The sequence below is a fragment of the Bombina bombina genome, chromosome 2 (genome assembly GCF_027579735.1).
Source record: "Bombina bombina isolate aBomBom1 chromosome 2, aBomBom1.pri, whole genome shotgun sequence".
NCBI lineage: Eukaryota > Metazoa > Chordata > Amphibia > Anura > Bombinatoridae > Bombina > Bombina bombina.
In genome coordinates this window covers 728,651,060-728,723,148 of record NC_069500.1, presented here as the reverse complement: position 1 = coordinate 728,723,148, position 72,089 = coordinate 728,651,060, and the positions used below count along the sequence as shown (strand labels likewise).

The 72,089-nt window shown below is 40.2% G+C and overlaps 1 long non-coding RNA gene across 1 annotated transcript; it reads right to left on the bottom strand.

Annotated features, from left to right (window-relative positions):
- Positions 1-14,360: 14,360 nt before the first annotated feature.
- On the bottom strand, positions 14,361-22,864 carry LOC128647970 (uncharacterized). The gene is made up of 3 exons (XR_008400472.1): positions 22,775-22,864; positions 22,408-22,603; positions 14,361-14,448 (listed from the first exon to the last, which is right to left on the bottom strand). It is a non-coding gene; the product is annotated as an uncharacterized LOC128647970 (long non-coding RNA).
- Positions 22,865-72,089: the final 49,225 nt, after the last annotated feature.

Below are 72,089 nucleotides of genomic sequence, written 5' to 3'. Positions count from 1 at the left end.
ACTCGTGTAGACGAAGGAGGGAATGATGCAGTACCATGCTTACTCCCCTCACTTGAGGAATAATCTTGGGCATCATTTTCAGTGTCACATAAATCACATTTATTTAAATGAGAAGGAACCTTGGCTTCCCCACATTCAGAACACAGTCTATCTGGTAGTTCAGACATGTTAAACAGGCATAAACTTGATAACAAAGTACAAAAAACGTTTTAAAATAAAACCGTTACTGTCACTTTAAATTTTAAACTGAACACACTTTATTACTGCAATTGCGAAAAAGTATGAAGGAATTGTTCAAAATTCACCAAAATTTCACCACAGTGTCTTAAAGCCTTAAAAGTATTGCACACCAAATTTGGAAGCTTTAACCCTTAAAATAACGGAACCGGAGCCGTTTTTAACTTTAACCCCTTTACAGTCCCTGGTATCTGCTTTGCTGAGACCCAACCAAGCCCAAAGGGGAATACGATACCAAATGACGCCTTCAGAAAGTCTTTTCTATGTATCAGAGCTCCTCACACATGCGACTGCATGTCATGCTTCTCAAAAACAAGTGCGCAATACCGGTGCGAAAATGAGGCTCTGCCTATGATTAGGGAAAGCCCCTAGAGAATAAGGTGTCTAAAACAGTGCCTGCCGATATTATTTTACAAAAATACCCAGATTAAATGATTCCTCAAGGCTAAATATGTGTATATATGAATCGATTTAGCCCAGAAAATGTCTACAGTCTTAATAAGCCCTTGTGAAGCCCTTATTTACTGTCTGAATAAAAATGGCTTACCGGATCCCATAGGGAAAATGACAGCTTCCAGCATTACATCGTCTTGTTAGAATGTGTCATACCTCAAGCAGCAAAAGACTGCTCACTGTTCCCCCAACTGAAGTTAATTCCTCTCAACAGTCCTGTGTGGAACAGCCATGGATTTTAGTAACGGTTGCTAAAATCATTTTCCTCTTACAAACAGAAATCTTCATCTCTTTTCTGTTTCAGAGTAAATAGTACATACCAGCACTATTTTAAAATAACAAACTCTTGATTGAATAATAAAAACTACAGTTAAACACTAAAAAACTCTAAGCCATCTCCGTGGAGATGTTGCCTGTACAACGGCAAAGAGAATGACTGGGGTAGGCGGAGCCTAGGAGGGATCATGTGACCAGCTTTGCTGGGCTCTTTGCCATTTCCTGTTGGGGAAGAGAATATCCCACAAGTAAGGATGACGCCGTGGACCGGACACACCTATGTTGGAGAAATTAGACACCAAACTTATAAAGTCAACTTATGGATCCATCTGGTGATCTTCATACATTACAATGTTAGGATGAGGTAAGATAAAACAAAACATCTATAACTGCTGTGCAGCTTGACTGATATAAGGAAAAATGTCTCATATAATTACAGCCCACAAAAGTCCCGGGTATAGTTCTGAGCGCAAGCACCACTGATGGCTGCATGTCCTTTGCTAGCCTACACCTAGGCGAACCCATCCTGTGGCCTGTGTGTCGGCGCTAATTTTGAGGTGGCTAACACATGAGTCAGGAGCTGAGTGGGTAGCGGGAGGGCATTGCTGGAGGGATTCCCCTAACCGCATCCATGACACTGAGGTTAAGGGTACTGGGTAAGTGCGCAGGACAAGGGTCACTTCAGCGCCCATCAAGAAGGCTCCCACATGTGAGACAGAGCTGCCGGTCATCCCCGGACCACCAGACAGGAGCATATCACGTATTGAGGAACCGGCCTCGATCATCCTCACTGGTAGCTGTTTTCTTTCAAGCACATTAGCGATCACGGAGGCATAGGGGAGAGATGCGTCATGTCCACATCCCTGATACCATAAGCAAGCTCCTACTTGCTTAATAGGTAGAGCTTCACAGAGTGCTAGGGAACATAGATTAGGCTCCCCCATTTTAAGAGGGGGTCGCGAGTAGATACACTGCGCTTCATGTTCCTCTATGGGCACCATTTTCTTCTCCTTCAGCGGTTGCTGTTTAGGGCGCGCTGCTAAGATTGATGTAAGGCTAGCAAAGTGAGAGTCCATTTTCTGATCCAAAGTAACAAGTAATGTCAGCAATTTGTTACGATAAGTCTCATCCATATTGAGAGATTTCTCTGCTGCCTATTGATAGTAGGATGTAAACTGGCCCTTTAGCCCCGAGTGATACAGTAGAGCAAACTTATTCATGCGGCGCTTCACAGGCCCGCAAACGCCTTCAGTATAAACTTCATTTAAGCACCGCCAGGGTCCTGGGAAGGGGGTCATCCACCTGTGGAAGGTTGCCCTATCACTATTTATATATGGCACAAAGTGTAAAAGTCTCTTTTTGATATATAGATAGACTTGTTTGATTATTATGCTTGAGGAGCTCCGTGTAAAGACGTCTGTACTGCTTGGTTGTTGGCTCCGCCCCCCCAAGGCATGTAATTTTAAACAACTTCCCAATTTTATGTTATCATTAAATTTGCTTTGTTCTCTTGGTATTCTTTGTTGAAAGCTAAACCTAGGTAGGGTCATGTGCTAATTTCTAAGCCCTTGAAGGCCGTCTCTTATCTCAGTGCATTTGACAGTTTTTTGACAGCTTGACAGCACTAGTTCCTGTGTATCATATAGATAACATTATGTTCCTTACCATGGTGTTATTTATGAGTCAGCACTGATTGGCTGAAATGCAAGTCTGTCAAAAGAACTGAAATAAGGGGTAGTCTGCAGAGGCTTAGATACAAGGTAATCACAGAGGTAAAAAGTGTATTACTATAACAGTGTTAGTTACGCAAAACTGGGAAATGGATAATAAAGGGATTATCTATCTTGTTTCTAAACAATACAAATTCTGAAGTAGACTGTCCCTTTAATTATCAACTGCAGGGTCGTTTATGCAAGCCTGCAATGAAGATGCTCCCAAGCTGCATCTGCATCTTTATAAATAGAGCCCATAGTGCTGTATGAAATTTATATTTATTTCCTTTGTGCTATTTTTTTTATATTTCATTACATTTATAATGTAGATTGTTTCTGTATGTGAACATCCACCCAAGTTATTTTTTGATTTGTTTTTTTTGCCTCTTTCCCATCTGTTGCATTCTACTGGTTATTATCAATCCAATCCTATCTTTTACTCTTAGATACATTTCTGAAGGCTAGATTACAAAGGGAGCAGTAACTAGAGATGGGCGAATGTTTCTAAAAATTCGAAATTTAATACAAATTTTGATACATTTGTTCATTCAAATCAAATTTCAAGGGCCCGATCCGATATGCAGCGTCGCCCCGCAAAAGCCGGTTTGGTATCACATATACGGCGTAACCTAGAAGTTACGCTCGTATATTTCTGCCTTCGGCCGTAGTTTTTTGGGCCATAGACAGGTATACCAAACCCACGCAGTTTGGTATCCAATATACAGCGTAAGGACTTACGTGGCGAAAATGGAGAAATCTTACTCCATTTTCACCTCGCCACAAATTGCAGCCGTAGTAAGCCTTACGCTGTGTATTGGAGCCCCGTAACTCCCTAAACTACCTGCAAAATAAAACCTAACACCTAACGCATGCGCAATGTCTATCTACCTGTCAACCGCAAACTGCTAAATAAAACCTAACACCTAACGCATGCGCAATGTCTATCTCCCTGTCAACCGCGATCCCCCGCCGCAATCCCTAATAAAGTATTTAACCCCTAAACCGCCGCTCCTGGACCCCGCCGCCACCTACATTAAAAGTATAACCCCCTAATGTGATCCCCCTACACCGTCGCCAGCTACATTACATACCCCCTAATGTGAGCTCCTACCCCACCGCCAGCTACATTAAACTACCCCCTAATGTGAGCCCCTTACACTGCCGCCAGCTACATTAAACTACCCCCTAATGTGAGCCCCTTGCACCGCCGCCAGCTACATTAACTACCCCCTAATGTAAGCCCCTTACACCGCCGCCAGCTACATTAAACTACCCCCTAATGTGAGCCCCTTACACCGCCGCCAGCTACATTAAACTACCCCCTAATGTGAGCTCCTACCCTGCCACCAGCTATATTAAAATTAACCCCTAATCTAAACCCCCTACCCCGCCGCCAGCTATATTAAATGTATTAACCTCTAATCTAATCCCTCTACACCACCGCCAGCTATATTAAATACATTAACCCCTAATCTAATCCCGCCAACGTAATCACCTCTATTACCAGCCCTTAAAAAGGCCTTTTGCGTGACATTGCCCCAAAGTAACAGCTCTATTGCCAGCCCTTAAAAGGGCTTTTTGCGGGGCATTGTCACAAAGTAATCAGCTCTTTTGCATCTAATCTAAATCCCCCTACACCGCCGGCACCTATAATAAATGTATTACCCCCTAATCTAATCCCACTACACCGCCGCCACCTATATTAAATAGATTACCCCCTAATCTAATCCCCCTACACTGCCTCCACCTATATTAAATAGATTAACCCCTAATCTAATCCCCCTACACCGCCGCCAGCTATATTAACTATATTAACCCTAATTATATTAGGGTTAATATAGTTAATATAGTTATTATATTATATATATTAACTATATTAACCCTAATTATATTAGGGTTAATATAGTTAATATCGTTATTATATAATATATATATATTAAGTATAATAACCCTATCTAACTCTAACATCCCTAACTAAATTCTTATTAAAATAAATCTAATTAATATTATTAATTAAAATATTCCTATTTAAATCTAAATACTTACCTATAAAATAAACCCTAAGATAGCTACAATGTAATTAATAATGCCGCTTGATTGAAGGGGGATTAGATTAGGGGTTAATACATTTAATATAGCTGGCGGCAGTGTAGGGGGATTAGATTAGGGGTTAATAATTTTAATATAGCTGGCGGCGGGGTAGGGGGATTAGATTAGGGGTTAATAATTTTAATATAGCTGGCGGCGGGGTAGGAGCTCACATTAGGGGTAGTTTAATGTAGGTGGCGGTGGGGTCCGGGAGTGGCGGTTTAGGGGTTAATAACTTTATTAGGGATTGTGGTGGGGTCCGGGAGCGGCGGTTTAGGGGTTAATACATTTTTTATTATTAGGAGAGTGAGGGGGGATAGCGGATAGAGGGGTATACGTGTCGGGCTATGTTTGGGAGGTGTGTTAGACAGTATGAGAGATTTAATACTTTAGTCAGGTTTTGTAGGCACAAAACACAACAGAAAAAACATGAAAATAAAGTATTATGACCTACACTATTTAACCCCTACACTATTTGATCCATAAACTGCCACAACCCTCATCTCAAAACCCTTGCTACACTACTTAAACCCGTAAACCGCCACAACCCCCATCGCTATTAACCCCTACTCTACTTAACCCCTAGCAGCTAACCCCTCAAGGCCCCTTAACTAAGACCCTGGAAGTTACAAAAAATAACAAAAACTACCAGTTTTTAAAAAAAAGTACAGAAAAAAATAAAAAACACGAGTAAAAAAAACTAAAACAAAAATTACACAGAAATAAAAAAAATCCATATACTAAATCAAACGTACCCCCCACCACAGAAATCCTATCCTAAAAAAAAACTTATACTAAAAGTAACCAACTCCCCCCAAAAAAAACAACCAAGGCTAGAAACCCAAGTTTTAAATCACTGTATTAAATCTGGCTCCTTACAATTTTAATGTTCCATAGTGTAGCGGTCCTACCCGCTCCCGCCCCTGTTCGTGTGTGCGTGTCAATGCGCGCTCCCAGTGCCCCCCCCTCTGACCTATTTCCCCCCACAATGGACCAACCACCCGCCTCCCTGTAATGGCTCCCACCCACCAACGATCGGCACCATCGCTGGCCGATGCAGAGAGGGCCATAGATTGGCCCTCTCTGCATCAGTGGGTAAAAAAGGTATTGTAGTGATGACTCAATATTGAGGCATTACTGCAATACCTTGAAAGCAGCTGGAAGTGATCATGATTGCTTCCACCGCGTGAAACCCCAGAGGACGTGTCAGGCATGTCCTTGGTCCTTAAGGGTATTTTTTTGTAGGACGTGCCTGACACGTCCTTGGTTGCCAAGGGGTTAAAGGGACAGTCTAGTCAAAATGAAACTTTCATGATTCAGATAAGGCATGTAATTTTTTTTTTTTTTTTTAAATCAAAGTTTTTTATTGAGGAATACCAGGAATACAAGGGTATCGTACAATAGACATTATACATAGAATTGAAACACATCACCTCTGATGCTTTGTCAAGCCATTAACCTCTAGCATAATCTGAAGTAATCACATTCTGGCATTACCTCTTTTTGGTTTTGTTTCCTATGTTATAACACCAAAAAGAAGAAAAGTACCATTCACAGTTTAAATATCCATAACAACTTATACACCCTATAGTATGGTAGACTGAATATAACATAAAGATGTATTTGGATTCTATATAAATAAAAAAGGGATACAAGAAAAACTTATGACAATATATTGACCATTGCGGATAAACACCGCTTATTTGTTCACTTACAGTAAGGATGAACAGTAGTTAAGGGTGAGGGCAGGGGGGGGGGGCGGAGCCATAAGTTATATTGGAGCCAACAAGCTTCCCAGGTTGTTATCATGATGTCTAATCTTTATAAGTATACTTAAGTAGAGACCTGATAAAAGTCCCTGGGCTTTTGTGTATAAAATGCATAAGATTACATTCTGGAGCAGTTATTCTCAAAGAGGGGTACTAGGATGTATGTACTATGAGATATAAGACAAATGATAGCATACATGGTGTAGAATGAGATATAGGGGGCTTCCAGATGAGCTCCTCTCCTGGGGAGATGCCACCTACAGGCGAAAAGGGAAAAGGGAGTAGGGGTATGACCCACAGGCGACAAGTACCGGCGGGAAAGGGAGGAGAGGAGCCTAACAAAAATAAATGATGTGCTCTAGTAATGAGGTGGAGCTGTATCCGAAACTACATACCTACAGTATCAGGGTTTGTGGGGTATGGCAAATATATACATACTATGACTTCTAGCGGGTACAGGCTATGTGATACCATAACAGGAACTAGAATATCAAAGATTATCCAGGCTATAAACATCTATCCTACCATATCCAGCTTTAGCAATGCGCAGATATCTACAGTTATCATGCAATGACATAGACCCTTATAAAACAATAAATGCCAATGGTTATCTGATAGCTCTATAGCTTGCCATCTATAGTTAGTCTACATGTTGTAACTGTAAATAGTTAAGCAGGAAGGCTCAGACACCCCGGCCGCAGACGTCCAAGCCCCCACACACACAAAAGACCAAAAGGATTACAAGAGTATACATCTGGGTATGTATCTGGTAGTACTAGAGCAGATATTTTTATACACTTCTGAATCAATTGTTAGCGTGTGTCTAGCTGAGTGTAAATAGCGCATGGTAAGCTGGTATATAAAGGAAAAATGGTAGGTAGGCAGTTATACAATACTATCAGATAAAATCAAATGCTGGGCAGTAAAAATTTCCTCCAGGAGAAACATTAGTTATTGACAGACTTGAATTAGTAACCCAGCTTTCATCTATGATACTTATAAATTTAAATAAAAATAAAGCAGCCCCTAAAGTACATAGAATATACAGTTGCCCGTGTTACCTATAGCATAGTTTCAAATAAGTAGGGAGAAAATCAATTGGTCAACATGAGCATCTTAGTCTCTATTCATCCAGAGAACAAATGTATACAACTATAAACCTAGTACAGTGTTAACTAACCAGTATCAGTGTGTCTACGATCCTGAGCTACTAAACAAACAAACATGCTGAAAATTAGACACCAAACTTATAAAGTCAACTTGTGGATCCATCTGGTGATCTTCATACATTACAATGTTAGGATGAGGTAAGATAAAACAAAACATCTATAACTGCTGTGCAGCTTGACTGATATAGGGAAAAATGTCTCATATAATTACAGCCCACAAAAGTCCCGGGTATAGTTCTGAGCGCAAGCACCACTGATGGCTGCATGTCCTTTGCTAGCCTACACCTAGGCGAGCCCATCCTGTGGCCTGTGTGTCGGCGCTAATTTTGAGGTGGCTAACACATGAGTCAGGAGCTGAGTGGGTAGCGGGAGGGCATTGCTGGAGGGATTCCCCTAACCGCATCCATGACACTGAGGTTAAGGGTACTGGGTAAGTGCGCAGGACAAGGGTCACTTCAGCGCCCATCAAGAAGGCTCCCACATGTGAGACAGAGCTGCCGGTCATCCCCGGACCACCAGACAGGAGCATATCACGTATTGAGGAACCGGCCTCGATCATCCTCACTGGTAGCTGTTTTCTTTCAAGCACATTAGCGATCACGGAGGCATAGGGGAGAGATGCGTCATGTCCACATCCCTGATACCATAAGCAAGCTCCTACTTGCTTAATAGGTAGAGCTTCACAGAGTGCTAGGGAACATAGATTAGGCTCCCCCATTTTAAGAGGGGGTCGCGAGTAGATACACTGCGCTTCATGTTCCTCTATGGGCGCCATTTTCTTCTCCTTCAGCGGTTGCTGTTTAGGGCGCGCTGCTAAGATTGATGTAAGGCTAGCAAAGTGAGAGTCCATTTTCTGATCCAAAGTAACAAGTAATGTCAGCAATTTGTTACGATAAGTCTCATCCATATTGAGAGATTTCTCTGCTGCCTATTGATAGTAGGATGTAAACTGGCCCTTTAGCCCCGAGTGATACAGTAGAGCAAACTTATTCATGCGGCGCTTCACAGGCCCGCAAACGCCTTCAGTATAAACTTCATCTAAGCACCGCCAGGGTCCTGGGAAGGGGGTCATCCACCTGTGGAAGGTTGCCCTATCACTATTTATATATGGCACAAAGTGTAAAAGTCTCTTTTTGATATATAGATAGACTTGTTTGATTATTATGCTTGAGGAGCTCCGTGTAAAGACGTCTGTACTGCTTGGTTGTTGGCTCCGCCCCCCCAAGGCATGTAATTTTAAACAACTTCCCAATTTTATGTTATCATTAAATTTGCTTTGTTCTCTTGGTATTCTTTGTTGAAAGCTAAACCTAGGTAGGGTCATGTGCTAATTTCTAAGCCCTTGAAGGCCGTCTCTTATCTCAGTGCATTTGACAGTTTTTTGACAGCTTGACAGCACTAGTTCCTGTGTATCATATAGATAACATTATGTTCCTTACCATGGTGTTATTTATGAGTCAGCACTGATTGGCTGAAATGCAAGTCTGTCAAAAGAACTGAAATAAGGGGTAGTCTGCAGAGGCTTAGATACAAGGTAATCACAGAGGTAAAAAGTGTATTACTATAACAGTGTTAGTTACGCAAAACTGGGAAATGGATAATAAAGGGATTATCTATCTTGTTTCTAAACAATACAAATTCTGAAGTAGACTGTCCCTTTAATTATCAACTGCAGGGTCGTTTATGCAAGCCTGCAATGAAGATGCTCCCAAGCTGCATCTGCATCTTTATAAATAGAGCCCATAGTGCTGTATGAAATTTATATTTATTTCCTTTGTGCTATTTTTTTTATATTTCATTACATTTATAATGTAGATTGTTTCTGTATGTGAACATCCACCCAAGTTATTTTTTGATTTGTTTTTTTTGCCTCTTTCCCATCTGTTGCATTCTACTGGTTATTATCAATCCAATCCTATCTTTTACTCTTAGATACATTTCTGAAGGCTAGATTACAAAGGGAGCAGTAACTAGAGATGGGCGAATGTTTCTAAAAATTCGAAATTTAATACAAATTTTGATACATTTGTTCATTTAAATCAAATTTCAAGGGCCCGATCCGATATGCAGCGTCGCCCCGCAAAAGCCGGTTTGGTATCACATATACGGCGTAACCTAGAAGTTACGCTCGTATATTTCTGCCTTCGGCCGTAGTTTTTTGGGCCATAGACAGGTATACCAAACCCACGCAGTTTGGTATCCAATATACAGCGTAAGGACTTACGTGGCGAAAATGGAGAAATCTTACTCCATTTTCACCTCGCCACAAATTGCAGCCGTAGTAAGCCTTACGCTGTGTATTGGAGCCCCGTAACTCCCTAAACTACCTGCAAAATAAAACCTAACACCTAACGCATGCGCAATGTCTATCTACCTGTCAACCGCAAACTGCTAAATAAAACCTAACACCTAACGCATGCGCAATGTCTATCTCCCTGTCAACCGCGATCCCCCGCCGCAATCCCTAATAAAGTATTTAACCCCTAAACCGCCGCTCCTGGACCCCGCCGCCACCTACATTAAAAGTATAACCCCCTAATGTGATCCCCCTACACCGTCGCCAGCTACATTACATACCCCCTAATGTGAGCTCCTACCCCACCGCCAGCTACATTAAACTACCCCCTAATGTGAGCCCCTTACACTGCCGCCAGCTACATTAAACTACCCCCTAATGTGAGCCCCTTGCACCGCCGCCAGCTACATTAACTACCCCCTAATGTAAGCCCCTTACACCGCCGCCAGCTACATTAAACTACCCCCTAATGTGAGCCCCTTACACCGCCGCCAGCTACATTAAACTACCCCCTAATGTGAGCTCCTACCCTGCCACCAGCTATATTAAAATTAACCCCTAATCTAAACCCCCTACCCCGCCGCCAGCTATATTAAATGTATTAACCTCTAATCTAATCCCTCTACACCACCGCCAGCTATATTAAATACATTAACCCCTAATCTAATCCCGCCAACGTAATCACCTCTATTACCAGCCCTTAAAAAGGCCTTTTGCGTGACATTGCCCCAAAGTAACAGCTCTATTGCCAGCCCTTAAAAGGGCTTTTTGCGGGGCATTGTCACAAAGTAATCAGCTCTTTTGCATCTAATCTAAATCCCCCTACACCGCCGGCACCTATAATAAATGTATTACCCCCTAATCTAATCCCACTACACCGCCGCCACCTATATTAAATAGATTACCCCCTAATCTAATCCCCCTACACTGCCTCCACCTATATTAAATAGATTAACCCCTAATCTAATCCCCCTACACCGCCGCCAGCTATATTAACTATATTAACCCTAATTATATTAGGGTTAATATAGTTAATATAGTTATTATATTATATATATTAACTATATTAACCCTAATTATATTAGGGTTAATATAGTTAATATCGTTATTATATAATATATATATATTAAGTATAATAACCCTATCTAACTCTAACGTCCCTAACTAAATTCTTATTAAAATAAATCTAATTAATATTATTAATTAAAATATTCCTATTTAAATCTAAATACTTACCTATAAAATAAACCCTAAGATAGCTACAATGTAATTAATAATGCCGCTTGATTGAAGGGGGATTAGATTAGGGGTTAATACATTTAATATAGCTGGCGGCAGTGTAGGGGGATTAGATTAGGGGTTAATAATTTTAATATAGCTGGCGGCGGGGTAGGGGGATTAGATTAGGGGTTAATAATTTTAATATAGCTGGCGGCGGGGTAGGAGCTCACATTAGGGGTAGTTTAATGTAGGTGGCGGTGGGGTCCGGGAGTGGCGGTTTAGGGGTTAATAACTTTATTAGGGATTGTGGTGGGGTCCGGGAGCGGCGGTTTAGGGGTTAATACATTTTTTATTATTAGGAGAGTGAGGGGGGATAGCGGATAGAGGGGTATACGTGTCGGGCTATGTTTGGGAGGTGTGTTAGACAGTATGAGAGATTTAATACTTTAGTCAGGTTTTGTAGGCACAAAACACAACAGAAAAAACATGAAAATAAAGTATTATGACCTACACTATTTAACCCCTACACTATTTGATCCATAAACTGCCACAACCCTCATCTCAAAACCCTTGCTACACTACTTAAACCCGTAAACCGCCACAACCCCCATCGCTATTAACCCCTACGCTACTTAACCCCTAGCAGCTAACCCCTCAAGGCCCCTTAACTAAGACCCTGGAAGTTACAAAAAATAACAAAAACTACCAGTTTTTAAAAAAAAGTACAGAAAAAAATAAAAAACACGAGTAAAAAAAACTACAACAAAAATTACACAGAAATAAAAAAAATCCATATACTAAATCAAACGTACCCCCCACCACAGAAATCCTATCCTAAAAAAAAACTTATACTAGAAGTAACCACCTCCCCCCAAAAAAAACAACCAAGGCTAGAAACCCAAGTTTTAAATCACTGTATTAAATCTGGCTCCTTACGGTGGCAGTGGGGGATCCATGGCAGTGGTCCTCTTCATCCATGGCGGCGGTCCATTTCAAATTCAGGTGTGGGATTCAAATCAGCTAACTGAAAGGTTTTTAATCAGCTAAATGTATCTGTTTCATGTACTTGGGGCCATTCCCACACCTGAAGTGAAATCAATACTCTATTAATGGAACTCTTATTTGATTCTTCCACCAACTGTGACCTCCAGCACTAAATAGTATCCTCACCAATATCTCCCAGCTGCAACCCCACAACTTTCCCATTAATGATGTATGGATTGGTAAATATGATAGCTAATACTCTGGAATACCTTCAGTACCCAAATTCTTGTTTCAAACTGATTCTGTTACTTAACAGTATGTATCCCATCCAAAAACAGACCCAAAAAAAAAAATCATTTGGTGGTTTTATTGACTTTTCTTTGTAGGTGTCAGATGTCAGGTGAAAATTTCCTGTGTGCCAGTCTTAGTCCAAGAAAAGGCAGCGCCACCAATTAAATCAATGTAGCTTCTTTATTTTCTTATATCAGGAGTAGGTACAAAGTAACAAGACTACATTTCGGGCTGTTAACCCTTAGTCATGTGACATGACTAAGGGTTAACAGCCTGAAAACGTAGTCTTGTTACATTGTACCTACTCCTGATATAAGAAAATAAAGAAGCTACATTGATTTTATTGGTGGTACTGCCTTTTCTTGGACTTTGATATTTTACAAGGTATGCAGTAACCTTTGGTGTGCACACCTATACTGTGTTGTTGCTGGATCTCATTGGGAGATACAGTGTGCCAGTCTTAGGTGTAGAATTATCAAAGGCAAGTCGTAGTGTCTATTACGTGCACCTGTAACTGCGCCTCATCTCGCCTCTGCAAGGGCGCACATATGCGCTTATAATTATCACTAAACAGCTCGTAATTCTGCACCTTTTGAAACTGGCGAGCTGCGGCGTATTATGATAAATCCCGCTGGTCGTAATGTGACTTCTTCATATTTATCATGCTAGACCTCTATATGTAAATTTTGCACATATATATCTTTCCATATTGTTATGTCTACAATGTGATAATAGGTTACATCTGTAATTTATATATATATATTTCTCTGTCTATCTACATATCTATCTCATATATAACAAAAATATATATATGGATATATATATATATATATATATATATATATATATATATATATATATATAGCGATAGATAGATAGATAGATAGATAGATAGATATCAAAATAAGAAGATTATTACATTGAGCAAAGATTATTTTTTTATTGGACTAACTATACATTTATAAGTCGACTTATAAATGTAAAGTTTAGTCCAATACATTTTTTTATTTTACTATTACAACAACCAAACATATAACAAACGAATGTGTAAATGCATTAACATAACTTATATATGTATGTGAAATAGAAATACAGACAATGCAGACAAAGTGTCTATTGAATGTTATGTGTATTTGTATTTTAACTAATGTTCTTAAAACAATTATCCCTTTTATAAAGTGAGACCTTACACTTGTGATTAGTCTCTAACAATCATTCTTCAAAGAAAAAGTATTTTAAATTGTCTATGCCAAATGCTGCATGTCCTGTCTAATTGTACTATCCCAAATACAATTGTTTTTTTTTTTCACCTCAAAATAAATCAAAAGACACATTTATTTAATAAAATAAACAAAACATATTTCATTTTTTTTTCTTTCAAAAACATGTGAAACCACATAGATTCTAAAGTTTGTCTAACTTTATTTAGAAGTTCCGTTTCTATTAAGAACTGTATTAAATCATTTTTGTTGAGTGTCACTTCTTCATTTGTTGGTACTGAAATAAATATGAGAAATTTGAATAATTATTTTGGTTCTGTCTGCCTCTCAATGTATTAAAATATCTATCTGTATTTCAATTTATCTATCTATCTATCTATCTATCTATCTATCTATCTATCTATCTATCTATCTATCTATCAGTATTTAAATTAATCTTTCTTTCAATCTACCAGTATCTCAATTTATCTATCTATCTATCTATCTATCTATCTATCTATCTATCTTTCAATCTACCAGTATCTCAATGTATCTATCATCTATCTATCTATCTATCTATCTATCTATCTATCTATCAGTATATATATATTTTTTTCTATCTATCTACATATTATCAACTGATATTGTAATAAAACTTACAGGCAGGTGCTTCCTCCTCCATGTCTTCCTCCGAACTGGTAATATGTTCGGCTTCCGACCCCTGCTCAGCCGCAATCGAATCGTCAACAGTTGCTATGGAATAAATATTTGTGCTATTGTTTTATTATAGTACTCAATCGCCTAGATTTAGAGTTTTGCAGCCAAAGGGGTGCGTTAGCTACGCGTGTTTTTTCCCCCCGCACCTTTTAAATAACGCTTGTATTAAGAGTTCTCTGAAGGGCTGCGTTAGGCTCCAAAAAGGGAGCGTACAGGCATATTTACCGCCACTTTAACTCTCAATACCAGCGTTGCATACGGTAGCGGCTAGCTTGAAAAACGTGCTCATGCACGATTCCCCCATAGGAAACAATGGGGCAGTTTGGGCAGAAAAAAAACCTAACACCTGCAAAAAAGCAGCGTTAAGCTCCCAACGCAGCCCCATTGTTTCCTATGGGGAAACACTTCCTAAGTCTGCACCTAACACCCTAACATGAACCCCGAGTCTAAACACCCCTAACCTTACACTTATTAACCCCTAATCTGCCGCCCCCGCTATCGCTGACACCTGCATTACACAATTAACCCTTAATCTGCCGCTCCGGACACCGCCGCAACCTACATTATACCTATGTACCCTAATCTGTTGCCCACAACATCGCCGACACCTATATTATATTTATTAACCCCTAATCTGCCCCCCCCCCAATGTCGCCGCTACCTTACCTACACTTATTAACCCCTAATCTGCCGACCGGACCTCGCCGCCACTATAATAAATGTATTAATCCCTAAACCGCCGCACTCCCACCTCAAAAACCCTATAATTAATTGTATTAACCCCTAATCTGCCCTCCCTAACATCGCCGCCACCTAACTTCAAGTATTAACCCCTAATCTGCCGACCAGACCTCGCCGCTACTCTAATAAATGTATTAACCCCTAAAGCTAAGTCTAACCCTAACCCTAACAACCCCCTAAGTTAAATACTTACCTGTAAAATAAACCCTAATATAGCTACAATATAACGAATAATTATATTGTAGCTATTTTAGGATTTATATTTATTTTACAGGCAACTTTGTATTTATTTTAACTAGGTACAATAGCTATTAAATAGTTATTTACTATTTAATAGCTACCTAGTTAAAATAATTACAAAATTACCTGTAAAATAAATCCTAACCTAAGTTACAATTAAACCTAACACTACACTATCAATAAATACCCTAATCTAAATTAAAATAGTTAACAGCTCTATTACCTTACCAGCCCTTAAAATGGCTTTTTGTGGGGCATGGCCCAAAGAAATCAGCTCTTTTGCCTGGAAAAAAAACACAATACCACCCCCCAACATTACAACCCACCACCCACATAGCCCTACTCTAACCCAAACCACCCTTAAATAAACCTAACACTACCCCCCTGAAGATCTCCCTACCTTGAGTCGTCTTCACTCAGCCGAGCAGCGATGGACCAAAAGAATACATCCAGACCGGCAGAAGTCTTCATCCTATCAGGGCAGAAGAGGACATCCGGACTGACAAACATCTTCATCCAAGCGGCATCTTCTATCTTCATCCATCCGACGAGGAGCGGCTCCATCTTCAAGACCTCCGGCGCGGAACATCCTCTTCTCCCGATGACTAGATGATGAAAGAAGGTTCCTTTAAGTGACGCCATCCAAGATGGCGTCCCTCGAATTCCGATTGGCTGATAGGATTCTATCAGCCAATTGGAATTAAGGTAGAAAAAATCTGATTGGCTGATTGAATCAGCCAATCAGATTCAAGTTCAATCCGATTGGCTGATCCAATCAGCCAATCAGATTGAGCTTGCATTCTATTGGCTGTTCCGATCAGCCAATCAGATTTTTCCTACCTTAATTCCAATTGGCTGATAGAATCCTACCAGCCAATCGGAATTTGAGGGACGCCATCTTGGATGACGTCACTTAAAGGAACCTTCATTCGTCGTCTAGTTGTCGGGAGAAGAGGATGTTCCGCGCCGGAGGTCTTGAAGATGGAGCCTCTCCTCGTCGGATAGATGAAGATAGAAGATGCCGCTTGGATGAAGATATTTGCCGGTCCGGATGTCCTTTTCTGCCCGGATAGGATGAAGAAGACTTCTGCCACTCCGGATGTCTTCTTTTGGTCCATCGCTGCTCGGCTGAGTGAAGACCACTCAAGGTAGGGAGATCTTCAGGGGGGTAGTGTTAGGTTTATTTAAGGGGGGTTGGGTTAGAGTAGGGGTATGTGAGTGGTGGGTTGTAATGTTGGGGGGTGGTATTGTGTTTTTTTTACAGGCAAAAGAGCTGATTTCTTTGGGGCATGCCCCACAAAAAGCCCTTTTAAGGACTGGTAAGGTAATAGAGCTGTTAACTATTTTAATTTAGATTAGGGTAGTGAATTTTTTTTATTTTGGGGGGCTTTGTTATTTTATTAGGGGGCTTAGAGTAGGTGTAATTAGCTTAAAATTCTTGTAATCTTTTTTTATTTTTTGTAATTTAGTGTTTGTTTTTTTTGTAATTTAGTTTAGTTTATTTAATTGTAGGTACTTGTAGTTAATTGATTTAATTTATTTATTGATAGTGTAGTGTTAGGTTTAATTGTAACTTAGGTTAGGATTTAGTTTACAGGTAATTTTGTAATTATTTTAACTAGGTAGCTATTAAATAGTAAATAACTATTTAATAGCTATTGTACCTAGTTAAAATAAATACAAAGTTGCCTGTAAAATAAATATAAATCCTAAAATAGCTACAATATAATTATTCGTTATATTGTAGCTATATAAGGGTTTATTTTACAGGTAAGTATTTAGTTTTAAATAGGAATACTTTAGTTAATGATATTTAATTTATTTTGTTAGATAAAAATTATATTTAACTTAGGGGGGTGTAAGGGTTAGGGTTAGACTTAGCTTTAGGGGTTAATACATTTATTAGAGTAGCGGCGAGGTCCGGTCGGCAGATTAGGGGTTAATACTTGAAGTTAGGTGTCGGCGATGTTAGGGAGGGCAGATTAGGGGTTAATACTATTTATTATAGGGTTTTTGAGGCGGGAGTGCGGCGGTTTAGGGGTTAATACATTTATTATAGTGGCGGCGAGGTCCGGTCAGAAGATTAGGGGTTAATAAGTGTAGGTAAGGTAGCGGCGACGTTGGGGGGGCAGATTAGGGGTTAATAAATATTATGTAGGTGTCGGCGATGTTGGGTCAGTAGATTAGGGGTTCATAAGTATAATGTAGGTGGCGGCGGTGTCCGGAGCGGCATATTAGGGGTTAATAATTATAATGGAAGCAGATTAGGGACACAGAAGGATAATGTAGGTGGTGGTGGTGTGCGGTCGGCAGATTAGGGGTTAACATTTTTTATTAGAGTGGCAGCGATGTGGGGGGCCACAGTTTAGGCGTACATAGGTAGTTTATGGGTGTTAGTGTACTTTAGAGCACAGTAGTTAAGAGCTTTATGAACCGTCGTTAGCCCAGAAAGCTCTTAACTCCTGACTTTTTTATGCGGCTGGAGTCTTGTCGGTAGAGGGTCTACCGCTCACTTCAGCCAAGACTCTAAATACCGGCGTTAGGAAGATCCCATTGAAAAGATAGGATACGCAATTGGCGTAAGGGGATCTGCGGTATGGAAAAGTCGCGGCTGGAAAGTGAGAGTTAGACCCTTTCTTGACTGACTCTAAATACCATTGGGCGGTAAAAAGCAGCGTTAGGACCCCTTAACGCAGAACTCTACATCTAGGCGAATGTTAATATATATATATCTGTCTAATGATCTATCTATTTTAGTAATAAACTTACAATCTTCTTGAGACTACGAGGCCGAATTATCAAAGGTCTTGCGGACCTGATCCGACAGTGCGGATCAGGTCCGCAAGACCTCGCTCAATGTGGAGAGCAATATGCTCTCCGTATTCAGCATTGCTCCAGCAGCTCACAAGAGCTGCTGGTGCAACTCCGCCCACTGCAAACTCGCGGCCAATGAGCCACCAGCACGGGGGTGTCAATCAACCCGATCGCACTCGATCAGGTTGAATTGTGGCGATTCCTGTCCGCCTCATCAGAACAGGCGGACAGGGTTATGGAGCAGCGGTCTTTAGACCGCTGCTTCATAAGTGCTGTTTCTGGCGAGCCTGCAGGCTCGCCAGAAACATGTGCCATAAAGCTCCATTCAAAACTTGATGGATAGGCCCCTACGTCTCCTCCTCCCCCTCCTCAGCCACGTTAGGATGAGCGATTTCATCCACAGGTCCAACTTCATGTGTTATTGCAAAATTATTAAAATAAAAAATTTTAACCAACAAAATAACGGCTAGATCACGAGTTTTGTCGGTAAGGCTGTGCGTTGCTAAAGCTCCTTTTTTTCTTAACGCTCCCTTTAAACAACGCTGGTATTACGAGTTTTCTGCAAGCCGGCGTTACCCTCAGAAAAGTGAGCGTTGAGCAAAATTTAGCTCCACATCTCACCTCGATACCAGGGTTGCTTACGGTAGCGGTAAGCTGGCTAAACGTGCTTGTGCACGATTTCCCCATAGGAAAAAATAGGGCTGAGCTGGCTGGAAAAAAACAACTAACACCTGCAAAAAAGCAGCGTTCAGCTCCTAACGCAGACCCATTGTTTCCTATGGGGAAATTAATTTTATGTCTGCACCTAACACCCTAACATGAACCCTGAGTCTAAACACCCCTAATCTTACACTTATTAACCCCTAATCTGCCGACCCCGCTATTACTGACACCTACATTATAATTATTAACCCTTAATCTGCCGCTCCGGACACCGCCGCCACCTACATTATACTTATGAACCCCTAATCTACTTACCCAACATCGCAGACACCTACATTATAATTATTAACACCTAATCTGCCCCCCCAACGTCGCCACAACTATATTAAATTTCTTAACCCTTAATCTGCCGCCGCCAACGTCGCCGCCACTATAATAAAGTTATTAACCCCTAAACCTAAGTCTAACCCTAACCCTAACCCCCCCTAACTTAAATATAATTTAAATTAAACGAAATAAAGTTAACATAATTAAATAAATTAATCCTATTTAAAACTAAATACTTACCGATAAAATAAACCCTAAGCTAGCTACAATATAACTAATAGTTACATTGTAGCTAGCTTAGGATTTATTTTTATTTTACAGGCAACTTTGTATTTATTTTAACTAGGTACAATAGTTATTAAATAGTTATTAACTATTTAATAACTACCTAGCTAAAATAAGTACAAAATTACCTGTAAAATAAATCCTAACCTAAGTTACAATTACACCTAACACTACACTTTCATTAAACTAATTACCTAAACTACCTACAATTAATTACGATTAAATTAAATAAACTAAATTACGAAAAAAACAAAACAGAAAATAAAAAAAGAATTACAAGAATTTTAAACTAATTACACCTAATCTAATCCCCCTAATAAAATAAAAAAGCCCCCCAAAATAAAAAAATTCCCTATACTAAATTACAAATAGCCATAGCGGGGCATTGACCCAAAGTAATCAGCTCTTTTACCTGTAAAAAAAAAATACCATCTCCCCCAACATTACAACCCACCACCCACACACCCCTACTCTAAAACCCACCCAATCCCCCCTTAAAAAATCCTAACACTAACCCCCTGAAGATCACCCTACTTTGAGCTGTCTACACCCAGCCGGGCACAAGTGGTCCTCCAGAGGGTCCGAAGTCTTCATCCGATCGGGGCAGAAGAGGTCCTCCAGACAGTAGAAATCTTCATCCAGGTGGCATCTTCTATCTTGATCCTTCTGGAGCGGAGCAGTTCCATCTTCAATCCAGCCAATGCGGAGCATCCTCTTCAAATGAAGTCCTAACGAAGAATGAAGGTTCCTTTAAATGACGTCATCCAAGATGGCATCCCTTGAATTCCGATTGGCTGATAGAATCCTATCAGCCAATCGGAATTAAGGTAGGAAAAATCCTATTGGTTGATGCTATCAGCCAATCGGATTGAAGTTCAATCCGATTGGCTGAGCCAATCAGCCAATAGAATTGACCTTGCATTCTATCGACTGATTGGAGCAGCCAATAGAATGCAAGGTCAATCCGATTGGCTGATTACATCAGCCAATAGGATTTTTCCTACCTTAATTCCGATTTGCTGATAGGATTCTTTCAGCCAATCGGAATTCAAGGGATGCCATCTTGGATGACATCATTTAAAGGAACCTTCATTCTTCGTTAGGACTTCGTTTGAAGAGGATGCTCCGTGTCGGCTGGATTGAAGATGGACCCGCTCCGGAAGGATGAAGATAGAAGATGCCACCTGGATGAAGCCTTCTGCCGTCTGGAGGACCTCTTCTGCCCCGATCGGATGAAGACTTCGGACCCTCTGGAGGACCACTTGTGCCCGGCTGGGTGAAGACGGCTCAAGGTAGGGTGATCTTCAGGGGGTTAGTGTTAGGTTTTTTTAAGGGGGGATTGGGTGGGTTTTAGAGTAGGGGTGTGTGGGTGGTGGGTTGTAATGTTGGGGGGATTGTATTTTTTTTTTACAGGTAAAAGAGCTGATTACTTTGGGGCAAACTATTTGTAATTTAGTATAGGGTAGGGAATTTTTTTTATTTTGGGGGGCTTTTTTATTTTATTACCTGGATTAGATTAGGTGTAATTAGTTTAAAATTCTTGTAATTCTTTTTTACTTTCTGTAATTTAGTGTTTGTTTTTTTCGTAATTTAGTTTATTTAATTTAATTGTAATTAATTGTAGGTAGTTTAGGTAATTAGTTTAATGATAGTATAGTGTTAGGTGTAATTGTAACTTAGGTTAGGATTTATTTTACAGGTAATTTTGTACTTATTTTAGCTAGGTAGTTATTAAATAGTTAATAACTATTTAATAACTATTGTACCTAGTTTAAATAAATACAAACTTACCTGTAAAATACATATAAACCCTAAGCTAGCTACAATGTAACTATTAGTTATATTGTAGCTAGCTTAGGGTTTATTTTATCAGTAAGTATTTCGTTTTAAATAGGATTAATTTATTTAATTATGTTAAATTTATTTAGTTTAATTTAAATTATATTTAAGTTAGGGGGGGTTAGACTTAGGGTTAGACTTAGGTTTAGGGGTTAATAAATTTATTATAGTAGCGGCGACGCTGGGGTCAGAAGATTAGGGGTTAATAAATGTAGGTAGGTGTCGGCGACATTGGGGGCGGCAGATTAGGGGTTAATAAATATAATGTAGGTGTCGGCGATTTTAGGGGCAGCAGATTAGGGGTTCATAGGTATAATGTAGATGGCGGCGATGTCCGGTCGGCAGATTAGGGGTTAAAAAAATTATTTTAGTGTTTGGGGGGCTTCGGTTTAGGGGTTAATAGGTAGTTTATGGGTGTTAGTGTACTTTTAGCCCTTTAGTTAAGAGTTTTATGTTCCGGCGTTAGCCCATAAAACTCTTAACTACTGAATTTTAAATGCGGTATCAGTCTTGCCAGGAGAGGCTGTACCGCTCACTTCTTCCAAGACTCGTAATACCAGCGTTAGGCAAATCCCATTAAAAAGATAGGATACGCAATTGACGTAAGGGGATTTGCAGTAGCCTCGAGTCGCGGAAGAAAAGTGAGCGGTACACCTGTACCTGCCAGACTCATAATACCAGTGGGTGGTAAAAAGCAGCATTAGGACCCCTTAACGCTGCTTTTTTACCCTAACGCCAAACTCGTGATCTAGCTGTAATTAAATCTAAATATAGTATCGATCTCTCTATGTATCTATAGATCGAACTATCGATTGAACTATATATCTATTTAATTTCATAAACATTGTTATGTACTTTTTCATACGGTACTATTCTCTATAAACTACCACTTACATGCTTGAGATTCGTCATCAATATCAGATGACTTATCTTGTTGTTCCTCTGGTTCAGGGCCAGGCAACTCTTGCAGATTCGCAGGAACATCACAATTATAATTATTAACATCTTTTATTTTGAATTTAAAAAAATTAATTCACAATGAGCGATTTTATGTGATTATCTTTCTAACTATTTATCGATACTTACAGTATTTTATTTATTTTTATTACATTCGACATTCAACATCCAATGCACGAAAACACATTTTTAAACTCCAAATGTCCTCTCAACTGCACTCCTTGTGCTTTGATGTGCTTTGTTAAAACCAATTTCAGAATTGCTGTTAGGATTTGGTACTGGTGTTAAAAGCCATGGTCGACAAGGATAGCCGCTATTAGCTATTCTAAAAAAAAAGGAACATAAGAATTGATATTTCATCAAAATAAATATTTCTATAAACACATATACACTGATTGCGTACAACTTTGAATATTACCTATATATCTAGCTATATCATTTTTAGAAATCTAACTATGAATATACACACACGTATATTGATATACATAGCACTTACCTAATAGCCATCCATGTGGCATTTCACCATGTATATAATTGCGATTGCTTTAGTATGCGGTAGTCATGGCATGAACCAGGAAACCCAGACCTCACTTCCCAAATCTGAAGCTTTGCATCACACACCAATTGGACATTGAGGGAGTGAAAACTTTTTTGGTTTCTGTACTGTTCCTCAACTGATGAAGGTGGTACCAATGCAATTTGAGTGCAGTCTATAGCACCTAGCACATTGGGAATCCCAGCAACATTATAAAATCCAATTTTTATTCTGTGCCACTGTTCTGCAGTGTTTGGAACACATATATATTTGTTAAAATGTTTTAAAATTGCCTTTAACACAACACCCATATGCCTTGAAAATGATGCTGACTCATTCCTACAATCGGACTGGACACCGATTGAAAAGATCCTGTAGCCAAGAAATGTAGCACAGCCAATAATTTCACTATTCCTGGTATTGATCTTGTCCTTCTTGTGCTTGGTTCTAGTTCATGGCATATTAGTCCATATAAATCTAAAATAGTTGATTTGTTGAGCCTGAAACGTTTTTTATTTCATATTTAGTCAGAACATGCAGACCGCAACAGGGCAAGAAAACTCTCGGTACCCGTGTGCGCCTTTCTAAGCGCATATTTATTGCCAAATCAGTCTCCTCCATGCGCTGAGCAACGGACAAATTAGCTAAAATCAAAAAGTACTCCATCTTCAGATGTGTGAAAATGTCGTCTCTACTGAGATTCACCTATGTATATAAGTTGAAATAGAGAAGACGTAATTGTAGGTGAAACTACAGTTCACTATTGGCACAAAGCAATGATGAATACAAAACAAGTCGTATTTCTATGTCAGCCTCTAAAATTATGTCTGTAACCTATGTGTATTAGCGCTGTCGGGAGCATGCCCGTGCGCCTAGGTGAATGCAGACGAACTGCGAATTAATTACTTTCAGATTTGCGCAATTATAGGCGCAGATTGCTTTCATAAATATAGCGATTGGTGCGTATGCATTATTTTGCCCGCAATTACAGGCGAATTGCTTTGATAAATCTAGCCCTTAGTCATAGCAGAATCAACCAAACTACTAGGTAATCTGAATCTGAACTTTGCTTTCTACAGGGTGTCCTTTGGATGGGGTGTACCTGCAAGAACAGATAGTCCAAAATAAACTAAATGTTGTTTTTTTTTTCTTAAAGTCCAGGATCAATGGATTACCAATGTTCCTTTTTTACTCTCAACTTTTTACTATCCTTAAGCTGTTGTGGCATTGTGACTAAGTGGAAAGATCAGATGAAATACAAAAGCCATCAGGCCATTAAAGTTCACTCATTTTTGGTATTATTCATAATAGAAATAATGCAGTGGCTCTCCACGGTGTATGGTTTTTCACTCACTTATTGTTGAGCCTAAAGTTAATGCTTTCTGCATGTTTATCACTCCCACAATTATAATCCACAAAATACGTCAATGCATGCTATGGCTTAGGGATGAATAACAAAATATCAAATGGACAAACTATGACTACATTAAAATCTTAGTCAATTCAGATGTATAAAAGAACACAATAATTAGCAGGTTTGCTAATGATTTAAATTGAAACATTTTTAAGCTTTATGTGAAATGCATACCCTGCTGTTTTTATAAGTAATCTACCTAATATTCAGTAACATATTCATTTATATTTGAGAGATGGAAGACAAGTATTATTCCACAAAAGCATTTAGCTAAAAGTGGGGTAGATTATATTACAGCTGAAGGCTTTTTCTTTATATATTTTTGTGAACCCTGATGAGCTGGGCTGGGGTTTTTGAGGCACGATGCAAGGTAAAATGCAAAGCCATTTATTTTATTTTTCTAGCTCTTTGAAGCTTAATTTTAACATGTAGTTTTATTATGCACTTGTATTATGTGTAAAACACTATTTGCATATACCATTAAAGTTAAAAAGTATATCAACATATTCTCTTACCTAAAAAGTGAAGTTGTTTTTCACATGGCAACAAGATGAGGTAGAGATAGAGAGACACACAGAGGCAGATACAGATATACAGAGGCAGACACACACACAGACACAAAGGAAAACTCAGAGCCAGAGACACTGGCAGACAGGCACACCACAGAGGTACACACACACACACACACATAGAAATGCAGACACACACAGACACAGAGGCAAAGACACTGACAGACACATACACACAAAGAGACAGAGACAAATATGTAAAAAAACAGGGATACACCCACACATAGGCCTATATTACAAGTGGAGCACAAAAATATTAGTGCTATTGAGCGACAACACAGTTCAAGCTAAATCAATAACACTTCTATTCTTCCACTTGTATTACTGAGCAAATGGCATCCACAGATATATATATATATATATATATATATACACATACATACATACATACATACATACATATATATATATATATATATATATACACAGTGGGGCAAAAAAGTATTTAGTCAGCCACCAATTATGCAAGTTCTCCTACTTAAGAAGATGATAGAGGCCTGTAATTTTCATCATAGGTATACCTCAACTATGAGAGACAAAATGTGGAAACAAATCAAGACAATCACATTGTCTGATTTGGAAAGAATTTATTTGCATATTATGGTGGAAAATAAGTATTTGGTCACCTACAAACAAGCAAGATTTCTTGCTCTCACAGACCTGTATCTTCTTCTTTAAGAGGCTCCTCTGTCCTCCACTCATTACCTGTATTAATGGCACCTGTTTGAACTTGTTATCAGTATAAAAGACACCTGTTCACAACCTCAAACAGTCGCACTCCAAACTCCACTATGGTGAAGACCAAAGAGCTGTCGAAGGACACCAGAAACAAAATTGTAGACCTGCACCAGGCTGGGAAGACTCAATCTGCAATAGGCAAGCAGCTTGGTGTGAAGAAATCAACTGTTGGAGCAATAATTAGAAAATGGAAGACATGCAAGACCACTGATAATCTCCCTCAATCTGGGGCTCCACGCAAGATCTCACCCCGTGGGGTCAAAATGATCACAAGAACGGTGAGCAAACATCCCAGAACCACATGGGGGGACCTAGTGAATGACCTGCAGAGAGCTGGGACCAACGTAACAAAGGCTACCATCAGTAACACACTACGCCGCCAGGGACTCATATCCTGCAGTGCCAGACGTGTCCCCCTGCTTAAGCCAGTACATGTCCGGGCCCATCTGAAGTATGCTAGAGAGCATTTGGATGATCCAGAAGCGGATTCGGAGAATGGCATATGGTCAGATGAAACCAAAGTAGAACTGTTTGGTAGAAACACAACTCGTCGTTTTTGAAGGAGAGAGTATGCTGAGTTGCAACCAAAGAACACCATACCTACTGTGAAGCATGGGGGTGGCAACATCATGCTTTGGGGCTGTTTCTCTGCAAAGGGAACAGGACAACTGATCCGTGTACATGAAAGAATGAATGGGGCCGTGTATTGTGAGATTTTGAGTGCAAACCTCCTTCCATCAGCAAGGGCATTGAAGATGAAACGTGGCTGGGTCTTTCAGCATGACAATGATCCCAAACACAGCACCCGGGTAACGAAGGAGTGGCTTCTTAAGAAGCATTTCAAGGTCCTGGAGTGGCCTAGCCAGTCTCCAGATCTCAACCCCATAGAAAACCTTTGGAGGGAGTTGAAAGTCTGTGTTGCCCAGCAACAGCCCCAAAACATCACTGCTCTAGAGGAGATCTGCATGCAGGAATGGGCCAACATTCCAGCAACAGTGTGTGACAACCTTGTGAAGACTTACAGAAAATGTTTGACCTCTGTCATTGCCAACAAAGGATATATAACAAAGTATTAAGATGAACTTTTGATATTGACCAAATACTTATTTTACACCATAATTTGCAAATAAATTCTTTCCAAATCAGACAATGTGATTGTCAGGATTTGTTTCCACATTTTGTCTCTTATAGTTGAGGTATACCTATGATGAAAATTACAGGTCTCTCTCATCTTCTTAAGTGGGAGAACTTGCACAATTGATGGCTGACTAAATACTTTTTTGCCCCACTGTATATATGTATGTACAGGGAGTGCAGAATTATTAGGCAAGTTGTATTTTTGAGGATTAATTTTATTATTGAACAACAACCATGTTCTCAATGAACCCAAAAAACTCATTAATATCAAAGCTGAATAGTTTTGGAAGTAGTTTTTAGTTTGTTTTTAGTTATAGCTATTTTAGGGGGATATCTGTGTGTGCAGGTGACTATTACTGTGCATAATTATTAGGCAACTTAACAAAAAACAAATATATACCCATTTCAATTATTTATTTTTACCAATGAAACCAATATAACATCTCAACATTCACAAATATACATTTCTGACATTCAAAAACAAAACAAAAACAAATCAGTGACCAATATAGCCACCTTTCTTTGCAAGGACACTCAAAAGCCTGCCATCCATGGATTCTGTCAGTGTTTTGATCTGTTCACCATCAACATTGCGTGCAGCAGCAACCACAGCCTCCCAGACACTGTTCAGAGAGGTGTACTGTTTTCCCTCCTTGTAAATCTCACATTTGATTATGGACCACGGGTTCTCAATGGGGTTCAGATCAGGTGAACAAGGAAGCCATGTCATTAGATTTTCTTCTTTTATACCCTTTCTTGCCAGCCACGCTGTGGAGTACTTGGACGCGTGTGATGGAGCATTGTCCTGCATGAAAATCATGTTTTTCTTGAAGGATGCAGACTTCTTCCTGTACCACTGCTTGAAGAAGGTGTCTTCCAGAAACTGGCAGTAGGACTGGGAGTTGAGCTTGACTCCATCCTCAACCCGAAAAGGCCCCACAAGCTCATCTTTGATGATACCAGCCCAAACCAGTACTCCACCTGCACCTTGCTGGCGTCTGAGTCGGACTGGAGCTCTCTGCCCTTTACCAATCCAGCCACGGGCCCATCCATCTGGCCCATCAAGACTCACTCTCATTTCATCAGTCCATAAAACCTTAGAAAATTCAGTCTTGAGATATTTCTTGGCCCAGTCATGACGTTTCAGCTTGTGGTGGTCGTCTTTCAGCCTTTCTTACCTTGGCCATGTCTCTGAGTATTGCACACCTTGTGCTTTTGGGCACTCCAGTGATGTTGCAGCTCTGAAATATGGCCAAACTGGTGGCAAGTGGCATCTTGGCAGCTGCACGCTTGACTTTTCTCAGTTCATGGGCAGTTATTTTGCGCCTTGGTTTTTCCACACGCTTCTTGCGACCCTGTTGACTATTTTGAATGAAATGCTTGATTGTTCGATGATCACGCTTCAGAAGCTTTGCAATTTTAAGAGTGCTGCATCCCTCTGCAAGATATCTCACTATTTTTGACTTTTCTGAGCCTGTCAAGTCCTTCTCTTGACCCATTTTGCCAAAGGAAAGGAAGTTGCCTAATAATTATGCACACCTGATATAGGGTGTTGATGTCATTAGACCACACCCCTTCTCATTACAGAGATGCACATCACTTAATATGCTTAATTGGTAGTAGGCTTTCGAGCCTATACAGCTTGGAGTAAGACAACATGCATAAAGAGGATGATGTGGTCAAAATACTCATTTGCCTAATAATTCTGCACTCCCTGTATATATATATATATATATAATCTCAATATCATGGAAGTCATGGGGCAGAGTTTAAGATCACTAGCACAGTGCGCCTCTTCCCCCTACTACCATTTGTGCAGAGAGTCTGACTATACAAATTAGAATTAGAGTCCAGAACTGCAGAATCGCAATACTGACAATGCAATAGTGAACTATAAATTCCAGAATGCTATATAACTCAGAGAATGTTGTACTTCTTCCTTTAAAATAAAGCTAAATTCAGGGGTATTAAAAGAAAAGAAAAAAAGAGGGGACGTATCCAGGCAACGACTGAAATAGCCGCAAAAATGGAGACTCGTGGTGATGTCTAGGATATCTGTCGCCTATCTCGAGACACTGGCAGCATCCACACTTAAAGGGACACTGAACCCAATTTTTTTTTATTGTGATTCAGATAGAGCATGCAATTTTAAGCAACTTTCTAATTTACTCCTATTATCAAATTTGTTTTCATTCTCTTGGTATCTTTATTTGAAATGTAAGTTTAGATTACGGCCCATTTTTGGTGAACACACTGTGTTCTTGCGGGTTGGTGGGTAAATTCACCTACCAATAAACAAGTGCTTTCCATGGTTCTGAACCAAAAAAAATAGCTTAGATGCCTTCTTTTTCAAATAAAGAAAGCAAGAGAACAAAGAAAAATTGATAATAGGAGTAAATTAGAAAGTTGTTTAAAATTGCATGCTCTATCTGAATCACAACAGAAACAATTTGGGTTCAGTGTCTCTAAGTATTATTGCTAAGGGTACTCTATGTACTGGAGTACTAGGCATCTCATTATTGGCTGCGTTCATTACCTACAAGCCCTGTTCTGAACCGTCAAGATCTCAGTTGGTGGCTTTTCTTATAGATCATGGCACCCTCCCCAGTAACCCAGGTCGAGCAGGTTCATACCAACTGCTGTATTTGGTAAACCTAAGTTTTTTTTATCATGGGGGAGCTAACATCAATTTTGCAAGCCCTACTCAAAGATTTTGAATATAAACTTGACAAAAGGTTTAAAGATCTGGTAATGACTACTAGAGGTGAGGTCCCTGAGAGAGAGCCTCGGCAATCAATATGGCTAATGTCCGACATTGTAATAGTAGCAGATATACAGTTAAGCAACAGTGAATCCCTGTTAGTTGCATCAATCCTTCCTCTGACCGAAGTCTGCGTGGATGAGGAAGAGTGCTATGGTTCCTACAGCTTCGTTAAGTGGATACGACTCCAATGGTCTGGTGGCCGGCTGGACAGATGCTAGGGCCTTACATGCAGATTTCCATGCTTCAATACTACTTCAGTCTGCCCCTGTCTTGTCCGGTCTCAGTTCCACTGAAGAGTCTTGCAATTTACCTCTAGCTCCTCGCTGGGTTTGTGCGAACCTGCTCCCAAATGCGAGGTCTAACAAGTAGAGGGAATGAATATGACCAAAACATCATAAGGTATGGGCTCCTAGCTGGAATAGCTGGGGGAAAAGGGGGGTGGAAAGTTGCAGGAAGAATAGTGAGGGATCTAGATAAGGAACATAGGAGGGACTACAGAGATAGCTAGTAGGGGGTGGGGAAGAGGTATATAGGTACAGGAAAACAGGAAGTGCATTATACTAACCTTTTGTTTCCAGGTGCTGCTTGTAGCTGTGTTGCAGAAAGCGTTGCTGAAGATGTCGACTAGGATCAGGAATGATGAGACCCTCTGGAGGACGAGAGCGATAAGGGCGCAGAAGAGGCTGAAAAAAATGGAGAAAAAGCAGGAGAGTCAGATGCAGCAGGAAGGATTTCCCGGTTGAGAGGAGGCGATAATACCCCCTGAGAAAGTGAATGAGGCCGGCGGATTTGTATGAATAGGGCGGTAGGGGAAGACGAGGGGGCCCTTTCTGACACATGCGTGACTATGGGGGAGCTGGGGTTATACAGCGATACTGATTGCTCATCCAGCCCAGACTTACCGCTTGGCCAAGGGGACAGGTATGGGCAACTGGAGGGTAGAAGGGTAGCATCCCCGGGGAGTAAGGGGCAGTCCACTTCACAGGGGATTAAGGAGCAACCTGGGAGGGCCAGCAAACAGGCGGTAGGATCTTGTAGCCGGGGCGGGGGCCGTGCTGGCGGCAAAAATAAGGGTCAGGTGGAACCCGGAAGGCATTTTCCCGGGGAGGATGAGGGCATCCTCCATGTTTTGGGCTGGACCATAGCGTTTCCCCTCCTCTTTCCCCGGGAAGAAAGTAATGCTCGCGTGCACGCACACCCTCAGGGCGTCGGCGTGTATGTGACATCAAGCCGCAAAAAGGGGCGAGGGAGGCCGGGATATTCAGGCCTACGGGGAGCCGGAGCCATGGAGTGTGGCCTAGACCGCATAAAGCCACAAAAAACGATAGCGGTTATGGGGGGGGGGGGCGTTTGAAAAAAGGGGAGGCACGGTACCGGGAGGAAGGTTTTGGTTGTGGACTCGGCGGTCCAAACTGTTCTTCCCGGGAAAGTGTAGGGAGGGGGCCAATGAATAAAGGGGGGGATGGGTACAAGTGGCCTCCGGGATATTTAGAAGTGTTTGATAGAGAGTTAGTTGAGGAGAGGCCCAAAAAGACAGTGAGACAGGAGGGAGTTAGGACAAGGATAATCAGGGACGTAGAGGGTAATACTTATAAGATGGTGGAAGAAGGGGAGGAAAGGGATGATAGGGGAGTAAGCGAAAAGTTGCACAGCAACTCAAGGGCTGGTCAGCAGTCTTGCTTTTATAACAATAGCAGGGGGGGGATTTTAACTCAAATATGGATATTTTACAGAGAAAGAACAGAGGGCATTCAGTGGCAAAAGGAGCAAAGGACAATGCTGGAGCCGGACACAGTGCGGCATCACAAAGAGTGGCAGCAGCTGGCAAGGAGGGACAGAAGGAGTTTACCAAGCAGCAGCAGAGACAAAGTAAGAAAATATATTGTAGTGGGAGTAGTAACTCTGATTCATCTGAAAGTTCTACCAAAATTGATTCTGAGGAGGATAAATGTAATGGTAACGGTCATAGGAAAATATTAAAAATTGTTAGAAGGATATATGCTAAGCAAGGAAAGGGAAAGGTAGTGAAGGAGGTAACGGGGGAGGTGGATAGCGGCGATAATGAGGTAAATTTAGATGACGAGGTAGCGGGAACCAAACTTCTTCCCCTTGCCACTCATTTGAAGGCGAAAGTGGTAAGGAAAGCACAGAAGGGCAGGTATGTAGACGTGTTCGAGATGACTAGGGATGCATTGGCATTTAAGTCCAGGGGGGAGGAAGGCAAGGTAAATGTTCCCAGAGTGGGTGAAGGGAATATTAATTTATGTGGAATGCTTTATAACGGCTAACCCTGATAAAGCAAATGGAGTATGGCAATACATTCCCTTGATAGCTGAGTGCTATACAACATATGGAGGTTTCGCCTGGAAAGATTACGATAGGGAATTCAGGAGGGGCAACTTACAGTTAGGAGGGAAGGGAAGAAAGGATTTCGGGGTGAAAATACTCGATATGTGGACAAGGTTAATGAAGGTATCTGATGTACAAAGCAGTAAACCAATGGGTCAGGCAAAATCAGTTAGGTCAGAGGTAAATGAGTGTTGGGTGTTCAATGATAAAAGATGTGATAGGGGAATGCATGTAAATACAAGCACACATGTAGATACTGCGGGGGCGCTCATCCAGGCGTAGATTGTAGAAGGGGTAATACTGGAAGCAGCAGTAAATTTTCCTTTCGAGGGCACAGGAACAGTGGTAACAGGGTAGGAGTTAGCAGCATATCCACTGAGAGGAACTTTTTTTATTGACAAATTGTTTGCGTCAAGGTTTTATTGTTCCGGTTAAGGGTGCAATGCAGGCTAGAAACCTGAAATCAGCAGCAGAATTTCCTGAAGTGTTGGCTGAAAAATTGGAGAAAGAGGTGAAACTGGGCAGAATGGCGGGGCCATTTAAGGAGAAGCCTTGGGTGGATTTGATTGTATCTCCCCTGGGAGTAGTACCTAAAAAAGAAAGAGAAAAATACAGGATGATACAGCACCTGTCTTATCCCAGGGGAAATTCAGTCAATGATGCAATTGATAAGTTGGATTCCTCAGTGCTGTATCAATCCTTTGATATTGCCGTGAATATAGTAAAATAGTTAGGGAGAGGAGCCTTGATGGCAAAGATCGATGTGGAATCTGCCTTTAGATTGTTACCTTTGAACCCGAGTAGCTTTAATTTGATGGGATGTAAGTTTAATGGTTTTTATTATGTAGATAAGTGTTTACCCAAGGGGTGTTCGGTTTCTTGTTCAATTTTCGAAAAGTTTAGTTCCTTTCTGCATTGGTTGTTTACGAAAAGGAGTGGGTGTGAGAATATGACTCACTACTTAGATGATTTTCTGGTAGTTGGGAGGGTCGATGCTGTAGAATGTAGAATTCTAGGAGGAGTTGGAAATAATGTTAAAAGAATTGGGGGTGCCAGTTGCAAAAGAAAAGTCAGAAGGGCCAGGAACAAGGCTTGTTTTTCTGGGAATTATGATAAATTCGGTGAAGGAGCAGTGCAAGCTCCCAGCCGATAAGATTGATAAGGCATGGCAGATTTTGGGGTCTATTTGCAGGGTAGTTGGAGCGTGGGCGAATGGCCAAAGTATTGGAAAGAGAAAGGTTGGGTAAGGAATTTGACACTGCTAGAATTATTTCCCATTATAGTGGCAATAGAACTATGGGGCCATATATTGGAGAACAAAAGAATAATATGCTGGTCTGATAATAAAGCAGTAGTTGACGTAATGAATAATTTATAATCATCCTCTGGCCCAGTAATTAAATATTTGAGATATCTAGTCTTGAAGTGTCTTAAGCATTATATCTGTTTCAAAGCTCAACATATACCAGGGTATAGGAATGTGGTGGCTGATGCATTGTCACGTTTTAAGTGGGATGTATTTAGAAAGGTTGCTCCAGGAGCAAGAAAGGAAGGTGATGCCTGCCCTGTTTTTCTTTGGCATCGAATAGACGGAATCAGGGAAATGGTTGAGAAGTCCATGGCGCCAAAAACATGGGCGGTATATAAGAAGTATTGGGAACAGTGGAGCGAATTTAGTAGGAATATAGGGCGGAGTGAAGAAACCAGGTTTTTGGAATGGCTTTGGGTATTAAAGCAGGGCGGTATGAGGAAGGGACAACTAGGTACAGTGCTGGCAGGGGTGGCGTACTTCGCACAGCTACACGGGAAAAAGGATTTAACAAGGGGATTTGTTGTGAGGAAAGTAGTAAAAGGGTCGGATGCAGGAGAAAAGAAGGGAAAGGACAAAAGGGAGCCTATAACGGAGGATAGACTTGGGGAGATGATAGCGGTGCTTAAAGAGGTATGTTTTGATATGGATGAGGCACTGATACTTAAAGTGGCATTTTCGTTGGCTTTCCACGGAGCATTAAGGATAGGAGAATTGTTGGCTAAGAATAAAAGACACAGATAGAGGTTTAAGGCAGGAAGATGTGAGATGGGGCGAAAGGGCAGTATTGGTTTTGATCAGGAGGTCAAAGACGGATGTTGCTGGTAAAGGGACATGGGTGTCAATGAAAGCAGTGGAAGGACTATCCTGTCCAGTAGCGGCCATGAAAGAATATATGTTAGCGGAAAGAGCCTGCATTTCGTAAGGCATAAGGACGGGTCTAGTGTCACAATTTTTCAATTCCGAAAGATATTAGATAGGGTGGTAAGGTATTTGGGCTGGATAAATGCTTATTTCGCTCCGCATTCATTTAGAATTGGTGCAGCAACCAGCGCGGCAAGTAGTGGGTGCACAGTGGAGCAGATTAAAAAAATGGGGAGATGGAAATCTGTGGCATACAAATCCTACATCAGATTGGATAGGGGCAATAATAGCATCTAAAAGAAGGGTTTTCTCCTTAATAATGAACCAACCTAAATGACACTGTTTTTCTCCATCTTTTTGCAGGAGGAGCTTTGAGGATATGGGTGGTAAGGCACTCATATGTATACTGGGCGCACGTGAGGGCCGCGGCATTGGCTAAAGGAGCTCATTTAGGTTTTAGGCACACTGAGGCCAGTATCAGGTGGATAGGTAAGCGGGGAATTAAGTGGGACGAGTTGGTAGGCACCATACAGCAGGCAAGGCGGAGATGGGGATGCCGTGATGATTATACACTTGGGAGTTAACGATATTGGGTCATATCCACTGAGAGAATTGGAAAAGAAAATAAAGGAAGTAATGAGTTGGTTGGCATAAGCATGGCAGGGCGTAAAAATAGTATGGTCAAACATGATCTTGAGATTGTTCTGGAGGAATACGGACACGCAAAGGGCGGGCTATAGATCTAGAAGAAAGATTAATCAGGTAGCAGGCAAGGCAGTGAGGGACATAGGGGGTTTAGTGCTGGAACATCCTTTAATAGCAGCAAAAAGGGAGGAGATATTCAGGCAAGACGGAGTGCACCTAAACGATGCGGCTAATGACCAGTTCCTGGAGGACATCTGGAGGATATGATAAAGGTGAGGAAAGGTCACGGGAATGGCTAAGTAGTTTATTGGCGGAAAGAGTATTCTTTGTTGGCGGTGAAATTGGGATCTGGCATGTAGGCGGGGCATATGAGGGGTGTAGGGGATCCTGTAGCATACTCCAATCTAAGTCGGGATTCGGTGGTCTAGCTAATGGTTGGTCTATGCCGCAGGTTCTCTCCTCCCCCTCTTACTCTGCCACAGGGGGGTTTTTGTGGTCCTCCCCCCCTGAGACGTGGGATCTAAGTTCATGTTCAAATGCTGGTGCAATTTGTGTCGTTGAATTTGATTTGGGGTATGTTATTACCCAATAAGAAATTTAATTAAATTATTAAATGTGACCTTTTCATATTTAGCCAAACTCTGGTGTCAGTGTATTTATTTCAGGTGTCGCCATAATGGCAAGGTTTGTGGAATTGTGGGTTGGTCAAGCTACAGGTTTAAAGGTTAATGGTATATGAAAGATAGATGGAGCCTCTAAGACCTTAAACAAGCAGAGGGAATGACTATGACCAGAGCGTCATAAGGGATGGGCTCCTAGCTGGAATAGCTGGGGAAAAAGTGGGGTGGAAAGTTACAGGAAGAATAGAGAGGGATGTAGATAAGGAACATAGGACGGACTACAGAGATAGCTAGTAGGGGGTGGGGGAGAAATATATAGGTACTGGAAAATAGGAAGTGCATCATACTAACCTTTTTTGTTTCCCTCCTTCCCTCTATTCAATAATCAAGTAAAAGGAACTATCTGGAGAGGTCATAAAATAATTTGGCACGGTTATTGGCAGGATGTCAGCTATTTAGTTGGATCGCAGTAAGACCGCCCTTGCTCCCTAATAAAGGGAAGGAAAGCAGCTGCAGCTGTATGCTAGTAGGTGACTCGAGTGGCCTACACTAGTTGACGGCGATAAGATAGAACATGCAGCTATAAATATACGCATAAGTCTGTGATACAATGTTGAAGGTTTGCAGTGAATTGGGATCTGGCACGTAGGCGGGGCATATGAGGGGTGGAGGGGATCCTGTAGCATACCCCAACCTAAGTCGTGATTTGGTGGTCTAGCTTATGGTTGGTCTATGCTGCAGGTTCTCTCCTCCCCCTCTTGTTCTGCCACAGGGGGTTTTTTACAGATCACTAGTTAGGCCAAATATGGAATACTGTGTACAGTTCTGGAGACCATATCTTCAGAAAGATTTAAATAAACTAGAAGCTGTCCAAAGGAAGGCTACTAAAATGTTACATGGTCTAAAATATAAAATGTAAAAAGAAAGACTCTATGATCTAAATATGTATAGCTTAGAGGATAGAAGGGGAAAAAGGTGACATGATAGAAACCTTCAAATATATGAAGGGACTTAATAAAATAGAAGCTGAAAGCATTTTTCACAAAAAAAAATAAATGCCAAAACAAGGGGGCACAATCTAAAGTTAGAGGGTAGCAGATTCAGGAGAAATTTGAGGAAGCATTTTTTTACAGAAAGGGTGGTGGATTCATGGAATAAACTTCCATTTGAGGTGGTAAACACAAAGACTGTAAAGGAATTTAAAAATGCCTGGGACATGCATAAAGCTATCCTAAGAAAAAAGTAACATGTAATATGGTTAGACTTGATGGGCCTTTTTGGTTCTTTTCTACCATCAAATTCTATGTTTCTATGTTTTGTGGTCCTCCCCCCGACACGTGGGACCCAAGTTCATGTTCAAATGCTGGTGCATTTTGTGTCGTTGAATTTGATTTGGGGTATGTTATTACTCAAAAATAAATTTTATTAAATTATTAAACGTGACCTTTCCATATTTAGCCAAATTCTGGTGTCAGTGTCTTTATTTCAGGTGTCGCCATAATGGCAAGGTTTGTGGAATTGTGGGTTGGTCAAGTTACAGGTTTAAAGGTTAATGGTATATGAAAGATAGATGGAGCCTCTAATACCTTAGGAGCTTTCATCTTCTTTTGCACATACTGAGAGCCAGGAAACGCAGGAGCTACATATGTGGACGCTTATTCCCTGCGCTCAAAGCAACCGAAGATATAAACGCACTGTTCCTGATCCACTCCCTGGATTCACTGTCACAATACTCATTATACTCACCCAAAGGTCGGATGTACACCAGATGGGCCCAATGCAATGTCGAGCTAAGAGGGGAATTGGGTGAAAGTTTGCTGACTATTTTCCAAGCGTGCATCGCTGCTTGAGAGCTAATTGATTGACTTATTTGATTACTAGACTAATCTTGATATATTTTGCTTTGCTGATTATTATGAAGGATTTCAGCTAGATAACCCCCAATGGTAGTATGTGCTATCATTACTTAGAAAACTTCTCCTTAATGCCCACTTTAAACCTGTTAGCATTAATATAATTACATAGCAATTTAGGGCACTTTACAAAACTATTAAAGGGCCATGATACCCAAATGTTGAACCACTTGTAAGTGATGCAGCATAGCTGTAAAAAGCTGACTAGAAAATATCACCTGAACATCTCTATGTAAAAAAGAAAGATATTTTACCTCAAAAATACCTCAGTAGCCACATCCCATTGTAAAAGACTTCTAAGCAGCAAATCAGTATGTCTGTCCCGGGACAGCTAAGGGAGTGAGCTTACATGCACACTCATCTTATTTCGCTATTCAGTTTAAGGAAGTTTACTATGAAATCTCATGAGAGTTAAGTGAAATCTCATGAGATCACCGTAAAAGAGTTCATGACCTTAGCACTGTTGATGCTGATTGGCTGTTCTTTTCTAAAAAAAAAAAAATTACCTGCAGCTGGGCAGCAGCTGAAGTATATTTTTTTACACAGAATTTACTCTGCTTAGCTGAGGAAATTGTGAGGTAAAATATTTTCTTTTTTTACATAGAGATACTCAGGTGATATTTTCCTGTCAGCTTTTTACAGTTATACTGCATCAGTTTCAAGTGATTAAACATATGAGTATTATGTCCCTTTAAGGGCTAATGATCTTATAATGATCTCTTACTATTTGGTAGTTAGATATTAATTCTAGTTGCATAACTGTGAAATGATAACTCTTTAATTCACATCCCTTCTATTCTCATTGACCCCTCCTTATCCACTCTCATTTATATCGGTATTTATTTGGTTTGCTAAACAGTACGCTCTTTCATCCTCTGTAGTATTTATATTTGGAAACTTTAATCTACTTGCCTCAGTGATCAATTGCTCAGTGAGCTCTATATAACTATATACATGTAACTTGCCTAACTCCATATATTTATTCTTTTGCAGATCTTTATTCCCAAGGTCTAACATAGCTAAGTTCCCCTACCTATGAATAGTATTGCTAGTATCTTCCTTATGAGTGGCTGGTTTAAGCATATACATACTAATTTCTCATTATGATATACACTCATCTACTCATGATTCTTATTTAAGGTAAAGTCATTTTAATATTTTCTACTTCTTATCTGAGTGTTACAACAGTGCTTAGCAATATACATCCCTTAAAACAGTCTGATTCATACTATCCTCAAGTATTATTGGAACCTTAGGATAAACCTACTCTAGAAGCGATAGCACAGTCTTGGTACTGCTCCATAAAGTTCTTATACGCCACCTCTCTTTGATCTGCGTACATAAGTTATTTGAATTATATATTAATGTAGTTGCATGAACTGGGAATATACTCATAACCTTATTAGATAGTTTATACAAATTGATAATAGTATTCCCCAGGGAACTTAGGCTTGTTACACAGGCTGACCATATAATATTCTATAGTCTTTGGGATTTATTGATTTAGAGCAGTTTTTCCTTGATTATGAGGCAACTACTTTATATACTCATACTTGGAAAAATTTGGGCTATGTTTACTGATATAGAGGTCCTCTCACATACCTATTGATATATGGTTTATATTTTTGTGTTTTACTTCTACAATATGCTAAGGTCCAAGGGTGACCTTTGAGATTTACTAGCTTCCTGTTCAGTTTAAATGTTGCTATATTCAAATATTCATGGACTTAAAAGTGGCCCTTTATTTGACTATTTCAGTTGCTATATCTCCTTCCTCTAGTTATATATTTTGATCTGGTCGTGGGGAATCTCCAGACCAAATATAACATTCTATATTTCTCAAATATCATGTAACTCCTCCACTTTAATTTTCATAGCCTTTGGAGTTACTATTTATATTTGCAATGCTAATCTCTTAGTTTTCATTCTATATTATAATACATTATTTTATATTATTATACTATTAACTTATCAGAAATTAGACTACTTTAAGTTAATCAAATGGCCAAAGAGCCTACCTTGTAACTACTATTTGACATAATCCTATGTATCCAGTGGGTCCGTGAGTGACCAGTGCAGTAGTTACCCCAATGCTGAAAGGTTTATGGAGTATATGTCCTATTTTCAAATGATTTACCTAATATTTAATGCTTGTATTGCTTGCTTGTTTTGAAATTTGAAATAAGGAACAAGAGAAACTGGCACTAGTATATACGTAGCACAGGTAATAATAAACTAAAAATTATATAGTTCAGTGCTAACCCCTATAAACATGAACAAAAGAAAAAATGAGTTAGAGAACTCAAGTGGGGTTTCAGATAGCACTCTTCCCTGTAACAGTGTGCGGTAAATTGCTAGAACAACAATGTACCCCAAGAGTGAGAGTATGTACCCAAGATTAATCTAATAAGTGAAAAGTAAAATATAACTTTTAATATATGGTAATAAAATTCAGAGGACAATACCTCTAGAAACAACCCAGCCAACGAGTGAGACTATGGGAACACCTGCATCATCCACCTCACTGTCTCCTGGCCGATAACCGCTATACGTCGGCTTCAGGTGACAGAGGTGGATTGCAGGGTCTCAGTCTCTAATGGAAATTAAGTAAAAATAGCATCTAGAGCAATGCTAGCAACACAAATGCATTTCGTCTCTATCTACGGCCTTTGTCAATGTGTAATTATAAATTTCGGACCTTAATTTCCATTAGAGACTGAGACCCTGCAATCCACCTCTGTCACCTGAAGCCGACGTATAGCGGTTATCGGCCAGGAAACAGGGAGGTGGATGATGCAGGTGTTCCCATAGTCTCACTCGTTGGCTGGGTTGTTTCTAGAGGTGTTGTCCTCTGAATTTTATTACCATATATTAAAAGTTATATTTTACTTTTTACTTATTAGATTAATATTGGGTACATACTCTCACTCTTGGGTTACATTGTTGTTTTGAAATTTGTCATTATGACTGTTCTTCATGTGACATGATACTATTTTCTGTATGTTTCTAAAAAACCTCAATAAAAGAATATTTAAAATGAAAAAAAAAAACGAAAAAAAAACAGACATTAAATTGTCTTTTTTTTTTCTACAGTTTGTACTCGAAGTGGGGGCAAATGCCCCCCTTGTGAAAGCCCATGGGCATGATAACATCTGGAGGTCAGATAGCACAACTGCGGTAACTCCCTTTCCACATAGGCTTATGGGTCGTGCTATAAAAGTCTGTACTGGCTTTCCCTTTGCATGCTAACCTGAAGGTGTGCTAGGCCAACTGCCAAGTCGAAGGTACGTTAAGAATACTTCAAATAGGGGGGAGCTTCCGGGCGGTGGCCATGAGAGGTCGCTTAATTGCTAGCTGCCAAAGGCTTCTTAACTAATCTGCCAGAAATAAACTTCTAAACACACCATCGCCTAACCATACACATCTCAAGAGACACAGCTGAAGAAGTCCATCAAACAGCACTAACCATTCTTAGAATCGAGGCCAGCTGCAATTGACTGGAGTTTTTCTGAGGTTGAGGCCTCCTATCTAACCCCCCGGCAGAGTCCCTTTGGGCCTCTGTCATTAACAGGTACCTGGAGAGTACTAATTCTATCCACTTTCAGCGGGGATTCATTTACCAATTATACCGGATGGAGCCCGGGGGAGCTGTTCTGCTTGAGCAGATTACCAAAATCTTGGATAAACACTTTGCACGGCTTGAGAAAGAAGTAGCTGCAGCCTGGAGAAATGGCGGTGACACAATTCAGCAGAGGAGCATGGTCACTGGGAATATGGAGACGCCTAGTCTGGAGCCTATCACGGAAAGTAACCTTCCAGAGAATAGGCAGACTGACATACCTCCAATTGATGGACGCCTCCGGGAGAGAGAGAGTTAGTACCGGTCGATACCGTGAACCTTGAAAAACTGGTTGCGACAAACCTCACCACATCAACTCAACATGCTACCGCCTCATGTTCAGCACGCACAATGTCACTGAGTTGATCTGCCCAGAAGAAGCAAGAGGTCCTGCACAATACCCCACTGACAAGTCATCCAGATCTCACAGATCACTTAGCAGACATCACAAGCAGAATGGCAAATGCCTAACGCGGTACACAATCTAGCTACGGTTTTGTACAGTTAAGAAGGCTAAGGGAATTCAGTGCACGACTGCTTGCTATGAGGAGACATATCCAGACATACAGGCAAGTTTGCTCAAGCTTCTATTGCGGCCCCATATACCCCAAGTCCCACATTGCTGTGCTAAGGACCGGTGTAGGTTAGGTCACTACATAAATATGGACTAAGGAGGAGAACAGTGAACCCCTCGCAAAATCCCTGCCTTTTTGAAAACTTAAAGCCAAACAGACTCTCTACCATATATTTGGAAATTTAGCTTGACCTAGACTTCTAGCTAATAACCATTTGAAAGCACAAGATAAAAAGCAATATTTATTTATATCTAGTTATGCATATAATTGAATGTACCTATCCAGATTTACATTGTTCTAGGTATTGGATTATGATAAGAGCTAAAGTAATGACCTACAGGTTTCCTTTACATATGCAATTCCTTGTTTCTTATTGTTTTTCTTTACATTTATACTAGTTATTTGTTTAATATAAGAGATGAGTACTTAACTCCCACTTACTTACATGATAACCATGTATAGTTTTACCCATTCAGAAGCAGTAATTTCACCTCAATATTACCCTATTTTGATTTTTCCAGCTAATCTTAAAAGTGCAAACCATTCCTTGTTGTAATGGTGTATTGGGGTCTCGCTGTCTGCGGCCGGGATGGCGTGATCCTAACACCATCTAATAATAAGAAGGTATATTGCACCTAATCCCACTATTGAGACGGCTGGTTCACTAACAATCCTAATTTAGAAGTTATAAGCTGCTCCAATAATATAATTACTAGTTAAGGTTATCTATTCTATCACTGTTCCATCTAAGCTCACAAAATACAATGTGCATATTAAATACAAACTACTAACTACCATATTGAACTATGCAACTACTTAATAGATATACCCATGAGCCTAGCCTTAATATGTGTGCAAATTTATAACCCCTTTTTTTTTCTTTTATGATAAAGAAATGTTATTTATAGAAAAACTCAAGAGGGGGCTCCTATGTGCTAAATCCCCCAGGTAAACCAATATTTCCAGAAGGAAAGTTCTTTATTCCTCCTTCGTTATAAAACATATAGCAAAATAAAACTAAAATATGAGGTCCAGACAATGAGATCCACAAGTGGTCTCTTCTAGTTAAGGTAACCTTCTGTAAGCGCCATTTATTACACATGGTATAAGGTCCAAGAGCGGCCTTTTTAGATAGATAAGAAAGTTTAAAATTTGTATTGGCGTGCTGTTGAATTGTTTTTCTCTTCTTCTTACAGCAACTGTAAATATTATTGGCTCCATGTCATGGAAATAGCAGACATTGTTTATTACATATGCAATTCTAATATGTAACTCATATGATAAACCCTGTTAACTTGGAATGTACCTATCTCAGTGTTTTTCAACCAGTGTGCCGTGGCACACTAGTGTGCCGTGAGAGATCCTCAGGTGTGCCACGGCAGACTGACAACAGTGTGACATATTTTTTAAACTTTGCTTGTTTTTCACTCCCAGTGCAGGGGTAGTTTGTAGGAGGCATGGCATAACAGCACAATACATACAGTATGTGTGTGTTTGTGTGTATGTGTATATATATATGCTGTATTAGGCTACAATGTGTGATTTTATAAAAATTTTGGGATGGTGGTGTGCCACAGGATTTTTTAATGTAAAAAAGTGTGACCTATATAATGCTGTAATACTATGTTTGTCTGCCAAAACTTTACCTCAATAAAAAAAAAAAAAAAAGAATACTTCAAATACCTATGTTCTTCACTTAGAAGAAAATGTTATTTTTAAATAAAAAAAAAATGGATTCCGCACTCACTGGATTTTCAACAGTAGTTTATTTTAGTGTGAAGTTTTGGGACATTTGTCCCTTTTTTGTCTGAGGAAGGGTCATACTAAAATAAACTAATGTTTGCCTTTGGAAATCCAGTGAGTTCAGATTTAGAGGCCAATTTATCAAAGCATCAACTGTGCTACATTCGCCGGCACCAATACGCTCGCCTAACATCGCTGCCGCGGATCTGAATACGCTCTCCATAGTTACCAAAAAAGCTGTCAAAAAGCCGTGCACCAAGTACGGGGCGATGAGCAGCGGACTGTTGTTAACTAACAGTCATCGATCTCGCTGCTTTTCGGCTTTTTGACAGCTTTATTTATACCCTGTCACTAAACGCCGCCACTATACTAAACTGTTTAACCTCTATACCGCCGCTCCCGGACCCCGCCGCAAATAAATAAAGTTATTAACCCCTAAACCGCCACTCCCAGAGCCCACCGCCACTCTAATAAAGTTATTAACGCCTAAACCGCCGCTCGCGGAGCCCACCACCACCTACATTATACTTATTAACCCCTAATCTGCCACCCCCTATACCGCCGCCACCTACGTAAAGTTAACAACCCCTAAACCGCCAGCCCCCCACATCGCCATAAACTAAATTATACTATTAATCCCTAAACCTAACAACCCGCTAACTATATATTAAATATTAACTCATCCCTATCTTATAATAAATTTAAACTTACCTTTAGAATTAAATTAAACTATATTAAACTAATAATTAACCTACCCTAACTATTATACTAAAATTACATTAAACTATATTAAACTATTAATTAATCTACCCTAACTATTATATTAAAATTACATTAAACTATATTAAACTAATAATTAATCTACCCTAACTATTATACTAAAATTAGATTAAACTATATTAAAATAAAAATTAATCTAACCTAACTTTTATACTAAAATTACATAAAACTACAAATTAAAATAACTCTATTATATATTTAAACACCTAACCCTACTCAAATAATTTAAATCTACACTAAAAAATTACTAAGTTACCAAAAACTAATAACTAAATTACCAAAAATAACAAACACTAAGTTACACAAAAAATAAACACTGTTACAAAAAAGAAAAAAAAAATTATCAAAGCTTTAAACTAATTACACCTAATCTAAGAGCCCTATGAAAATAAAAAAGCCCCCCCCCCCCCCAAAATAAAAAAACCCTAACCTACAATAAACTACAAATAGCCCTTAAAAGGGCCTTTTGCGGGGCATTGTCCTAAAGAAATCAGCTCTTTTACCTGTAAAAAAAAATACAAACAACCCCCCAACAGTAAAACCCACCACCTACACAACCAACCCCCCAAATAAAAAGCTAACTAAAAAAACCTAAGCTCCCCATTGCCCTGAAATGGGCATTTGGATGGGCATTGCCCTTAAAAGGGCATTTAGCTCTATTGCAGCCCAAGTCCTAATCTAAAACTAAAACCCACCCAATACACCCTTAAAAAATCCTAACACTAACCCCAGAAGATTTACTTACAGTTTTGAAGATCCGACATCCATCCTCCAAGAAGCTGGGAGAAGTCCTCATCGAAGTGGCCGAAGTCTTCATCCAAGCCCGCAGAAGTCTTCATCCAGACGGCATCTTCTATCTTCATCCATCCGGCGCAGAGCGGCTCCATCTTCAAGACATCTGACGTGGAGCATCCTCTTCTTTCCGACGACTACCGACGAATGAAGGTTCCTTTAAATGACATCATCCAAGATGGCGTCCTTTAGATTCAGATTGGCTGATAGAATTCTATCAGCCAATCGGAATTAAGGTTGAAAAAATCCTATTGACTGTTGCAATCAGCCAATAGGATTGAGCTTTCATCCTATTGGCTGATCCAATCAGCCAGTAGGATTGAGCTCGCATTCTATTGGCTATTCCAATCAGCCAATAGAATGCAAGCTCAATCCTATTGGCTGATTGCATTAGCCAATAGGATTTTTTCAACCTTAATTCCGATTGGCTGATCGGAATCTAAGGGACGCCATCTTGGATGATGTCATTTAAAGGAACCTTCATTCGTCGGTAGTCGTCGGAAAGAAGAGGATGCTTTATTCGCTTCCTCAGAGGAGGAAGTGTATAAATGAAACGTGACCGCGTCAGAATTCTACTAAATTGATATTTTTATTTGTTGTTGTAACATTTGTTGTAACATTTGGGACATATTGTGGGAAAGATGGGGAAGGGATTTATAGCATATTTAGTGTAAAAAAGTGGCTTATCTACCCTAATATAGGGCAATACAGGACACAGCTCCTAAATAGAGGCTCTTACATTGACCTAATATCATTGATTTTTCACCTCCTCCTCATATGTGATAAACAACCGAAAGTCAGCAACATTGAGGTACTTTATACAAGTCACAGTTACAGAGTTGTGTTTTTAACTATTTTTTTGGCATGCTAGATATAACTTCTATTTCTGCTGCCTTTTTTAACTACAACTAGTAAAAGTTAAATTTTAAGTGGAAAAATATAAACTTTATGTGTAGAAAGAGCATACTTTTCCCTATTCTCTTAATAGGGTTTTTTTTCTATATTATATCAAGTTCATATTTGTGTTTGATGATCCTGCACATGAGGCGCCACTCTGTTCTTCTTTATATTCTACAGCTTTATCCCGGATTAATCGGTGAGGAGGAGGCAGCCAACATACGAAAATGTATTTTAAGGAGGATTCTCCTATATCCAAGAAGTATATTTTGTTCACTTGGGACATTTCTTTGTAAAATCGGTATGTATACTTATTATGGTTATTTGTATTTTATACATTGTATCAGAAATACTGTATACTGCCAACTATTAAGCAGTTTTACTCTTTCACAAGCACCCCCTTAGATTGTATTATATTATCAATATTATTTCAAACCTTTTGTGTATCCAAACAAATTTTAATAAATAAAATGCTATTTTTTTTACTCTGCAGAGAAAATGTATTAAAAGGCTCTTGATTACTTCTTTATGGAAGTCCTGGTGTTCTTGTTCCTGACCTGCCCTCCTGGTTTTGACCTCAGCTTGTTTGCTGGATTATATCTCTGGCCTGACCCTTGTTAGTACTTTGAAAGGTAAACTGTTAAATCTGTTGCTGACTCCTGGAACTGTATTTTGGATTACCCTTTTGCCTGCACCTTCTGCTTAGTCACCTGGTTAACGCTGATCATACTGAACGCTGATCATACTGCTTCCTGACCTTTGAGGCCATTGATAATGTGAAACCTAAATGAGGACAATATTTTAAGCATAAACCTTTTGTGTGATGAGTGGGAGATGATGTCACTAGATGGGGGCGTGGCTTATAGCCGTTATTTTCTATGTGTCAATTACTGAGTTAGATGTGTTGAACAAGCTGTTTACTTCTATGCTCTGCAATAAAATAGCATTGTACCTTCTATGCTGTGTCCTGCATCTCATGACATTGTGTCAGAAGTACTTGCCTACGCTTCTGTTTCCTGAGTAATGACGATGTCGAAGTTTACCCAACCTAAACCTTTTGATTTCTCTCAGCCTGTAGCTTGGCCCACATGGCATCAGCAGTTTAAACGCTTCAGGATTGCCTCCAAGTGGGACAAGGAGAGTGGTGAAGTACAAGTTAATTCTCTTTTATACTCTATGGGAAATGATGTGGAGCCAGTGTTCAATGCCTTTACTTTTCAAGAAGGGGAAGAATTTGACTTTAAAATAGTTATGAACAAACTCAGTGCTCACTTTGTGCCCAAAAGAAATGTGATTCATGAGAGGGGTTGTTTTCACAAACGTGCTCAGCATGTGGAAGAATCTGTGGAGTCATTTGTGCGCAGTCTGTATGAACTAGCTGAATTCTGTGAGTTTGGTGTTGCTAAAGAAGAGCAAATCAGAGACAGAATAGTCATAGGAAATGCAGATGCTGAGGTCTCACTAAAGCTACAGTTGGAGGCTGAATTAACATTAGATGGGGCTATTAGGATGGCCCACCAGAGTGAACTGCTGAAAAAGCAAAGTGCTGATCTGAGGTCAGAGTATTGTGGATGAAGTGCAGCAGTTCAGGAGAGCTGCAGGTGAAAGTCACAGTGGGAGCGGTAGACCAAGGGCAACATATAGGCCCAGAAGCGGATGGGCACAGCAGGCTCGCTGCACGCGGTGTAACCGTACCCATGATCAGAATGTTGCATGCCCCGCTAAAGATAAAAGATGTAGAAAGTGTACCCGAATGGGTCATTTTGAAGTGTCGTATAAAACTTAATACATTAAGTAGATGTAGGTGGATAGTGACCAGGAGGGTCAAGAAGTGTCCTTTGTAGGGTCTGTTGTTGAACGGTCTGGTTCAGACGAAGATTGGCGGGTTACCCTTACTGTAATGGGAGCCAAGGTTGCTATCAAGATTGACACGGGAGCAGACATTACTCTTATGTCCCTTTCCGCATTCATAAAACTGCTTCAACAGTCTTAGCTGGTGAAAGTTACAACAAAAGTTCATAGTACTGGTGGCCGCATCGATTGTGCGGGGAAATTTTTTGTCAGCTGTGAGTACAAGCAGAGGAAATTCACCATGTGGGTACATGTAATTAGAGGTCAACCTATTGAGCAGGAAAGCAGCTTGTGGTTTGGGCCTTGTCACCAGAGTGAATGAGATTTCGGAAGACATGTTTGGTGAATTGGGCCTACTAAATTGCAACCCCCATACAGCATTACCACTCCTCACAGAATTCCGTTTCCGCTCATGCCTCAAGTGGAGAAGGAACTTCTGCGTATGAAGAATATGGAAGTTATTGAAGAGGTTGTTGAAGCAACTGACTGGTGTGCCCCCATTGTACCTGTTGCAAAGAAAAACGGGAAGGTACGCATCTGCGTAGACTTAAAAGGGATGAATGAGGCGGTGAAGAGAGAAAGATATGAGCTGCCAACGCTTGAAGACATAGCTCTGAAACTGGCTGGGGCGAAGATTTTCTCTACACTGGATGCTTCCAGTGGCTTCTGGCAGATACCTCTAGATCCACAGTGCCGCAAAATGACTACCTTCACTACACCGGTAGGTCAGTTTTGCTTCTGCAGACTCCCCTTCGGGATATCCTCTGCTCCTAAAATCTTTCAAAGAGAGATGAGTTCTCTCCTAAGGGACCACGAGGGCACTGCAGTAGTCATGGACAACATTTTAGTGTATGGGTCTACATTGGAAGAACATGATCAGCGATTGAGCTGTGTGCTGCAGACCATTAGAGAGTTTAGGCTGAAATTAAACAAAGAGAAATGCCATTTTAGAAAATCTGAGTTATGTTACTTTGGGCATATCATCAATGGAGATGACATCAAGCCGGATCCTGATAAAATCCTTGCTATTGAACAGATGAAAAGTCCTTTTGATGTACACAAGCTGAGACAAATATTGGGCCTTTTTGTGGGCAGGTTCCTTCCAGATTTATCCCCAGTACTACACCCTATCACAGAGTTCTTGAAGAAAGATGTTGCCTGGGTCTGGGGTCCTTCACAGGAAGAATCTTTTGTACATGTCAAGTCATTGCTGGGGTCTGCCCCAGTGTTAGGGTTCTACAACCCTTCTAAAAAGACTGTGGTTACTGCTGATGCGAGCAGTTATGGGCAGCTGAATGAGAACAAACTACAGCCCATTGCCTACTGTTCACGTACACTGATGACTGCTGAGTAGAAATACGCCCAAATTGAAAAAGAGTGCCTGGCTGCAGTTTGGACCTGTGAGCGCTTCCAGCGCTACTTAGTGGGTTTAGAGAAATTTAGTCTGGAGACTGACCATAATCCGCTAGTCCCTCTGATCAACTCCTATGATATTTACAAAACACCCCTAAGATGCCAGAGACTTCTGATGAGGCTGCTCAGGTTCAACGTTCAGGCAGTGCATGTGCCGGTAACTGGTAGTGGCAGATACACTTTTCAGGCTCCTGCTGGCTGCTGCTGAAGAATCTTTAACGGAATCAGATGTGAAAGTGTATGTGGATTCAGTTCTAGCATCCAAATCCATTTCGTCAGGGATGCTAGAGCAAATAAGAAAGGAGACATGTTTAGATACAGACCTTCAAGAAGTTATTAAGTACATAAAAGAAGGTTTGCCCGAGAGTCGGGCAGCCTGGATATCTTTAAGTTCTTACCAGTCAGAGAGGTCGCAGCTCACTGAACTGGATGGGTTGGTGCTGTTCCAGGACCGCATTGTTATTCCTGTTAGCATGCGGCAGGAGATGAGAAGCAGGATTCATGATGGCCACTTGGGAATTACAAAATGCAGAGAAAGGGCAGCTATGGCAGTATGGTGGCCTGGGATCAGTTCCGACATTGCAAGCCACGTGTTAAAATGTGCCTTTTGCTGGGAATGCCGGCCTACTCAGAAAAGGGAGCCCTTAATTTCTACTCCACTGCCTGCAGGCCCATGGCAGAAAATCGCTGCTGATTTGTGAGAACTGCACGGGAAAAAGTACCTAGTTGTGATTGACTACTATTCCAGGTATATGGAGATTGCACCCTTGAATGAGATCACCAGTCAAGCCGTTATTACTCGTCTCAAGAGCTTGTTCGCCCAGTGGGCATACCAATGGAGTTAGTGAGTGATAACAGAATGCAGTTTGCTTCCATGGAGTTCAGTTCTTTCAGCAATGAATATGATTTTGTCCATTCTACATCAAGTCCACATTACCCACAGGCCAATGGAATGGCTGAAAGGGCAATTCAAACAACAAAGTTCATTTTGAAGCAATCTGAGCCGCACCTAGCTCTCTTGGCCTATAGGGCAACTCCCATCCAAGCTACGGGTTTTAGCCCAGCACAGCTGATGCTAGGATGTCAGATTCGCATCACTTTACCCTTTGTGGGTGTTTTCCAGCCCACCAGCTCTGTTCCTCGGGACAAGGTCCTTAGGAGGGATGAAGAGGCTAAAAGGGGTTATCGATTTTTCTACGACAGAAAACACTCTGTGAGGCCCTTGCAGGAGCTGAATGTGGGGCAAAGTGTCAGAGTTAAACTGGATGATGAGAAGAAATGGAAGACGCCTGCTACGGTAATTGGACGCCCTCCAGAACCAAGGTCTTATGTAGTCCTTACTGATGGAGGGACAGTCACACATCGAAATAGAAGACATCTTCAGCCAGTACCTGAGAGTTTGAGACAGGATGCCTCAGAGCCACCACCGATGGGATCCCCAGTTTTAAGAAGGGTGCCTTTCCCTCAGCAAGATCACAGTGGGGATACTTCATTGCTTCCAGCAGACTCTTAATCACCTTCTTCAGTATCAGAGGACAGTTCATGTAAAATGACGTCAAGTGGAAGAGTGGTGAAATTTCTAGCCCGATATCAGGATTAGCAGTAGTTAGAAAAATCCCATGGTCACTGTGGACTAGGGTGGTCTACCCCGATGTGCAAGTCAGGATTGTATTTCTTGTCGTTCATATATATTCTCTTTAACTTTTTATTTGTTATACACTAAACAAAACTATTTTTGTACGCTTCTTGTATACCTTGTTATTTGATGTACTCTAAAAAAATTTATGCTTTGTCCTTTGAAAAAGGGGAAGATGTGATGAGAGTGGGAGGTGACATCACCGGATGGGGACGTGGCTTATAGCCGTTACTGTCTATGTTGCAGTTACTAAGTTAGATGTGTTGTGCAAGCTGTATTCTTCTATTAAAAAATATTTATTAGTCACAGCACTACCTGATTATCAACTGATAATCCAATTTAAGTAACAAGAAAGTATATCTATAAATATAGGCCTAGATTTAGAGTTTGGCGGTAGCCGTGAAAACCAGCGTTAGAGGCTCCTAACGCTGGTTTTAGGCTACCGCCGGTATTTGGAGTCAGTCAGGAAAGGGTCTAACGCTCACTTTTCAGCCACGACTTTTCCATACCGCAGATCCCCTTACATCAATTGCGTATCCTATCTTTTCAATGGGATCTTTCTAACTCCGGTATTTAGAGTCGTGTCTGAAGTGAGCGTTAGAATTCTAACGACAAAACTCCAGCCGCAGAAAAAAGTCAGTAGTTAAGAGCTTTCTGGGCTAACGCCGGTTCATAAAGCTCTTAACTACTGTGCTCTAAAGTACACTAACACCCATAAACTACCTATGTACCCCTAAACCGAGGTCCCCCCACATCGCCGCCACTCGATAAAACATTTTTAACCCCTAATCTGCCGACCGCCACCTACGTTATACTTATGTACCCCTAATAGCTGCCCCTAACACCGCCGACCCCTATATTATATTTATTAACCCCTAACCTGCCCCCCACAATGTCGCCGCCAGCTACCTACAATAATTAACCCCTAATCTGCCGACCGCAAAGCGCCGCTACTTACGTTATCCTTATGTACCCCTAATCTGCTGCCCCTAACATCGCCGACCCCTATATTATATTTATTAACCCCTAACCTGCCCCCCTCAACGTCGCCTCCACCTGCCTACACTTATTAACCCCTAATCTGCCGAGCGGATCTCACCGCTACTATAATAAAGTTATTAACCCCTAATCCGCCTCACTCCCGCCTCAATAACCCTATAATAAATAGTATTAACCCCTAATTTGCCCTCCCTAACATCGCCGACACCTAACTTCAAGTATTAACCCCTAATCTGCCGATCGGAGCTCACCGCTACTCTAATACATTTTTTAACCCCTAAAGCTAATTTTAACCCTAACCCTAACACCCCCCCTAAGTTAAATATAATTTTATTCTAACGAAATAAATTAACTCTTATTAAATAAATTATTCCTATTTAAAGCTAAATACTTACCTGTAAAATAAACCCTAATATAGCTACAACATAAATTATAATTATATTATAGCTATTTTAGGATTAATATTTATTTTACAGGTAACTTTGTATTTATTTTAACCAGGTACAATAGCTATTAAATAGTTAATAACTATTTCATAGCTAAAATAGTTAAAATAATTACAAAATTACCTGTAAAATAAATCCTAACCTAAGTTACAATTAAACCCAACACTACACTATCAATAAATTAATTAAATAAACTACCTACAATTATCTACAATTAAACCTAACACTACACTATCAATAAATTAATTAAATACAATACCTACAATTATCTACAATTAAACCTAACACTACACTATCAATAAATTATTTAAATAAAATATCTACAAATAACTACAATGAAATAAACTAACTAAAGTACAAAAAATAAAAAAGAACTGTTACAAAAAAATAAAAAAATATTTACAAACATTAGAAAAATATTACAACAATTTTAAACTAATTACACCTACTCTAAGCCCCCTAATAAAATAACAAAGCCCTTCAAAATAAAAAAATGCCCTACCCTATTCTAAATTAAAAAAGTTCAAAGCTCTTTTACCTTACCAGCCCTGAACAGGGGGCCCTTTGCGGGGCATGCCCCAAGAAATTCAGCTCTTTTGCCTGTAAAAAAAACACATACAATACCCCCCCCAACATTACAACCAACCACCCACATACCCCTAATCTAACCCAAACCCCCCTTAAATAAACCTAACACTAAGCCCCTGAAGATCTTCCTACCTTATCTTCACCATACCAGGTTCACCGATCGGTCCTCGGAAGTGTTGATCCAAGCCCAAGCGGGGGGGGCTGAAGAGTGACGTCCATCCTCGGGCTGAAGTCTGGATCCAAGCGGCGGCTGAAGAAATCCATCATCGGGCTGAAGTCGGAAGTCCATCATCGGGATGAAGTCTTCTATCAAGCCGCATCTTCAATCTTCTTTCTTCTGGAGCGCAGTGGAACCATCTTCTTCCAAGCCGACGCGGAACATCCTCTTCAACCGACGACTAGACGACGAATGACGGTTCCTTTAAATGACGTCATACAAGATGGCGTCCCTCGAATTCCGATTGGCTGATAGGATTCTATCAGCCAATCGGAATTAAGGCAGGAATATTCTGATTGGCTGATGGAATCAGCCAATCAGAATCAAGTTCAATCCGATTGGCTGATCCAATCAGCCAATCAGATTGAGCTCGCATTCTATTGGCTGATCGGAACAGCCAATAGAATGTGAGCTCAATCTGATTGGCTGATTGGATCTTCAGGGGCTTAGTGTTAGGTTTATTTAAGGGGGGTTTGGGTTAGATTAGGGGTATGTGGGTGGTGGGTTGTAATGTTGGGGGGGGTATTGTATGTGTTTTTTTTACAGGCAAAAGAGCTGAATTTCTTGGGACATGCCCCGCAAAGGGCCCTGTTCAGGGCTGGTAAGGTAAAAGAGCTTTGAACTTTTTTAATTTAGAATAGGGTAGGGCATTTTTTTTATTTTGGGGGGCTTTGTTATTTTATTAGGGGGCTTAGAGTAGGTGTAATTAGTTTAAAATTGTTGTAATATTTTTCTAATGTTTGTAAATATTTTTTTATTTTTTGTAACTTAGTTCTTTTTTATTTTTTGTACTTTAGTTAGTTTATTTCATTGTATTTATTTGTAGATATTGTATTTAAATAATTTATTGATAGTGTAGTGTTAGGTTTAATTGTAGATAATTGTAGATATTGTATTTAAATAATTTATTGATAGTGTAGTGTTAGGTTTAATTGTAGATAATTGTTGGTATTTTATTTAATTAATTTATTGATAGTGTAGTGTTAGGTTTAATTGTAACTTAGGTTAGGATTTATTTTACAGGTAATTTTGTAATTATTTTAACTATTTTAGCTATTAAATAGTTCTTAACTATTTAATAGCTATTGTACCTGGTTAAAATAAATACAAAGTTGCCTGTAAAATAAATATTAATCATAAAATAGCTATAATATAATTATAATTTATGTTGTAGCTATATTAGGGTTTATTTTACAGGTAAGTATTTAGATTTAAATAGGAATAATTTATTTAATAAGAGTTAATTAATTTCGTTAGATGTAAATTATATTTAACTTAGGGGGGTGTTAGGGTTAGACTTAGCTTTAGGGGTTAATACATTTATTAGAATAGCGGTGAGCTCTAGTCGGCAGATTAGGGGTTAATGTTTGAAGTTAGGTGTCGGCGATGTTAGGGAGGGAAGATTAGGGGTTAATACTATTTATTATAGGGTTAGTGAGGCGGATTAGGGGTTAATAACTTTATTATAATAGCGGTGCGGTCCGCTCGGCAGATTAGGGGTTAATAAGTGTAGTTAGGTGGAGGCGACGTTGTGGGGGGCAGATTAGGGGTTAATAAATATAATATAGGGGTCGGCGGTGTTAGGGGCAGCAGATTAGGGGTACATAGGGATAATGTAAGTAGCGGCGGTGTACGGAGCGGCAGATTAGGGGTTAATAATAATATGCAGGGGTCAGCGATAGCGGGGGGCGGCAGAATAGGGGTTAATAAGTGTAAGGTTAGGGGTGTTTAGACTCGGGGTACATGTTAGAGTGTTAGGTGCAGACGTAGGAAGTGTTTCCCCATAGGAAACAATGGGGCTGCATTAGGAGCTGAACCCGGCTTTTTTTGCAGGTGCTAGGTTTTTTTTCAGCTCAAACAGCCCCATTGTTTTCTATGGGGGAATCGTGCACGAGCACGTTTTTGAAGCTGGCCGCGTCCGTAAGCAACTCTGGTATCGAGAGTTGCAGTGTCGTTAAATATGCCTGTACGCTCCCTTTTTGGAGCCTAACACAGCCATTCTGTGAACTCTCAATACCAGAGGTATTTAAAAGGTGCGGCCAGAAAAAAGCCAGCGTTAGCTACGCGGGTCGTTACCGACAAAACTCTAAATCTAGGCCATAGTTAGGGGGTTGCAAGAGTCAAGTATTGCCTCACAAAATACTCAAATAAATCTATTCAATTATGACTCAGCACACCTATATGGAATACAAAGCTTAATTTTATTAAATCTGCCTCAATAAACAGTGTATCAAAAATCCAAACTCTCAGTCTATCCACACATACATCAATCATACTAGCATAAAGAATATTCTATCCCAGGCGTCCCTGGGTGAATCAAAAATCAGCTGTCATCTTATAAGAGAACTATTTCTGCTTAGGATCGCAAATAGTTCAATCTGAGTATATATGAAATGTTCCTTATATGAGAAAAGCAAGAACTGAGTCCAACACGTGATGGCTGTTAAGAACCATGTCACTTCCAATGTATTTCTTTAAAGCAACTTAGCTGAAATAACGTCACTCTTTTTATATTATAGTCCACTCTTCTTTAACATTCAATAAGCGCTCACTAAACCACAGACATGCTCAGAGTGTATAAAGCATAAATAGCAGCTCATTGTATCATACATTACTATGTCAATGTGATTAGTAAAGCAAGCTGGTTAGTTCGCTCAGCATATGTATTAGTTGCAAAGCCACATATCTGTAGTTTTTCCTCTTACAAACTCCCACTTTCGATCCACATTTGCGGCAGGGTAAAGTTTGTCCTGAGTACAGCAGTTAAAGCAACAACATAGTTTATGCAAAACTAAACATATGCACAGTTGTGTTAGTCGATAATTCCAAGCAGCATATAACAATCTGTATTAGAACAGTGATCTGAATGTCCTATTATATGCAAGCACACATATCCCTTTGTATCAGATATACATGTATTCGTTCAGAGTGGCCATTACTAAACATGCATGTTAGTTTCTAAACAGATACTTGCGGTTCCGTTATTCTTCAAGTCGACTATGTGGTTCCCAATTTTAATCCACACTTGCGGAAGGGAAATAGCTCATCAGAGATTCTTTCCGGTAACAGAGTGAAGTATCCGTCTTTGTAAGAGTGATTCTATCGGCTTCAGAGCCCTTGTATCGGAAGCGTGTCAGACAGCCTCTCAGTCAGTTGATGAACAGCATAACAAACTCTGACGCGCGTTTCGGGACTCCGCCCTTTTTCAAGGAGTATCTGTATACTTCTATGCTCTGCAATAAAATAGTGTTGTACCTTATATGCTGTGTCCTGCATCTCATGACATTTTGTTTTGGGGAAATGACTACTGGCCTTTAGATCACATCTTCAAGCTTCATATGCATCTTTTGGGCCTATTAAAAGGTTATTAGTCAGGAGAGCACTCTTACATTTTTATTAATAGTGTTTTTGCATGCAAGTACATCATCCAAATTACAACGAAAGACGGTTCTATTTGAGTTATAGTCGCCTAATCTGTAGCAAGAAACCCCTGGGGCACATTGGTTAGATTGCTCATCAGAACTGCTATAAAAAGTAGTTAAATATCAACTGGTAAAGGAAATGTGATGTATTAAGTGAACTAATTCAACAATATTAGTAGTCATATGGGAGAAGCAAAATAACAGATTACACCATTTGTTTTATTTCCTTAAAGACTACTCTTTTCAAATTCAGCTCCAGAATGCATAACCCACAGAATCACTTGCCAATTACCTAAGATTATTGTGTTTTTTTTTTTTTTTATTGAACATTTGTCAATGCCAACGACAAACTTAAAAATCACAATGTTAAACATGTCTCCCTTGAAAAATGATCAACATATGCAAATATTTCTGATGTCAAATTTTAAAAGGTTAATTACAAGTGATGCATTATGTTTAATGCATCAATTTAATCATCATAGTAGGACAGCTGTACATTCTTTTTGTTCATGCATATTGTAAATGAGATCTACCCTTTACATACAACGTCTGTCCCAGCCATGTGCCTTTGTTTTCATAAATAGGCTTTGGGTGCTACAGAAAATCAGAGGGAATGGTGCACAAACCCCTATTGTCAATGGTGGCACAAGGTACTGGCCTGATTTCAAATACAAATTATTTATATATGTATTTGCTTATTATTGCTTAAAGACTTAAACAATATTTTCAAAATATGTTGACTGTTTCACTGCAGCTCATTAACAAAAATCTAATTCAAGTGACATAAAAACCCAATTTTTTTCTTTTATGATTCAAACACAGCATACAATTTTAAACAACTTTCTAATTTACTTCTCTTATCAAATTTGCTTAATTCTCTTAGTAACCATTGTTGAGGAAATGGCTGTGCACTACTGGGAGCTAGCTGAACACATCTGGTAAGCCTATGACAAAAGGCATATATGTGCAGCCACCAATCAACAGTTAGCTCCCAGTAGAGCCCTGCTGCTCCTGAGTCTACCTAGGTATACTTTTAAACCAGGGACACTAAGAGAAAAAAACAAATTACATCATAGAAATGAACTTGGAAAGTTATGAATCATGAAAGTTTAACTTTGACTTTACTGTCCTTTTCAGCTATAATTATTGTTAGACATTCATTAATGTAAACTTGACCTACATGGGAATTATAAAACACACACTCTCCCACACAAGGGGTGACTCGGGAGCTTGGTGACATATATGGGAGCTTGGTGACATATATGGGAGCTTGGTGACATATATGGGAGCTTGGTGACAAATATGGGAGCTTGGTGACATATATGGGAGCTTGGTGACATATATGGGAGCTTGGTGACATATATGGGAGCTTGTGGGGTTATTTTGGGATTCTCTTCCTTCTCACCCAGGAAAAGTATGGCATTGAGTTTATATTGGGGCTAGAGTTTAGATAATATGCAGTAAGTAGTAAGAATAAATTATAAGCATGGATCTGTTTCCTACCACTCCTGTCTGTTTCTTGGGTACCATCTTCCCCATGTATGAGCCATCCTTGTGGTGAAAAAATAGTTGGATCAGGGGTTTGCTGCAGTAGCTCAATGGACTCTGAAGGTAGAACACAAAGCCCAAGTTATAAAGAGAGATAAACTTCTATTCTAGCCAGCACATTGAAAGACATACTGATTTAAGCTCAGTGGCAGTTGTATGACCCTCCAATGGACACTGATGATGGTTTTTCTTTGGTTACTTGTGAAGGCCATATTATTCTAAGTGGTTATCTGTTAAAGAGCTGAGAATGAACTCAGGCAACTTATGGCCATCTTTAGTATGGTTTAAGAGAAGGAATGTGGTGGTTGTTGTTTAAATTTTAGGGTATACAAAAAATATGATTATTATTGTGGTGATTTGATGTTTTGTAATGTAAAGGGTTTCATGAGTGGCGGTAATTTTCACTGGGCAGAGGACCTACCCAGACATTAAATTTTTTACTAGTAAAGGATTTAGAGGTAGCATTGAAAGGCCCAAAATGTTCCCATGAACCACCTCAACTTCTACAAACCACAAGCGCAAAAATTCCCATCCATGCCTATATATAATACACTAGCAGATCAGCATAAGTTTCATTTGGAACAATGTTGGGAGCAGGAATAAAAAATATGGCTTTTCAAGGTCCACCATGGCCTCTTAAGGTAAGTATATTTGGCAACAGGAGCAACCACAATCTATATGTATGTACATATGTATTTATATATGTATATGTCTATTTACAGACATATATAAACATATAAATACATATACAAAATAAATGTAGTGACAGCACCACTCTTATTGAATTAATATATGAAAAAACTTGCTCCTGCCCGGGATAGGGTCTAGTCTCCTTACCCTAACATCAAATAATACAAAAAGATCCCAGCATTTGAGACTTAGATATTTTATTCCTTAAACTGATAGAAATTGCAATGTTAAGAACTTCAACTTTAATTAACAGAAAAAGTTGGGTAAATCATGTTTGTCCATTCGTCTTCACACAAACCCCATCCTCCAAAGGCGAATGGACAAACACGATTTACCCAACTTTTTCTGTTTATTAAAGTTGAAGTTCTTAACATTGCAATTTCTATCAGTTTAAGGAATAAAATATCTAAGTCTCAAATGCTGGGATCTTTTTGTATTATATAAATACAGGGAGTGCAGAATTATTAGGCAAGTTGTATTTTTGAGGATTAATTTTATTATTGAACAACAACCATGTTCTCAATGAACCCAAAAAACTCATTAATATCAAAGCTGAATAGTTTTGGAAGTAGTTTTTAGTTTGTTTTTAGTTATAGCTATTTTAGGGGGATATCTGTGTGTGCAGGCGACTATTACTGTGCATAATTATTAGGCAACTTAACAAAAAACAAATATATACCCATTTCAATTATTTATTTTTACCAGTGAAACCAATATAACATCTCAACATTCACAAATATACATTTCTGACATTCAAAAACAAAACAAAAACAAATCAGTGACTAATATAGCCACCTTTCTTTGCAAGGACACTCAAAAGCCTGCCATCCATGGATTCTGTCAGTGTTTTGATCTGTTCACCATCAACATTGCGTGCAGCAGCAACTACAGCCTCCCAGACACTGTTCAGAGAGGTGTACTGTTTTCCCTCCTTGTAAATCTCACATTTGATGATGGACCACAGGTTCTCAATGGGGTTCAGATCAGGTGAACAAGGAGGCCATGTATTTAGATTTTCTTCTTTTATACCCTTTCTTGCCAGCCACGCTGTGGAGTACTTGGACGCGTGTGATGGAGCATTGTCCTGCATGAAAATCATGTTTTTCTTGAAGGATGCAGACTTCTTCCTGTACCACTGCTTGAAGAAGGTGTCTTCCAGAAACTGGCAGTAGGACTGGGAGTTGAGCTTGACTCCATCCTCAACCCGAAAAGGCTCCACAAGCTCATCTTTGATGATACCAGCCCAAACCAGTACTCCACCTCCACCTTGCTGGCGTCTGAGTCGGACTGGAGCTCTCTGCCCTTTACCAATCCAGCCACGGGCCTATCCATCTGGCCCATCAAGACTCACTCTCATTTCATCAGTCCATAAAACCTTAGAAAAATCAGTCTTGAGATATTTCTTGGCCCAGTCTTGACGTTTCAGCTTGTGTGTCTTGTTCAGTGGTGGTCGTCTTTCAGCCTTTCTTACCTTGGCCATCTCTCTGAGTATTGCACACCTTGTGCTTTTGGGCACTCCAGTGATGTTGCAGCTCTAAAATATGGCCAAACTGGTGGCAAGTGGCATCTTGGCAGCTGCACGCTTGACTTTTCTCAGTTCATGGGCAGTTATTTTGCGCCTTGGTTTTTCCACACGCTTCTTGCGATCCTGTTGACTATTTTGAATGAAACGCTTGATTGTTCGATGATCACGCTTCAGAAGCTTTGCAATTTTAAGAGTGCTGCATCCCTCTGCAAGATATCTCACTATTTTTTACTTTTCTGAGCCTGTCAAGTCCTTCTTTTGACCCATTTTGCCAAAGCAAAGGAAGTTGCCTAATAATTATGCACACCTGATATAGGGTGTTGATGTCATTAGACCACACCCCTTCTCATTACAGAGATGCACATCACCTAATATGCTTAATTGGTAGTAGGCTTTCAAGCCTATACAGCTTGGAGTAAGACAACATGCATAAAGAGGATGATGTGGTCAAAATACTAATTTGCCTAATAATTCTGCACTCCCTGTACATATGTACACACACACATATACTGTATATAAGTGTATTGGATTCCTTTGCATATTTATAGAATATTCATATTTAATATTGGTTCTTCACATAATATGTTATTTGAATGTTAAAATAGATATTTATATATATATATATATATATATATATATCTGTACCTATATGTGTACCTTACTTCTAGCAGAGTTAATGCGCAAGCAAGGGCAAAAACTAATCTAGCCCTAAATGTGAAAAAATGACTGACAATCCCAGAGCATCAATATCCCAGGTAAGCTTTGTAACATTTATCATGTAACATACGACATGGCTTAACATGCCAGAAGTGATTATTCTTTTTTGCATAACACTATACAGAGGAATATTGATTTTGATGTTTTAATTACAGTTTGCCCAAAGTGCTTATTCTGCCTTGTTTTATAACAATAATATACTAAAGAATATTGATTTTGTTTATCCCTTAGAACTTTTTACAACTATCTACCCTGCAAAGGGGTTAAACACACAGAAGAAGTGACGCATGTACAATTAGTACTGCTGATTGGATCAGATCAGGGTCTTTAACATCTTAAGGACCGGGCATTTCAGACAAAAACTTTCCCAAAAGACCAGAGCAGTTTTGCCATCACTACATTTAAAACATAAATAGAGCCTTTTTTTATATTTACCTATCAAAACTATATATTATTTTTAGTAGACAACCCAAAGTATTGGTCTAGGACCATTTTGGTATATTTCATGCCACTATTTCACCGCCAAATGCGATAAAAAAAAACCCTGCTAACTTTTTCACAATTTTAGGTTTCTTACTGAAATTATTTACAAACAGCTTGTGCAATCATGGCACAAATGGTTGTAAATGCTTCTCTGGGATCCCCTTTGTTCAGAAATAACTGACATATATGGCTTTAGCGTTGCTTTTTGGTAATTTGAAGGCCGCTAAATGCAGCTGCACACTACAGTTGTATTATGCCCAGCAGTAAAGGGGTTAATTAGGTAGCTTGTAGGGTTAATTTTAGCTTTAGTGTAGAGATCAGCCTCCCACCTGACACATCCCACCCCCTGATCCCTCCCTAACCCCCCTCAAACAGCTCTCTTCCCTCCCCCACCTCACAATTGTCACCGCCATCTTAACAAAATTGACTCCATCAGAAGTGAAATCAGCTCTCAACATACTTCCAATCTCCCACCCCCTCAAAAGCTCACGATAACCCAAATATCCAAAAATGCAGCTCTTTTGCCCCTGTTAACGAGGATGAAGTTTCTGCCCTTATACTGTCCTCCCACCCCACTACCTGTCCCCTCGACCCCATCCCCTCACAGCTACTCCCCTCCCTCTCTTCTACCCTCACACACATTTTCAACCTCTCCCTCAGCACTGGTATATTTCCCTCATCTCTAAAACATGCACTGGTCACACCTATCTTCAAAAAACCTTCCCTCGATCCAACCTCCCCTTCCAACTACTGCCCTATTTCCCTACTCCCTCTTGTCTCAAAGCTCCTCGAAAAGCTAGTTTATGCACTTCTATCCCATTTCCTTACACTAAACTCTCTTCTTGACCCACTGCAATCTGGATTTCATTCCCATCACTCTACAGAGACAGCAATTGTCAAGGTTACCAATGACCTACTTACAGCAAAATCCAAAGGCCACTTCTCTCTGCTTATCCTCCTTCACCTGTCTGCAGCCTTTGACACTGTTGACCACCCTCTTCTGCCCCAAACCCTCCAATCCTTCGGCATCTGTGACACAGCTCTCTCATGGTTCTCTTCCTACCTGACTAACCGTACATTTAGTGTAGCCTTCTCCGGAGCATCCTCTGCCCCGTTACCACTTTCTGTTGGGGTACCTCAAAGCTCTGTCCTTGGTCCCCTTCTCTTTTCAATCTACACGTCATCACTAGGTTCCTTAATAAAGTCCCATGGGTTTCAATACCATTTGTATGCCGATGACACCCAAATCTACCTCTCTGCACCAGACCTACCTCCTTCCTTACTAACCCGTGTCACTAACTGTCTTTCTCATATCTCATCTTGGATGTCCTCTCACTACCTTAAGCTAAATCTCTCCAAAACTGAACTCCTTATTTTTCCCCCTTCTTCCAATGTCTCCACCCCCAAAATTTCTATAACTGTTGATAATTCCATCATTACCCCTACCCCGCACGCCCGATGTCTTGGGGTCACACTTGACTCAGATCTTTCCTTCACTCCTCACATTCAGTCCTTGGCTAAAGCCTGCCACTTCCACCTTAAAAACATCGCTAAAATTAGACATTTCCTTACACAAGATACAACCAAGATATTAATCCACTCTCTCATCCTTTCCCGCCTCGACTACTGCAACTCCGTACTCTCTGGTCTACCTAGCTGCCACATAGCTCCTTTACAATCCATTATGAATGCCTCTGCCAGGCTCATCTTCCTTACTCGTCGCTCTTCATCTGCTGCGCCTCTCTGCCAATCCCTTCACTGGCTTCCTCTTGCCTCTAGGATTAAAAATAAAATCCTCACCCTGACATATAAAGCTCTCAACTGCACTGCTCCCCCCTACATCTCAGAACTTGTCTCTAGATACTCTCCCTCCCGTCCCCTTCGTTCAGCTCAGGATCTCCTCCTCTCCTCTTCTCTTGTTACTTCCTCACATTCCCGTTTACAGGACTTCTCCAGACTGGCCCCCATCTTGTGGAATTCCCTGCCTCGCTCCATATGACTCTCCCCTAGTTTTAACAGCTTCAAGCACTCCCTAAAAACTCTACTATTCAGGGATGAATACAACCAACACTAACCTTTCCTAACTCCATTGCTTTCCCCTTGAACCCCTTAGAATGTAAGCCTATGGGCCCAACTGTTTACAGATCGCTTCATAAGAGCTGACTACAACACTGAAACTCTCGGCAGGGCCCTCTACCCACTTGACCCCTACAAAAGCTATCCTGTACACCGACTATGTTTACAGCACTGCGGAATCTGTTGGCGCTCTACAAATACCTGATAATAAATACCTGCTAATAAATAAAGTACTGGCAGAAAATCTGCCAGTATGAAAATAAAAGCTTTTTTTTAATTTAATTTAATTTTTTAAATATATTTGCTGCAGTGTAGGTTCCCCCCTAACCTCCCTGATCCCCCCAAAAAATAAGCTCTCTAACCCTCCCCCCTCTGCCTATTTGTTGCCATCTTAGGTACTGGTAGCTGTCTGCCAGTACCCAGTTTGCTGCAAATTTAGCTATTTAAAAAAAAATAAAAAACAAAAGACCCATTTTTTTCTATAGCGTAGCTGCCCCCCCTCCAGGGTGGCCCTCTCTGCATCGGTAACTCTGCAAATCTATTTCTGCAGTGCCCCACTCATGGGGCATGAAGAAATAGCACAATCTCACTATTTTGAGAGAGATTGTGGCAGAGAGAAGCCCAGGTCTTTAAGGGCATAACGACCAGCGTTGTACAGGGTATGGCGCTGGTCATTAAGGGGTTAAGTTCCATCCATTATTGGCAAGTCTTTTTTTTTGCAAAAACAGGCTGAATAAATAATGAATTATTAGAATATGGTTTTATTTTAATTTATAAGGAATTAAATGATAATGATGTCACTGTAAATAAATATTTAAGCTTAGAAGAACCCCTGATATAAGGGAGAGGATAGAAAAGCTGCTAATATAAAAGCTGTGATAAAATCATCAAAATCAATATTCCTTAGTACATTATTGTATAAAACAAGGCAGAATAAATACTTTGGGCATGTTAAAGCATGTTGTATGGTAAAACATAAAAAACATACTGTAAAAGAAGGCCATATGCTACAGTGAGTTTTTAGTTAGTGTAAGGACCTGCAGTGGGACTGTAGCGTTGTAAGGATATAGGCAGCAAGGGAAAGGGACAGGAGAAGAGGTGGTTCCTAAGGGGGCAACATTGTTGCAAGTGAACGGGGAGGTTTCCTACCTTAAAAAGCCATGCTGAGAAAGTTCCATCCTCTTCTCCCTGCATCCTGAAGTGGATGAGTTTCTTCTTCCAGACTTCCAGTAGATTCGAGCAGAATGCAGCGTTCAAGAAGGAAAACTGTGCCAACAAAGAGATACAAGGAGTCCTTGAAATTTCAGGCTAAGGAAAAAAAAGAACAGATGAGTATTACAGATGAGGAAGAAATCATTCCTCCAACACCACCACAACAAATGCCAATACAATCACACATTTATGTGGTAAATGCAGATAATCATCAGCCTAGGGAGGAAAACATACAAATAACAGAACATGCAAATAACATGGAAACAATTAGTACACCCCTAGCTGCAACAAACCCGGTAACTCAAGCAGGAAATTCTCATATAGCTATTACAAATATGTTAACCCAATTCTCCCCAGCAACAATACAAGCTATGTCAGCCTTATTTGGGCAACTGGCAGCGAATCTGCCTACAAGCCCTAGCATACTCACAACCGGATCTCCTAGCAACATTCCGGGTGGTCCCTGACAAGCCCAAAACATCCTAAAATACACTGATACGATCCACTGGATTCAAAGACGATATAGGGATGGGGCCTGGAGGGAGTACGATTCGGAGTACAGGAGGAAAATGGCAGGTAACCCAGTTTTAACTTTTGGAACGACTCAATTATGGGCTAGAATGGGCCCTGAAAGATCACCATACCCACCTCCTGGTACTCGTACCCCCAATTTTCATGGCTTTAAGAACAGAAATAAAGGGAGGGAATGCTGGTTATTCCAAGAAAAGTGTTGCGAGAGAGGCAATTCTTGCATCTTTTGACATGTCTGTAAATTTTGTGGTGGATTCCATTCGGGATCTGACTGCAACAAAAAAAGAGAGTCAGTACCAGAGAGAAATAATAGTACCCCTCAAGCAAAGGGCACCAACGCCAATACGGCTTCACGTGCTTGAGCATTGGTTACAACAATACCCAGACCAGCAGGCAGCTAATTTTCTTAGGCAAGGATTTCAGGAGGGTTTCCATATTCCAGTTGGGGAAGGGGTAAAAAGTGCTAAACATTATCGTAATCTTAAATCGGCATACCAATATCCAGAAGTAGTAAGAAATACAATTAAAAAAGAGGTTGAATTGGGAAGAGTTGTGAGACCTTTTGGAACACCGCCCATGGGGAATCTTATAATTTCCCCAGTTGGAGTGGTCCCTAAAAAAGAACCAAGAAAATACAGAATGATTCATCACCTGTAATACCCAAAAGGCGACTCAGTTAATGACACCATTGATCCCCAGATTAGTTCAGTCAGATATCAATCATTTGATAGTGCACTGCAGTTAATTAGAGAAGCTGGTACAGGAGGGTTGTTAGGTAAGTTGGACATTTAGATTATTGCCATTACATCCTTTATCATTTTATCTTATGGGTTTCAGGTTTGAAGGGGTTTTTTATGTCGATCGATGCCTGCCTATGGGTTGCGCCATTTCGTGCGCTTATTTTGAGAGTTTCAGCACATTTATTCATTGGGCAGTGGCCTTTAGCGCAGGTTACGATGCCATAGCTCACTACTTAAATGACTTCCTGGTAGTAGGGGATGGAAAGTCTAATAGTTGTAAGAGGTTAATGGAACACATGCAGTTTATGATGTCTGACTTAGGGGTTCCACTATCAGGTGAGAAGACCCAAGGCCCTTGTACTTGTTTGACATTTTTAGGCATAGAAATAGATACAATTAACAGACAATGTAGACTCCCTCTAGACAAGGTTCATGACATGTTAACAGCGGTCCAAACAGCCATTGCAGCAACAGTGATAAAATTGAAAGAACTACAGTCGTTGTTAGGCTTATTAAACTTTGCATGTCAAGTAATTCCAATGGGAAGGGTTTTTAACAGACGCCTAGAATCACAGCTTAGTGGGAGGTCTAGGCCCAATGAAAAAATATTTCTGTCAAAAGGGTTAATAGCGGATTTACAATTTTGGGAATCATTTCTGAGACATTTTAATGGAATTTGCTATTGGCGTTCTGAGCCTGTTCCAAACCAAATTTTACATCTATTTACTGACGTGGCGGGGTCAGCAGGTTATGGGGTGTATTTCCAGGGAGAGTGGAGTGCTGGTCCTTGGCCAGCAAGCTGGAGTGAAGGGACATTAATTAGGAACCTTACTTTATTGGAGCTGTTCCCGATAATATTGGCAGTCGAGTTATGGGGTAAGCGTTTTCAGGATCGATTTGTTGTATTTTGGACAGACAATATGAGTGTCGTGTATGCAATAAATAGGTTATCATCCTCATCTCCTAAAGTGGTGACGTTGCTCAGACACTTAGTGTTGCGTTGTCTACAATACAACATTCACTTTCAGGCAAGACACGTCCCGGGAGTTAATAACACCTTAGTAGATGCCTTATCTAGATTCGACTGGGTAACATTTAGAAGGTTAGCACCATTGGCAGCTCCTCAAGGTTTGTCATGTCCTAATTTTCTTTGGCAGCTACTTCAGCCTGGATTTCACTCCTCCCCATAGTTTGCAACTCCCTAGCCCCGACCACATGGAGAGCTTACTGTAAGTATTGGCAAGAATGGGAGCAATTTCGCCATTCTATGAATCGGGATGCCATCCATGGGGCCCCTACAGCGATAGGGGAATGGTTAGTAAATTTAAAATCTGCAAATGTAACAAAAAGCACAGTTCAGATTAGGATGTCAGCATTATCTTTCTTTTTTAAATTATTAGCAGTGCAAGACCACACAGGTTCGTTTCTCATGAGACAGGTTCTTAAAGGCTGGAATAGAACACAGCAAGAAAGGAGAGATATTAGGGAATCAATAACGAGAGACCGGCTTGAGCAGTTAGTCTCTGTGTTACCGCAGATTTGTAATTCTTCTTACAAAGTAATGCTTATAAACTTAGCCTTTAGCTTAGCCTTTGCTGCAGCGTTAAGGGTAAGCGAGTTAGTGTCCAATTCTAGGAATAATTTGCAGGAGGGTGTTTTATGGCAGCACGTTAAAATCACCCAACATGCTGTTTTGTTATTTATTCCCCGATCAAAAACTGATCAAGATGCGAGAGGCACTTGGTTAACCCTGGGGGAAACCCCAGAGTTGGAATCTTGCCCGGTGAAAATGTTAACACAATTTCTACAAAGCCGTCCTAGAGTTCAAGGAACTCTGCTAATACACCAAGATGGGTCGGCATTGTCGTTATTTCAATTCCGTAGGTTATTAGCAATGGCAGCAGAAAAGGCGGGACTAGATGCCAAAAAAATAGCCCCTCATTCATTCAGAATCGGGGCAGCTACATCGGCAGCAATGCAGGGTTCATATGGGGATGTCATCAAGCGCTTAGGTCGATGGCGTTCTGATCGCTATAAAGTTTATGTTCGCCCCCTTATTGAATAGATTGTTGACAATTTGTTGTTGAGTCAAGATGTTAAATTATTTTTCTTTATAGGTGGTGTAAGGGGTCCTACCAGGATATGGATAGTGGGACATTCCTATGTGTACTGGGCCGCCATCAGAACAGCGTCCCTTGCAAGTGGGCAGAATTTAGGATTCGATCCTGCCTTAGTGTCCATTAGGTGGCTAGGGCAAAGAGGCATGATATGGCCTCAATTACCAGGGGTTTTACAAGAAGCTAGGAGAAGGTGGGGGAAGCCTCATGCGATCATTTTGCACCTAGGGGGAATGATATCATAGCCTGCCCAGTGCTTGAGTTGATAAAAAATTATGCAAGCTGACCTAAAATGGATAAAAGAAGTTTTTGGGGTGCAGACAGGTTGGTCAAACATTATATCTCGGCGACACTGGCGCCATATGACCACAGCAGGGGCTACTTATAGAATTAGAAAAAGCATTAACAGGGAAGCAGGGAGAGCCATCACGGACCTTGGTGGATTCGTGGTTAAACATTAGTCCATCAGAGCTGACGAGTCATTTGTATAGAGTAGATGGGGTACACTTATCCGAGGTAGGAATGGATATATTCTTAAGGGATATCACAGCAGCATTTAGCCCCCTATTAGTGTGAGCTCCCTACTATGTAAATAGGATGGGAAAATGTTTCAGGTCCTTCCTCTAAGTCAGGAGGACTAATTTGGGGCGGTGAGATGTGATCTCTGGTGGTGAGAGGCAGCAGCAGGTTGCGCAAAAAGGAAAATGAGAATGGGGGGAGTGATGGCCAGGCTGAAGGGAAGGGCAGTATCCTCAGGTTCGCCTGTTGGCCCTTCCCATTGTGTAGGTAGGCCAAAAGATCTCGTAACCCCTTAGTACCTTCTTCATCAAAAGCAGAGGGCTCTCTGCTATAGGCCGGAAGCCGCTGTCCTCTTGTTGTCATGGGTCTCATAGGATCTCTATGCCGCCATAGTTGTGTCAGCTCAAAGAAGTTATATATTTATAATTATTTAATAAAGTTGGCCATGACGGCCTGTTTACCTTCCAAACAAAGGACTGTGTTTAAGTTATTGTGTGTATGGGTTTACTTTGACTGGAAGTGAGCTATGAGGCCTTATATCCTTAAGTTAGTGTAAGGACCTGCAGTGGGACTGTAGCGTTGTAAGGATATAGGCAGCAAGGGAAAGGGACAGGAGAAAAGGTGGTTCCTAAGGGGGCAACATTGTTGCAAGTGAAAGGGGAGGTTTCCTACCTTAAAAAGCCATGCTGAGAAAGCTCCATCCTCTTCTCCCTGCATCCTGAAGTGGATGAGTTTCCCACCCACCCTCCCCTATGGCGGCAGAAGTCAATGTCTAGTATTATAATGGCCAGAAAGGTTTTAATCAGAGCCATTGCAAGTAAGTCCATTATAGTAGTATAGGTACCTCCCTCAATTAGCTAGCCGGTCTGTGCGTCTGGTGGTTTTTTGTGCCTTATGTTTGGACAGTACAGCACCCTAGGGGCGAGAGGCAGCGGCAGGTTGCGCAAAAAGGAAAGTGAGAACGGGGGAGTGATGGCCAGGCTGAAGGGAAGGGCAGTATCCTCAGGTTCGCCTGTTGGCCCTTCCCATTGTGTAGGTAGGCCAAAAGATCTCGTAACCCCTTAGTACCTTCTTCATCAAAAGCAGAGGGCGCTCTGCTATAGGCCGGAAGCCGCTGTCCTCTTGTTGTCATGGGTCTCATAGGATCTCTATGCCGCCATAGTTGTGTCAGCTCAAAGAAGTTATATATTTATAATTATTTAATAAAGTTGGCCGTGATGGCCTGTTTACCTTCCAAACAAAGGACTGTGTTTCAGTTATTGTGTGTATGGGTTTACTTCGACTGGAAGTGAGCTATGAGGCCTTATATCCTTATGCTGCTTCCATGAAAACAGGAATATTGATTTTAATATTTATATTACAATGTATAGTGTTGTATTAAGCAAATGAGAATAATCACTTCTGGCATATTGAGCCATGTTGTATGTTACATGATAAATGTTAAAACGTTTACTTGAGATGTTGATGTGCTTGGAATATCAGCCATTTCTCCACATTTAATTGAAAGCAAAAGAACAGCTAGTTTCCAGGCAAACTGCAGAAATGAATGCTGTGACATCACAAGTCCTATAGCAATGTGGGAACTAGATGCATTTTGACAGTGTTTTGACACATATTGGAAGTGTAATAAAAAAAAAAAGAATTGTACTTCCAAAAGAAAAAAAACATATGGTATTTCCAAAAAACAAAAGTGTAATTCCAAAAATAAAGATTGTACTTCCAAAAAAAATAATTGTATTCTAAAAAATAAAAATTGTATTTCCAAAAATATAAAACTGTATTTGAAAATTTAGATTTGTATTCATATGTCACTATTTATATACAATGATAGAGAGTCACACACGCTTGCCTTTTTGACAGCGATCTTATTACATATTTTCTTAGCAGTTTGTTATGTAAGCCCCAGACTCTGCGATAAATTGTAGCAATGAGTCAAGATTCCCTGGTGTGCAGAAGAATTGCCATACCAACATGTAACTAATCATCTCCAGAGTTCTGTTTTTTCAAATTCGGCTTTTTTTTTTTTATACTTAATACTTTATTTTAATATGTTTTACATGTGTTTTGTTATACTTTTATTGTAGTCCTAACAACTTTTTAGTGCTGTTATGTATTGTGCTTGAGAGCAACACATAATTTTAAACTTGTAAAATGAGTGATGTTTAGCAATCAATTGAAAGAATAGGGTGTACTAAAGGGATGTCAGACGCACTAAGCATTCTCTAGTTATTCAGTCTTACCATGTACACATATCTTTAGAGTGACTGTACTATTGTAAGTGAAATCCTGCATGGATCTAATGTAGTTTTAGTTTTTTTAATTGTATATTTAAATCTATATAGAAGCAAAAAAGTTTATTTCTGGTTTCAGTTCTGATGAGCAATCTAACCAATGTGCCCCAGGGTTTTCTTGCTACAGATTAGGCGACTATAACTAAAAAAGAACTGTCTTTCGTTGTAATTTGGATGATGCATATGGAGTTTGAAGATGTGATCTAAATGCCAGTAGTCTTTACCCGAGCAATAGTGCATTAATAAAATTACTTTGTGTTGTAACCTTGTAAAAAAGTTAAATACATAGTTAAAGGAGTATTTAACTTCCATATGAGAGGTGGGACTTTATTTAAAGGGGTAGGGTCTAGCGCCACATCATATTTAACCCCTTCACTACTGGGACTTTCAGAGAAGAACTTGCCCAAAATACCAGAGAATTTTTACAATTTTTGCTATCACTCCATTTAAACAGAGAGTCTTGTTTTTTTCTATTTACCTGTCAAAACTATATATATTTTTTTTAAGTAGGCAACCCAAGGTATTGATCTAGGCCCATTTTGGTATATTTGATGCCACCATTTCACCGCCAAATGCGGTCATATAAAAAAATTGTTAACTTTTTCACAAACTTTGGGTTTCTCACTGAAATTATTTACATACTGCTTGTGCAAGCATAGCACAAATGATTGTAAAAGCTTCTCTGGGATCCCCTTTGTTCAGAAATAGCAGATATATATAGCTTTGCCATAGGTTTTTGGTAATTAGAAGGCCACTAATTGCAGCTGCGCACCACAATTCTATTATTCCCGGCAGTGAAGGGGTTAATCAGGTAGCTTTTAAGGTTAATTTTAGCTTTAGTGTATAGATCACCCTCTCACCAGACACCTCCCACCCCTGATCCCTCCCAAACCACTCTTTTCCCTCCCTCACCTTCCACTGGTCACTCCTATCTTAGGTACTGGCCGACAGTCTGCCAATATGAAATTGAAGGCAATTTTTTATTAAATATACACACATAAATATATATATATATATATATATATATATATATATATATATATATATTATATTTTCTGCAGTGTAGGATCTCCTTACCCTCCAACCTCCCTGATCCCTCACAAACAGCTCTCTAACCCTCCCCTCTATATGTGCTCCATCTTAGGTACTAACAGCTGTCTGCCAGTACCTATAAAATGTAATTATTTATTTAATATTTATTTTTTTTATAAATAAGTTAGGGACCCTCCCCCACACACATTTTTTTCTGTAACGTAGCACCCCTTCCCTCCTTCACCCTTTATTTTTTATTTTCTGCAGTGTAGGGCCCTCCTACTACCTCACTCTCCCTCCCTCCCTCCCTCCCTCCTCCACTATTGGGCTGCCTACCCGCCACCCGGATTCTCTCCCACACCTCCCGCTGGCACCAACAGAGAATCGTTACAGACGATGACACACACAGTGTCACCATCTGTAACGATCTGGCATCTGCCATCATATGGAAGCGGAGCACTGATCGTGCTCCCGTTCTATATGCGGGCAGTTGCT